The following is a 72089-nucleotide window of genomic DNA, read 5'->3' as shown; positions in this document are numbered from 1 at the left end:
TTTTTAAATAAGCTGACCAGACAAGTTAAATTAGATAGGGTGCTATAAAAAATTTAAATCTTGTATCAAATAATCATTTCTTTCTTTAATCTCCCAGAGAGGTTTAAGTTTCAAAATATAGAAACTGTCAACCTTTACTCTGTATTCTTATTTACCTTAGTCCCTAAACAGTTCTATTTCTTAATATCTTGATTTCAGTTTTTCTCTTTTTCAACTTCTTTAACAGTTGCTGTATGAAGTAATGCTGACTTTCAGAGCTCCAGAAGTCTAACTCTGAGCCTCAGTTGTCACACTGATACCCAACATCCCAGGGAACTATCATGCTATATAAGAAGAGAAAAGCATCTCAAAATTTAGAAATAATAGCTAAAATTCAGGAATAGATGTGACTTCTGTAAGAGGTTACAATTTGGGTACCTTTACACTGAACCTTATTTGAACATACTAAGCTCCTTAATCATTGATAGTTCAATCTCTGCCCATTTTCTGTCCCCCTTATAATGTATGCACTCGAATTCAGTTCTCAGAGTTTGCTCATTATAGTTATTGTAAATTGGTGCTGCCATATATTATTTGTATGTTTGTTTATGATTAATTTCATTCAACATAATGTCCTCAAGTTTCATTCAAGTAGTTGCATGCTACATCTTCATTCCTTCCTGGAGCTGCTCAATATTTCATTGTATGTATACACCATGGTTTGCCCTTCCAATTATCTGGTGAAGTAACCTTAGGCCACCTCCATTGCAAATCATGAATAGTTCTACCTTAAACACAAGTGTGCAAATGCTTATTCCTGATTTCATTTGCAATTGAAATGAATTGCAAATGAATCAAATGAAACCTGATTTCATTTCTTTTAAGACTTTATCTGATGTCAAGGTTGCAGTATCATGTGGATTCCCTATACTTAGCCTCCTGTGGAACTGCCACACTGCCTTCCAGAGAGGCTGCATCAATCTTTGTCCCTACCAACAGTGAGCAGGTATATCATTCTCTTCACATCTTCTCCATCACTAGTTTCCCTGTTTTCTTTTTTTATTCATACACCATACAATCCATCCCAAGTCTACAATCAAACATTCTGATTAGTTATGGTTTCGCCACCACTCTCTATATGAAAATATTTCCATTTCTTCTGCAAAGAAAAAAGAAGAGAAAAGAGAAAAACGAAACAACAATAAAAATAAGATTCCCAGACCCCTCCCTTATCTTCCCCTGTTGTTGATATTTAGATTTGGTATATTGCCTTTGTTACAATTAATGAAAGAACTCTACAATGTTATTGTTAAGCATAGATCTTAGCTAGTAATAATTGTATTTATTCCTTATACTATCCTATTTTTAACACCTTGCAATGGTGACATTTGAGTGTGCTCTCTCAAGTAAAAACTATCTTATGTTTGTACATTTAATAAGCATCATTGTCCACTCAAGATTTGCTATGCTATACAGACCCCTTTTCTATTCTTCATCTTTCCTTCTGGTGTCATACATGACTCTAGCTTTTCTCTTTCAACCACATTTACATTCTTCTTTGCTTGTTATATTTACAGTATTATGTAATAATCCCATAGTATTGGGCTATCCATTTCTGGATCTTTATAATCAACCTCAAGCATTCTGTATTCTTTTGGCATTAAGTGTCTAAACTCTACCATCTTTCTATTTCCTGATAACACGTGCTCTCATGTTTAACTCTAGAAGTTTTCTCACTAAATTTAATTCACATTAGTGAGACCATACAATATTTGTCCTTATTTTCTGACTAATTTGGCTCTACAAAATATCCTCAAGGTTCATTCACATTTTTACATGCTCCATGATTTTAATTTGTCTTACAGTTGCATAATATTCCATTGTATGTATATAACAGTGTGTTTATGTACTAATCTATTGATGAACATTTGGGCCATTTCCATCTCTTGGCAATTGTGGATAATGCAGCTATCAACATTGGTGTGCAAATGTCCCATCATTTCCCTGCTTTCAGTTCCTCCAATATAAACCTAGTAAATGGATTGTTGGATCATACAGTAATTCTATACCTAGATTCCTGAGGAACTGCTAAACAGCCATCTACAGTGATTGCACCATTCTACATTCCTACCCACAGTTAATGAATGTACTATTTCCCATATCTTCTCCAGCACTTGTCATTTTCTGTTCTTTTGATAATGGACATTTTAGTAGGTGTGAAATGATATCTCCTTGTTGTTTTGATTTGCCTTTCCTTAATCACTAGTGAAGTTGGCCATCTTTTCATGTTGTTCAGCCACTTGTATTTCCTTCTTGTGTATCCATGTCTTTTGTTCATTTCTTAAGTGGATCGTTTGTCTTTTTCTTGTTGAGATGTAGTATCTCTTTATATATTCTGGATACTAAACCCATATCTGATATGTGGTTTCCAAATATTCTCTCCCTTTGCATAGGCTGATGTTTTACTTTCATGACAAAGCCTGTTGATGCAAAAAAGTGTTCAATTTTGAGGGGATACCATTTATCTATTTCTAGTTTTGCTCGCATTTTAGATGTAAGGTCTAAAAAAAATCTCCTATCAAAATGTATTTAAAATATTCCCCTATATTTTCTTCTAAAAGGATTATGATCTTATTTTCATTGATCAATTTTGAGTTAATTTTTGTATGAAATGTGAGATAGGGGTCCTCTTTCATTCTTTTGAATATGGATACCCAGATTTCCTCATCACCAATTGTTGAAGAGGATGCTCTGTACAGTTGAGTCCACATGACTGCCTTATCAAAGATCAATTGACCATATTTGTGATGGTCCGTATCTGAGAACTCAGTTCAATTCTACTGGACAGAACACTTATGCTTATGCCAGGACCTTGCTCTTTTGATCACTGTAGCTCTGCAATATGCTTGAAAGCCAGGTAGTGTGAGACCTTCCATTTCATTTTACATTCTCAAGATACTTTTAGCTTTTTGGAACACTCTGCCCTTCCAAAGAAATTTGATTATTGGTTTCTTTATTTCTGCAAAGTAAGTTGCTGTGACTGTAATTGGTATTGTATTGAATCTACAAATAAATTTAAGTAGATTTGACATCTTGACTGTATTTAGTCATTTAGTTCATCCATCCATGAACACAGTATGTCCTTCCATTTATTTAGGTCTTCCTTGATTTCTTTTAGTGCTGTTTTGTAGTTTTCTCTGTACAGGTCTTTTATAACCTTTGTTAAATTGAAAACGGATTTTTTTTTCTTGGTTTCCTCCTCAGATTGTTTATTGCTGCTGTATAGAAGCACTATGAATTTTTGCATGTTGATTTGTATCCTGCCACTTTGCTATAATTGTTCATTAGATCTTATAGGTTTATTGTAGATATTTTTGGTATTTTATACATATAGGATCATGTCATCTCCAAACAGTGAAAGTTTTACTTCTTGTTTTCCAATTTATATGACTTGGATTTTTTTCCTTGACTAATTGACCTAGCTAAAACTTCCAGCTCAATTTTGAATAATAGTAGTGACAATGGGCATTCTTTCCTTGTTCCTGATTTTAGAGAGAAAGCGTTCAGTCTTTTCCCATTGAATGTGATGTTAGCTCTGCGCTTTTCTTATATGACCTTTATCATGTTCAGGAAGTTCCCTTTTGTTGAATTGTTTTCATCAAGAAAGCATGTTGAATTTTGCAAATGCCTTTTCTGCCCCTGTCAGAATGATCATGTCATTATTCTGCTTTGATTTATTGATGTAGTGTATAACATTAATTGATTTTCTTGTTTTGAACCATCCCTTCACACACTATAGATAAAACCCACTTGGTCTAGGTTTAGAATTCTTTAATGCACTCCTGGATTCTAATTTCAAGTATTTTGTTGAGGATTTTGCAACTATACTCATTAAAGATTGGTCTGTAATTTTATTTTCCTGTGGTATCTTTGTTTGGTTTTAGTATTAGTGTGATGGTGGCTATATAGAATGAGTTAAGTAGCTTTCCTTTCTGTGCTTTTTTTTTTCAAGATTTTGAGCAGAATTGTTACTACTTCTTTCTTGAATATTTGGCAGAATTCACATATGAAACCACCTGGTCATGTAATTTCTTTTTTGGAGAGTTTTTTGATGACTAATTCAATTGCTTTACTTGTGATTGGTTTGTTGAGGTCTTTTATTTCTTCTAGCGGCAATATTGGTTATTAAGCTTTTCTAGGAAGTTGTTGATTTCTCTTACATTGTCTACTTTGTTAGTAAGTAGTTGTTCATTGTATCCTCTCATTGTCTACTTTAAATCTGTGGGATCATTGGTTATGTCCCTCTCCCATTTCTGTTTTTATTTATTTGCATACAATCTCTCTTTTTCTTTGTCAGTCTAGCTAAGAGTCCATTGATTTTACTAATTTTTCATAGAACCAACTTTGGGTTTTATTAATTCCCTGTATTTTCATATTGTCAATTTTATTTATTTCTGCTCTATTCTCTGATATTTCCTTCTGTTTGCATTGCTGTTAGTTTGCTACTCTTTCTCTATTTCCTCCAGGTTAGTATTTAATTAATCTAGTTTTGTTCTTTCTTCTTTTTTAATAAATATATTTAGAGCAATAAATTTCCCTTTCAGCACTACGTTTGCTGAACCCCATGAATTTTGACATGTTGTGTCAGTTTTATTTTTCTGAAATATTTACTGATTTCTCTTGCAATTTCTTTCCTTGACCCACTGCTTTTTTAGCCTCCACATATTTTGAATTTTCCAGCCTTCCACTTGCTTTTTTAAATTTCCAGCTTCATTCTATTGTGATCCCAGAATGTGAATTGTATAATTTCAAACTTTTAAAATTTATTGAGATCTGGTTTGTGCTCCCAAATGAGGCCTATCCTGGGAAATAATCCATAAGTACTTGAGAAAAAATGTGTGTCTTGCTGTTGTTGGGTGCAATGTTCTGTAAATACTGATTATGTCTAGTTCATTTATCTCATTATTCAAGATCTCTGTTTCTTTATTAATCTATTGTCTAGATATGCTATCCATTGATGACATCAGTGTATTGAAAACTCTAACTATTATTGTAGAAGTATCTATTTCTCCTTTTAGTGTTTTCAGTATTTTCCTCATGTATTTTAAGGCACTCTGGCATGGTGCATAGATATTTATGATTGTTATGCCTTTCTAATGAATTTCCCTTTTATTAATCCATAGTGTCTTTTTGTCTCTTCTATTGGCTTTACATTTGAAGTCTAATTTGTTTGAAATTCATATAGCTATCCCCACTCTTTTTCAGTTGTTGTTTACATGAAATGCTTTCTTCCAACCTTTTACTTTCAAACAGTTATTTTTCTTGGATCTTAAGTGAGAGTCGTGACAAAATAGAGATGGATCTTGATTTTTTCTTCATTCTTCCAGTCTTTGTCTTTTGACTAGGAAGTTTAATCCTTTAGTATTTAATGTTATTACTGGTAAAGTACTTTCTTCAACCATTTTGTCTTTTGGATTTTATCTGTAATTTTTTTAATTTTTTCAACTCTCTTTTTATCCTATTAGTTATCCTTAGTGATAATCTTCATTTCTATGCTCTTCTCCAAACCTCTTTTTCTGTCTTTTCCTGTCTGCTTGTAATGTTCCCTTTAGTATTACTTTCAGGTCAAGTCTCTTGTTCATGAACTCTCACCATATCTGTTTATCTGTAAATAGTTCAAACTCTGCATCATTTTTGTAAGGCAGTGTTGCCAGACATATGATTATTGATTGACAGTTTTCTCTTTCAGTATCTTAAATATGTCATGCCACTGACTTCTCATCTCTATGATTTCCTCTGAGCATTGTGTCCTTAGTCTCATCAAGTTTCCTTATATTTGATGGATCATTTTACTTTTGTTTCTTTCAGAATTCTTTCTTTGTCTTTGACATTTGACAATCTGATTAGTAAGTGTCTTGATGTAGGTTTATTTTGAGCTATTCTGTTTGAGTACACTGCATTTCTTTGATCTGTAATTTTATGTCTTTCATAAAATTTGGGAAATTTTCAGTAATTCTTTCTTTCTTTTTTCTTTCTGACCCTTTTCCTTTCTCCTTTCCTTCTGGGATACCCATAACAATGTATTTGGGTGCTTCATATTGTTATTAATTCCTTGAGACCCTACTCATACTTTTCCATTCTTTTCCTTATCTATTCTTTTATGTGTAGGATTTCAAATGTCCTCTCCTTTATTTCACTAATGTCATTAATCCTTTCTTCTGCCTCATCAAATATGCTATTGCATGACTTCATTGTGTTTTTACCTCTCTATTGTGCATTTCATTCCTATAAGTTCTGCCATTTCCATTTTCCAAGCTTTTGAGCTCTGTATGGTAACCCAATGTCATCGCAATATCCTTAGTCACTTTTGCCATATTGTCCTTCACTTCTTTGATTTTATCTTTGATTTAATTTAGAAGATTTTTTTTGAAAATCTTTAATTATTTGGTTCAGCTCCTTTATCTGAGTTGAGGTGTAAGGTTTTTACTTTGGTTGAGCCATATAGTCATGTTTCATGGTATTGGTCATGATTTTCTGCTGTTGTCTAGGCATCTGATTTTCTTGCTTACTTTATTCTAGAGGTCATTTTCTCTCTTTTCCTGGGGTTATTGTTCCTTCATTCTCTGTTTCTCTCACCAGCCAGTTGTCAGATTGGCTAGGCTCTCAGTCTCTCTCTAAAACCAGATAACCACAGTGGTCTGCCTCAGGGTAGGCATTGGACACCACAGCAAGGTTTCTGTTTGTGGGTAAAACAAGTCTCCTGGTTCCCAATAATGAACTGTTTTTCTCTATCCCACAAGATATGTTTTTTATGGCAGTGTTTTAAGAGCTGAATTTCACATCCAAAACAGGGTGTTGTTTCCATTCAGGAAGTCTAGACCAGCTCCAATGGTCTGAGATATTTTTCTGGAGTGTTTCTGAAAAAACCTTCAATTCCCTTGTACTTTCCAATATGCCTAACAGATGATGTTGTTTGATGACTTAATCATCTTCAGTAACTCTTTGCCTTGTTACCCAAGCTATATCTGACAAGGGGGCTTGAATTGCAAAGGTCTTATATCCTCACTTTGCTGGCCAATATCTGGTTTAATTTGGGGCTGTGTTCCCTAACTTTATTTGTGATAGAGCACTGCCTCATCTTTCCCAGTTTTCAGCCAACCCCCAGGGAGTTATCAGTCCACCTGCTGTTGTTTCCCCCAGGGATTGTGTAAGGGCTTTTGAACCCAAGGCTGGAAAGATAGACTCTTTACTCAGACTCTTTCTCAGACTCTTTACTCCTCTCTGAACTGGGTCTTGAAATATCTTCCACTGTCCCCATGGTCTTCAAATGGTGAGGGTCTGTCTCACTGCTGTGATAGAGTTTGTATTCTATGTCCCTGGTGGAAGGGATCCTAGCTGCTGTTTCTGTACCTCTCCATGCTATGTGACAGTGAGAGAGGAGGGGCTTGCATGGTACCAAACTTTCTAATCTGATATTTTTATCTTCAATTCAGCATTTGTAGGGTTCTTCCTCAGACAATATCTTCCTCCAGACTTCTGAAATAAATCAGAATTGTTCTTTTTTCATTAAATCTCTCTGCAGAGATTTTCAGTAGCTTTTTATATCACCAGGTTAATGATGTCACACTATGTATGCTACTTATGTTAAGTTGTTATCAAAACAAATATAATTTTTCTTCATCTAAGATGTTAAATTTTAATATCATTGGATTAACCATAGGGAAAATGGATGAAAAATATATCCATATAGAAGGGAGAAGGCACTCAACTTGGTACAACACAAGAAAGCAATGAATATAAAAGTATGCTGTAATGGAAGTGAGGGCCAATAAAGGGATAAGGCTTACAAAGTCTATATAACAATATTGTAAAAGAAAATCCTGTATTATCAATAGTTACTTTGAATGCAAATGGATTAAGCTTTTGCTGTCTAAGGCAGACATTGACTGAAAGGATAAAGAAGGTTCAATCAAATATATGCTGTCTGTAAGTGATATACATTGACGGGAAAGATACAGGTAAGTTGAAGGTGAATTAATGGAAAAATATGTATACTCCACATGTGATAGTTATGTTCTGGTGTCAACATAGCCAGATGATAGTGCTCAGTTTTCTGGTCAACCATTATTGCAAGGATATTTGTGGCTAGTTCATAAATCATCAGTCAGTTGACTGCAGCTGTGGCTGATTACATCTACAATCAATGAAGTGCATGACTCTTACAATGAGATAATACAAATACTTTGATTTGATGTGGTCAGTTGAATACGTTGAAAGGAGAAGAGATAATTTTCATTGCTTCTTTAGCCAGTGAGCCTTTGCTCTAGAGTTCATTGATACCCTTCATCAGAGTTTCCAGCCTTACAAAGCTTGCCCTAAAGGTTTGAGATTCTTACATTCCCAAAGTTGCGTGAGACACTTTTGTAAATCTTATATTTACAGATAGCTCTTGCTGGTTACATTTCTCTAGAGATCACTAATTAATACAGCTTCGTTCCAGGAGTGGTTATTGAAAAATAAATTTTTTAAATCTGGCTTTTACAATTGATTTTCTGCTCTGATTAGACTCAAAGGCACTGATGACTCTGTTTCCAATAATCAAAATGGCACTGACAGTCCATGGGATGAGTTGGTAATGGAGACACACAAAATATCAGCATTTGATTCTGTTAATTGTACATTTATAGGAGGCAAGGTTCTTGGTGAGTGGTTTTTTTTACTCCTTAATGGAGTTTTGTGGAGTTAAGGGGTATGATGATGTTGGCTGGTTGTTCTTAGATATGCTGGAAACAATTTGAGGGAAAGGGATGAGCCAAAGACCTCAATTTGCAATTTAAATACCATATGAAAGTTTCCATAAGTGCCCTGAAAGAAAATATTATTTTCTGCTGTCCCAGACAGATATCTCTGAAAATGAGACCCAGAGTCTTATTGTGCAAATAATGGATGTACAATGTAAACTAAATTTTCAACTTTGCAGGGTATCTGCTGTGAAAGTATGGGCTTTGACTGGAAAAGAATAAGATCCTGAAATTTTGTATGGTGACATTTGGTTTGATAATAATGGCAGTGGGGACACTGAAAGCATGGATGCAGCTGAATCTTTGCTAGATAGACCTAAAATAGCCTGTCCTGAATCAATAGCTGCCCTACCTCCAGTCTGCCTGATAAAACAGTTTCCTGACCTCCAGCATGCCTTAAGGAATCAGCTACATGGCCTCCAGTTCATCCTGAAGAGTTCCCCACTCAACCTCCATCTAAAGATAATAACACTTCAGTGCATGCTAATCCTGAAACCATTTCCACCAGGGAAACATCTCACTTCATTACATGGAGTGATTAATCCTGTATCACCAGATGAAACTCCAATGGAATACCCTCAGGTAATTGGCTTCAAAGACACTTCCAATTATTTTCGTGTCCCAGCCCAACCACCCGTATTTTCTCCAAGACCTATAATTAGACTAAAGTCCCAACAGGCCCCTAAAGGTGTGGTGCAAAGTGTGACCCATGAGGAGGTATGCTATACCAAAAAAAATGTTTGAGTTTTCCAATTTCCATATAGACATACATCAGAAGAATATGTGTTGGAATGGTTACTCAAGATGTGGGATTATGGTGGAAGGAACATAAAGTTGGATTAAGCTGAATTTATTGATATGGTCCCACTAAATAGAGATTCTACATTCAATGTTATAGTTTAAGGGATTAGAAAGGATGTTAACAGCTTGTTTGTGTTGGTGGCTGAAACATGGATGAAAAAATGGCTGACATTAACTGAGGTTGAAATGTGAGAACTGCCCTGGTATAATGTAGAGGAAGAGATCCAAAGGCTTAAAGAGAATACATGATCATGATCCCTGAAGACGAAATTATGACATTGGACTGAAGAGTTGCTATAACCATGAGGTAGGACAGTGAAGATATACTGCTGGCCTTGTCAGCTGAATGCAAACTGTTTCTAGTGTTCTTCACTGACAGCTATTGAGGGAAAAAAAGCATTTTTCAGGTCAATACAATGTTAGGTTTTATTTATCATGGAAGACATGCTCACACACCCTAGGACTGTCCAGAGGACACACCTTTTACCAGAACTTTGATGAATAAATTTGTGAGACTAGCACCACCTTCTCTGAAAAGCTCTTTAGTCACCCTTCTCTGTAGGTCAGATATTACTGTGAGAACTACTGTTACTGAGCTGAAATCTTTAAACACAATGGGGATGATAAGATCCTAAATTGGCAGAAGCATGCAGAAACAGTCAACCCCATAGACAAGGTTGGCATGGCCACTATGAAGGATAGAGAAAAATCAACAAAGTAATCTGAATCACAGAGATTCAGATTATAGGTTGTGCATCATGGAGTGCCTGGAAGAAAAATAGATGGGCAGTCTACTAAATTGTTGTTTGAGCTGTATAAGCAGAAGAGTTCTAGGTCAAATGAACAGAATTCTACCCTGAATGGCAAAAATAGAGTCACAACCCCTTCTCAATTCCCAGACTTGAGACAGTTTACCGACCCAGAGTGCTTTGAATGAGGGAAAAACCTGTACCCATGAGGGGGAACCATATTATATTGCCCAAAATTTACACTTTCAACCACTCTCCCAGCCTTTCCTGACAATACGTAGGCCTTTCACCAGGGAGATGGTGCATTGGGGAAAAGGAAATGATCATATATTTCAGGGATTATTAGACACTAGCTCAGAAGTGACACTAATTCCAAAAGAACTGAAATGTCACACTGGACCACCAGAGTAGGGGCTTATTGAGGTCAGGTGATTGATGGAGTTTTAACTCAGGTACATCTCACAGTGGGTCCAGTGGGTACCTGGACTTATTCTGTGGTTATTTATGCATTTCCCTGACTCTTGGTGTTGAGGGCTGTTATGGTAGTAAAGGCCAAGTGGAAGCACTGGAACTGCCCTTACCTAGAAAAATACTGAATCACAAGCAATGCCGGATTCTTGGAGGGATTGCAGAGATTAGTGTCACTCTTAAGGACTTGAAAATTGCAGGGGTGGTGCTTTTCACCACATCACCATTCAACTTTCTTATTTTGTCTGTGCAGAAAAAAGATGGATCCTAAAGGATGACAGTCGATTATCATAAGCTTAACCTGGTGTTGACTCCAATTGCTGCTCTTGTATCAGATGCGTTATCAATGTTTGAGAAAATCAACAGGTCCTCTGATACCTGGTATTCAGCTGTTGGTCTGAAAAATGCTTCTTTTTCTCAATAGTTGTCATTAAGGAACACCAGAAACATTTTGCATTCAGCTGACAAGGCCAGCAGTATACCTTCATTTTCCTACCTCATGGTTATTGCAACTATCCAGTCCTATGTCATAATTTTGTCTTCAGGGATCTTGATTATGTCTCCTTCCCACAAGACATCACACTGGTCCACATTATATTGAATATATCCACTTTAATAGAGACTGAATGCTTATCCATTGTCTACCAAATAACCATGAGACCATCACACATTATATTGATGATATGTTGATTGGATCCAGCTAACAATATGTAGCAACTACTCTAGACTTATTGGTAAGACATTTTCATGTCAGGTAATGGGAGGTAAATCCAACAAAAATATAGGGTGTTCCAGTTCAGTGAAATTTCTAGCTGTGCAGTGGTGTGGGTTATACTGAGATATTGCTTGTAAGGTGAAGAATAAGCTGTCACAACTGGCCCCTCCTATGACCAAAAAACAAGTGCAATGCCTAGTTGGTCTCTTTGGGTTTTGGAGACAACATGCTCTTCATTTGGTTGTGTTACTCTGGCCCAATTACCGAGTCACCAGAAAAGCAGCTAGTTTTGACTGGGGACCAGAACAAGAGGAGAATGTACAACAGGTCTAGGCTGCTGCGCAAGCCTCTATGCCACTTAAGCCATATGATCCACCAAACCCAATGGTGCTGGAAGTGTCAGTGGCAAATAGAGATGATATTTTGATCCTTTGGCGGGCCCCTACAGGAGTATCACAATGCAGACTGTTAGGATTTTGGAGTAAAACTTTACCATCTTCTGAAGATAATTGCTCTCATTTTGAGAAACAGTTTTTGACTTGCTACTGGACTTTAATAGAGACTGAATGCTTATCTATGGTCTACCAAATAACCATGAGACCTTAGTTGCCAATCATGACCTGGGTGTTGTCTGTCTCAGAAAGCCATAAAGTGGGCATGAACAGCAGTACTCGATTGTAAAATCAAAATGGAATATAAGAGATAAGGCTCAAGCAGGTCCTGAAGGCACAAGTAAGTTACATGAAGAAGTGGCCCAAATGCCAAAAGTCCCATGTCTGCTACAATACCTTCTCTTTCATAGATCAGAGTTTTGGCTCCTTGGGGAGTTCCTTATAGTCAGTTGACTGTGGAAGAGAAAATTCAGGCCTGATTTACAGATTATTCTGCATGATACGCAGCTACCACACGAATATGGGCAGGTCCAGAACTACCACCATTTTCTGGGATGTCCTGGAAGGATAGTGATGAGGAGACATCCTCCAGTGGGCAGAATTTAGAGCAGTGCTCTTGGTTTATTGTTTTGCTTGGAAGGAGATCTGGCCAGAGGCGTAATTATATATTGACTCATAGGCTGTTTCAAATGGTTTGACTGTATGGTCAGGGACTTGGCAGGAGTATGATAGGAAAATTGGTTCAAAGAGGTCTGGAGAAGTATGTGGATGGACCATTCTGAGAAGGGAAAAACATGAATATATTTGTGTCCCATATGAATGCCCACTAGAGGGTAAATTCAGCAGGGGAAAGTTTTAATAATCAAGTGGATAAGATGACCCATTATGTGGAAAAAAGTTCTTCTCATTCCCTAGCCACTTTTGCCACTGCCCAATGGACTCATGAACAAAGTGGGCAATATGGTAGGGTTAGAGGTTATGCATGAGTTCAAAAACATGGGCTTCCATTCGCAAAGGCTGACCTGGCTATGACCACTGCTGAGTGCCACATTCATTTCCTGATAAGTCAGCATTGCTACTTGGTGGCAGCTTGATTACATTGTACCACTTCTATTATGAATGACAGCAATTTGTTCTAACTGGAATAGACATATGCTCTGGATGTAGGTTTGCCTTCCCTGAATGAAATACTTCTGCCAAAACTACTATCTGAGGGCTTACAGAATGTCTTATCCACTGTCACAGTATATCATACACTATTGTTTCTGATCAAGGAATACACTTCACAGCAAAAGAAGTTTAGGAATGGGAAGGTGCTCATGTTATTCTCTGGTCATATCATATTCTCCAACATCCAGAGGCAGCTTGGTTGGTAAAATGGTTGAATTGTATTTTTAAATGATTTTTTGAAATATTTTTATTGACAAATCTTCACACACATACAGTGCATATATGGTGTGCAATCAATGGCTGACAGTATCATCACATAGTTGTGTATTCATCACAATGGTCATTTTTAAAACATTGGCAACACTCCAGAAAAAGAAAAAAAGGAAAAGAAAAAACTCATACATCCCATACCCCTTACCTCCCCCCTCATTGACCACTAGTATTTCAAACTGCCTAAGTTATTTTACTCCTTATCTCCCTTATTATTTATTGCATTTTATCCATAGTTATTTACTCATCTGCCCATACCCTGGATCAAAGGAAGATCAGGTAAAAGGTTTTCATAATCACACAGTCATATTGTAAATACTATGTCATTACATAATTGTCTTCAAGAACCAAGATTCAACAGTTTCAGGTACTTCCCTCCAGCCACTCCAACACACCATAAACTGAAAGGCATATCTATATAATACATAAGAATAAACTCCAGGATAATGTCCTTTTGTAAGACTAAATTATGGCACCAACTATATGGAAATACCTTGCAGGGCTTGGGCAGTGTTCTCTAGGTGATTATGTATGCTCTGAATCAGCATCCACTCTATGTTGCTGTTTATCTTATAGCCTGGTGTATTAGTTAGGTTTCTCTAGAGAAACAGAATCAACAGGAAATATTTGTAAATATAACATTTATAAAAGTATCTCACATAACCATAGGAACATAGAGTCCAAAATCTGTAGGGCAGACTGTGAAGCTGACAATTCCAATGGAGGGTCTGGATGAACTCCACAGGAGAGGTTCACTGGTCGAAGGAGGAAGAGAGCCTGTCTCTTCTGAATCCTCCTTAAAAGGCTTCCAGTGATTAGACTGAGCATCACTCATTGAAGAAGACTCTGATTATAAATGGAATGAGCTGTGGATGTAGCCAATGTGATCATGATTTAATTCTATGAAATATCCTCATAGCAAAAGACAGGCCACCACTTGCCCAACCAGACAAACAGGTACCACCACCTGGCCCAGTTGACACATGAACCTGACCATGACAGTCCACCCTTTTTCAACTTGGCAGCTATACTCATCACCTTAAACCATACCTAATTTTTAATAGAAAACAATAAAAGACATATTTTTTCTCACCTAACAATACTCCACTGTCCTACATATAACTGGAAACATATTAAATCTCTTCAGTATAGAGTGCAAGTCTTTGGGTAATATTCATTCTTAAATTTGATTTCTTACAATGTAAATAATATAACATGAGCAAAACGGCATTACAGTCCTTGTTTCTGTTACTGATCATGTGGCTATAGTTCATATTTATCACTACCTTCTTCCACTACCCATTCCATGTTCCCTTTACCCACAGCAAGCATTTCAGCTGGCCATAGATTTTGCTTGGTGGGGTGACCCAAACCTTCATTCCTGAAGCTTCAGAGCTATTGGTAGCCCTGCATGGATTGGGTTTTTGTAGTTTTCCATTGATTTTAACCACAGGGCATGGTAGTACTAAAAGACACCCTAGGGGATCTGCTATATTCCAGGAAAACTCTTCTTTACCTCCATTGTATAGTTGCAGTCCTACTTCCCCCTGATAGTCAGGGTCAATCACCCCAGCCAGTAATGCAATCTTCTTCTTCGCTTGTTGATTCAGAGGTATGAGTAGCCCAAAGTGACCAGGTGGCAGTCTTAGATTCCAGTTCAATGGAATCATTGTTGTTTCTCCTGGTGGAAGCACTCCCCATTTTGGAACTAAAACCTGTAGACCAGCAGAGCTCAAAGTCACAGGGATAGGAAACAAAAATTTTCCTAATGGATTATTAGGGATAATAATGAGTGGTGCCACTGTCATTTTCACCCCTTGGTTCCTGGAACCATGGATGCTGGCTAAGGGAGAAACAACACCATACAGCGGATGTTGATTCAAAGCATACACAGCTTCCTGGAGAACATTATCCCAGCCCTTCAAGGTATTTCCACTTAGTTGGCACTGTAATTGAGTTTTCAAAAGGCCATTCCACTGTTCTATCAATCCAGCTGCTTTAGGATGATGGGGAGCATGGTAAGACCAAAGAATTTTATGAGCATGTGCCCATTCCTGCACTTCTTTTGCTGTGAAGTGTATTGCCTGGTCAGAAGTAATGCTGTGTGGAATACTGTTGTAGTTAGGTTCAGGTGTCAACTAGGCCAGGTGAAGGTGCCTAGTTCTGTTGCTGTGGACATGAGCCAATGGTACATGAACCTCATCTGTTGCTCTTTACATCTGCAGCCTGCTGCAATGAATGATGTTTGATTTAATTGGCTGGTGCTTAAATGTGAGGGCTCAATGTAGCACAACCCAAGCAACTCAGCATACCTCATCTCAGCACTCGCAGCTTGGCCCAGGCCTTTGGAGATGCAGAAAGAAATCACCCTGGGGAAAGATATTGAAACCCAGAGTCCTGGAGAGAAGGCCAGCAGAAATTACCCTGTGCCTTCCTGTGTAAGAAAGAACCTCAATTGAAAGTTAGCTGCCTTTCCTCTGAAGAACTAATGAAATAAATCCCCTGTTATTGAAAGCCAATCCGTCTCAGGTGTGTTACATTCCAGCAACTAGCAAACTAGAACAGATTTGGTACCAGAGAAGTGGGGTGCTGCTGCAGTTTGCAAATCCCAGATATGTTGGAATGATTTTTTGGATGGACAAGGGGAAGATTTTGGTGGAACGGTGAAGAGAATGATGGAGAAGTCCTGGAGTGTTTGAAGAGACTGTTGGTGCAAATGGAACCACTGCCAATCTGGACAAGGGTGGGCACAAAAGGGACAAATTGGAGTTTGCAGAGTGAGAACCATGGAAGCTCCGGTCTGGAGCCAAGAAACCTCGGCTAGGAGAAAGGACCCACCCATATACATGGAGAGGGTGAGTTTTCCCTGAGGGCAGAAGATGAGTCTCCCATCTCATTGCAGTGGAAGATTTGTGCTGCTTCAGGCCTTTGAGAAGGTACAGCACACTCCTTGGGACTGGGGAGAGCCTGGCTACCACCAGATAGAGGAGTTTAGCATGTGCCCTGGAAATGACAGAGGGCCCAGGTGTGGCCCCTATGCCTGGAGAGAGTGGAGCTGAGAAAAAGATGATCTCCTCAATGTCTCCTGAGATTGACTCAGAAAGAGGCAGGCCACTGCATAGGCCCTTGGAAAGGGTGGGACTGCCACTTTCTAAAGCTGAAGGGTAAATGACTTTTAGAACTTGAAATTCAATGGTGTTTGCCCTGCAGGTTTTCCTTCCAATTTCTCCCTATGGATCCTGTGACTGTCCCTACTTTGCATATTGGCATCAGGTAACATGTTTGGAGATTCATAGGTCCACAGCCAGAAGATAATTTGTGCCACTTTAATATCATTTAAGGTGATGCATATAGGTGCCAAGTTGACAAGGGGTGGACATGTGGTAGTTAGGTTCAGGTGTCAACTTGGCGAGGTAAAAGTGCCTAGTTCTGTTGCTGTGGACATGAGCCAATGGTGCATCATTCTCATCTCTGCTAATTACATCTGCAGTTGGCTAGGAGGCATGCCTGCTGCAATGAAAAAAGTTTGATTTGATTGGCTGGTGCTTAAATGAGAGAGCGCAACATAGCACAGTCCAAGCAGCTCAGCACACATCATCTCAGCACTTGCAGCTCAGCCCAGGCCTTTAGGGATGTGGAAAGAAATCACCCCAGGAAAAGTTGTTGGAACCCAGAGGCCTGGAGAGAAGGCCAGCAGAAATCTCCCTGTGCCTTCCCGTGTAAGAAAGAACCTCACTTGAAAAGTAGCTGCCTTTCCTCTGAAGAATTAATGAAATAAATTCCCTTTTATTAAAAGCCAGTCCCTCTTTGGTGTGTTACTTTCTGGCAGCTAGCAAACTGGCACAAATACCATGACGATAGATAAGGCATTCTGTAAGCTCATGGATGATAATTTTGGCAGAAGCATTGCATGCAAGGAAAGCAAACCAATATCCAGAGTATGTGTCTATTCCAGTTAGAACAAATCCTTCCTTTTTCATTAAGGGGCAATGTAATCAACCTGCCACCATGTAGCTGGCTGGTTACCATGGGGAAAGGTGCCAAAGCAGGGGCTGAGTATAGGTCTTTGCTGCGGCAGATTGGGCTCTCAGCAGTGGCTGTAACCAGGCCAGCCTTGGTAAGTGGAAGTCCATGTTGCTGAGCCCAGGCATAACCTCCATCCCCATTACCATGGCCACTCTGTTCATGAGCCCATTGTGTAATGAAGGAGTCACTGTGGAAAGAGGCTGACTGGTATCCACAAAACAGGTCATCTTGTCCATTTGATTATTAAAAACTTCCTCTGCTGAAGTCACCCTCTGGTGCACAGTCATATGGGACATGAATATCTTCATGTTTTTAACCCACACAGAAGTCACCCTCTGGTGCACAGTCATATGGGACATGAATATCTGCATGTTTTTAGCCCACACAGAAATGTCTATCCACATATCTCTTCCCCAGACCTCTTTGTCACCAATTTTCCAATTATGGTCTTTCCAAGTCCTTGACTATCCACCCAAACCATTAGCAACAGACCATGACTCAGTATACAAACACACGTCTGACCAGTTTGCCTTCCAAGAAAAATGAACAACCAGGTGCACTGCTCAAAGTTCTGCCCACTTGAAGGATTTCCCCTCACCACTGTCCTTCAAGGACAACCCAGAAAAGGGTTGTAATGCTGCAGCTGTCCACTTTCGGGTGGTACCTGCATATCATGCTGAACCATCTGTAAACCAGTCCCGAGTTTTCTCTTCCTCAGTCAATTCGTTGTAAGGAACTCCCCAAGATGCCATAGCTCTGGTCTGGGAAAGAGAACATAATGTGGCAGAAGTGGAGACCATGGGGATTTGGGCCACTTCCTCATGTAACTTACTTGTGCCTTCAGGACTTGCTTTGGTCCAATCTCATGTATACGTATTTACATTTTATGATGGAGTGCTGCTGTGCACACCCAACTTTATGGCTTAGTGGGTCAGACAACACCCAGCTCATGATAGGCAACTCAGGTTTCATGGTAACTTGGTGGCGCAAGGTTAAGCTTTTGGTCTCTACTAAGGCCCAGTAGCAGGCCAAAAGCTGTTTCTCAAAAGGAGAGTAGTTATCTGCAGCAGATGGTAAGGCTTTGGTCCAAAATTCTAAGGGTCTGCATTGTGATTCTCCTATAGGGGCCTGCCAAAGGCTCCAAACAGCATCTTATTTGCCACTGTCACTTCCAGCACCATTGGATCTGCTGGATCATATGGTTCAAGTGGCAGAGCAGCTTGTAGAGCAAGCTGGACCTGTCGCAGAGCCTCCTTTTGTTCATATCCCCACTCAAAATTAGCACCTTTTTTGGCCACTCGATAAATGGGCCAGAGTAGCACACCCAAATGAGAACTATGTTGTGGCCAAAATCTAAAGAGACCAACTAGGCGTTGTGCCTGTTTTTTGGTCATAGGAGGGGCCAGATGCAGCAACTTATCTTTCACCTTAGAAGGGATATCTCAACATGCCCCACATCACTGGACACCTGGAAATTTCACTGAGGAGGAAGGCCCCTGTACATTTGTTGGATGTATCTCCCATCCTCTGACACTCAAATGCCTTACCAGTAAGTATAAGGTAGTTGCTATTCCTTTTTCACTAGGTCCAATAAACATGATATCATCAATGTAATGGACCAGTGTGATGTCTTGTGGGAGGGAGAAATGACTAAAATCCCTGTGGACAAGATTATAACATAGGGCTGGAGAGTGGATATACCCCTGAGGTAGGACTGTGAAAGTATATTGCTGACTTTGCCAGCTGAATGCAAACTGTTTCTGGTGGTCCTTACTAACAGCTACTGAGAAAAAAGCATTTGCCAGATCAGTAGCTGCATCCCAGGTACCAGGGTATGTACTGATTTGCTCAAGCAATGATATCACATCTGGAAGAGCAGCTGCAATTGGACTTACCACCTGGTTAAGCTTACGATAATCCATTGTCATCCTCCATGATCCATCTGTTTTCTGCACAGGCCAAATAGGAGAGTTGAATGGGGATGTGATGGGAACCACTACCCCTGCATCCTTCAATTCCTTAAGAGTGGCAGTAATCTCTGCAATCCTTCCAGGAATCCAGTATTGCTTATGATTTACTATTTTGCTAAGTAGTGGCAGTTCTAGTGGATTCCGCTTGGCTTTTTCCACCATAATAGCCCTCACTGCATTAGTTAGAGAACCAATGTGGGGATTCTGGAGGTTATATAAGCTTTTGGATTCCCTCATCTACATTATACCAGAGCACTTCTGGCATTTCAACCTCAGGTAATGTCAGCCACCTTTTGATCTAGTTTCAGCCAACCATCCAAACAAACTATTAATGCCTTTTCCAACCCCTTGAGCTATATACATTAAATGCAGAATCTCTGCTTAGTGGGCCCATATCAATAAATTTAGCCTGATTCCTCTTTATATTCCTCCCACCATTGCCCACACCCTTAAAATCCATATTCCCCTGATTTCTGTCTATGCAAATTGGAAAACTCACGCAGCTCTTTTAGAGTATGATGTACCTTCACATGTGTGATACTTTGCACCTCACCTTAAGGGGCCTGTTGGGACTTTAGCCTAGATATAGGGCTGGAATAAATGAGGGATAGTGGGGGGGGAGGTGTCATGAAAAGAATTAGAAGTATCCTCCAAGCCATTTGTTTCAGGGCATTAATTTGCAGTTTCATCTGGTGAAACAGGTTTAATCACTCTAGGGCTAATCCCTTCAGGTGGAGGTTGGGTGGCCAACTCCTCAAGGCAGATTGGAGGTGGAGCAGCTATGTACTCAGGGCAGAGTATTACAGGGTTATCTAGAGAAGACTCAGCATGACCTAGGGTTTCAGCCTCTCCACCGACATCATTATCAATCCATATGTTGTAATCCCATTTTTCAGGGTCCCACTCCTTTCCAGTCAATGCCCTAACTTTAATGGCCAACATCATGCAAGATTGAAATTTCAGTTTATGTTGTAAAGTTGCTACTCTAACAATAGGATTCTGAGTCTGATTTTCAGAGATCACAAGTCTATGTCTACAGAAAATAAGATTTTCCTTCAGGACACTCACAGAAATGTCTACATCTGTCAGACGGTGCTTAAGCTTCTTGTTTGAAGCCTTAAGCCCATCCCTTTCACTCATTCATGTATACAGGGTATCTAACAACAGCCTTCCAACATCTCTATACTTTTTATTTCCACAAAACTCAGTGAAGGTGTCAAAAACATTATCCCCCAGAAACTGGCTTCATACAAACAAAGCATTAGAAGAATCAAATGGTAATATTTTGATTATGTCTTTTGCCAACTCACTGCATGGATTGACAATGTCATCCTGATTATGGCAATCAGAGTCCTTAACGTCTTTGAGTCCAGTCAGTTTAGAAAACCATTCATAAAAACCCATTTTGAACATTCTGTTTCTTAAGAATCACTCCTGGTACCAAGTTGTATTAGTTAGGATTCTCTAGAGAAACAGAATCAACAGGAAATATTCATAAATATAAAATTTATAAAAGTGTCTCACACAACCATGGGGACATAGAGTCCAAAATCTGTAGTGCAGACTGTGAAGCTGACGATTCCCATGGAGGGTCTGGATGAACTCCACAGGAGAGGCTCACTGGCAGAAGCAGGAAGAGAGCCTGTCTCTTCTGAATCCTCCTTAGAAGGCTTTCAGTGATTAGATTAAGCATCACTCATTAAAGAAGACACACCCCTTTGGCTGATTACAAATGGAATCAGCTGTAGATGTACCCAACGTTATCATGATTTAATTCTATGAAATGTCCTCATAGCAAAAGACAGGCCAGAACTTGCCCAATCAAACAGGTACCACCATCTGGCCAAGTTGACACATGAACCTAACCATGACACCTGGAATCACAGGTCACAGAATGAAGGGGTAGAAATGGGAGTGGCACAGTTTCTATCACCCCTAGTGATCCACTAGGTAAAACCTTTGCTTCCTGTCCCTGAAACCTTAAACTCTACGGGTCTACAGGTCTTAGGTCCAAAAGGAGGAGTGCTCCTATAAGAAGACACAACAATGACTCAACTGAGCTGGCAGTTCATACTGCCACCTGTCCACTTTGGGCTTCTCATGCCTCTGAGTCAACAGGAAAGGAAGAGGATTACTATATTAGCTGGGGTGATTGATCCTGACTATCAAGTGGATATAGGACTGCAACTAGACAATGGAGGGAAAGAAGAGTTTTCCTAGAATACACGAGTACCCCTTGGATGTCTTTTAGGACTATCTTGCTATGTGATTAAAGTCAATGGAATACTGCAGCAACTCGATCTTGGAAGGACCACAAACGACTCAGAAACTTCAGGAATGAAGGTTTGGATCACCACACCAGATAAAGAACCACGACCAGCTGAAGTGCTTGTTGAGGGTAAATGGCTTGTGGAATAGGTAGTGGATGATGGCAGTGATAAATATGACATATGACCATGTGACCATTTACTGAAACAAGGACTGTGATGGCATGAGTATTTCTTCCTCGTTTCGTTATGAGTATGTTTGTATTTGTACATTGAAATATCATGTTTTCTTCTCATAAAATGACATAGGTTGAATAGTTCATGTCATATTATTTAAATTATAGGATATCAAGTTTAAGAGTGAACGTTGCCTAAGAACTTGCCCCTTATTCTAGAGAGATTTAATGAGTTTCTGTTTGTACACAGGACCATTGAATGTTGTTAAGTGAAAAATATGACTGCTGCCGTGTTCTATTTAGAAATTAAGCATGTTTCAAGGTGACATGTATAGCTGCCAAACTGACAAAGGTTGGACTGTGATGGTTAGATTCTGGTGTCAACTTGGCCGGGTGATGGTGCCCAGTAGGTGGGTTAGGAAAGCACTGGCTTGTTACTGCAAGGATATTTTGTGGCTGGCTGATAAATCAGAAGTCTGGTTTAGTAAATCACCAGTCAGTTGATTGTAGCTGTGGCTGCTTACATCTATGATCAACTAAGTGCATGCTTCCTGCAAATAAGTTTGGTTTAATATGATTGGTTGAAGACTTTTATGTGAAAAGAGAGAATTTTCACTATTTCTTCAATTATCCAGCCTCCCGGTTGGAATTTGTCAAGACCTTTCATTGGAATTGCCAGTCTCACAGCCTGCACTATGGACTTGTACTCCATTGTGCATGAGGCACTTTTATAAATTTATATTTACATGTTCCTCCTACTGGTTCTGTTTCTCTAGAGAGCCCTGACTAATACACTATGCATGCTGTAACCAGAAGAAAGTGATGAGGCTATATTAATATTGGAAAAAAATAGACTTTAAGTAAAAAACTGTAATGAGGTAGAAAATTACCATTATATATTGACAAAGTGTTCATCTCAACAAAAAGATTTAACAGCCATAAAATATATGCAACTAGGAGCAGACCTCAAAAATATATGAAGCAAATACTGAAATTTAAAAGTTTAAATTGATGGTTCTACATCAATCAAAGGAATTTAACACACTACTGTCAATAGTGGATAGAACATTGAGTCATAACTTTAATAAGCAAGTACAGGACTTGAATAATACATAAACTAACTAGACCTTATAAACATATCCTGAACACTGCACCCAATTAATAGAGAATACAGATTATTCTCAAGTACAAATGGATAATGATCCAAGATAGAACATATGTTGCATTAGAAGACATTCTGATAAATTAAAAAAATATTTAAATCACGCAGTGTATATTCTCTGCCACAATGGAAATAAACTAGAAATCAATAACATAGACAAATGGAAAACTTATAAATACTTTGAAATTAAACAAAATATCCTTAAAAAGCCAGTGGGTTAAAGAGGAAATCAGAAACACAATTAGGAAATATCTTGAGGTGAGTGAAAATGAAAAGGCAAGATACCAAAACTTATGGGGTGCAGTGAAGGCAGTGCTGAAAGGGAAATGAATATCTCTAAACACTTACATTAAAAAAGAAAGACTTCAAATCAGAGACCTAACTTCAAAGCTGTCATATCTAGAAACAAAATGCACACTAAACCCAAAGAGAGAAGAAGGAGGAGAAACGAAACAAAGATTAAAGTGGAGATAAAATTTTAAAAAAATCAATGGAGAAAATCAACAAAACCAAAAGTTAGTTCTTTGAAAAGATCCATAAAATCAACAAATTTTAGTTAGACTGGAACAGAAAAAGAGAGACGACAAAAATATGAAAATCAGAAACGAAAAGGGACATATCTACCAACCTTGAGAAACAAAAAGACAAGAAAATCATACCATGAACAATAGCATGCTAATAAATTAGATAACCTAGAAGAGATGAAAATATTCTGAGAAACACACAAACTACCTACATTGATTACTGAAGAAATAGAAGGTGTCAAAAACCAATTATTAGTAAAGAGATTGAATCAGTTGTTGAAAACCTCTCCAAAAAGAAAAGCCCAGGAACAGATAGCTTCACAGGGAAATTCTTCCACACTTTCAAAGAAGAATGAATTCCAACTCTGTGAAAATGCTTCCAAAAAATAAAAAATAAAATAAAAAGGTGAGTACACTCCATAATTCATAGTACCAGGTCAATAGAACCCTGATGCCAAAGCTGGTTAAAAATATCATAAGAAAAGAAAGCTACTGACCAATATCTCTTATGAATATCTATAACAAACAAAATACTAGCACACCGAATGCAATAGCATATTAAAAGAATTATACACCACGTTCAATTGGGATTTAACTTGTTATGCTAGGTTTATTCAACATAAGAAAATCAATCAATGTAATAGATCACATTAACACTATGAAAGTCAAAAAACTGCATGACATCTGAATTGATACAGAAAGGGCACTTGAAAAAATACAGCATCCTTTCTTGAGAAAAACACTTAGAACACTAGAAATAGAATGGAACTTCCTCAACATGATAAAAGGCATATATGAAATGCCCACAGCTAACATCCTACCTAATGGTGAAAAACTGAAAGCTTTGCCTCTGAGATCTGGAACAAAACAAGGATGCCCCGTGTCACCACCGTTATTCACACAGTACTAGAAGTTTTTCCCACGGCAGTTAGATAAGCAATAGGAAAAAAGGCATCCAAATTGAGATGGAACAAGTAAAACTTTCTCTACTTGCAGGTAATATGATCCTATATACAGAAAATCCTGAAAAATATGTAAAAAAGCTTTTAGATTTAATATGAATTTAGCAAACCAGTGGCATACAGGATCAACACTCAAAATCAGTAGTGATTCTACACACAAGCAATGAACAATCTGAAGAAAAAATCAAGGAAATTTTTACTCCCAAAAACAACTAAAAGAATCAAATATCTAGGAATGAATCTCATGAATGCTGTATGGGACATTTGTAAACAAAAATCCAAAACATTGCTCAAGGAAGACCTGAATAAATGGAAGGATATTCTTTTTTCATAGACTGGAAGTCTAAACAGCATTAAAATGTCAATATAACCCAAAGCAACTTATAGACTCAATGCAATCTCAATAAAATTTCCAACAACTTTTCTTTGCAAAAGGGAAGAACAAATCATCAAATTTATTTGGAAGGGTAAGGGGCCCCGAGTACTTAAAGTGATCTTGCAAAAGAACAATGAAGTTGGAGGACTCACACGTCCTGATCTTAAAACCTACCACAAAGCCACAGTAATCAAAACAGTATGATGCTGCCACAAGGACATACATAGAAACAAATTGAACAGAATTGAGTGCACAAAAATAAACTCTAACATTTATGGTCAACTGATTTTGTACATGGTTGCAGCACTACTCAATTGAGAATGAATAGCCCATTTTCAAATGGTGCTGGGTACCTAGATATACAGTTGCAAATAAAGAAGGACCCCATACATCACACAATATATAAAATCAACTCAAAATGAATCAAAGGCCTTAATATATAAGAGCTAGAACTATCAAACTCCTTGAAGAAAGTTTAGAGAAATTTTTTCTGAATCTTGTGTTAGGCAATGGTGTCTTGGACTGTACCATAACACAGAAGCCACTAAGAAAAAAAATACATATATATAGGACCTCATAAAAATAAAAGAAAAACCTTTGCTCCTCAAAGGGCCTTATTATGAAAGTAAATCAACAACCTGCACAATTGGAAAAATATTTGGAAAACACATATCCGATAAAGGATTATTATATCAAATAAAGAAATTATTCAACTTAATAAAAAGACAAAAAAGATGTAAAAAAATGGGCAAAGAGAAGATATACAAATGGCCAGAAAGAAAAATAAATGATGTTCAACACAATTAGATGTCAGAGAAATGGAAATCAAAGCCATAATGATATTCCCCATTTCACAATCATTAGAATGGCTGTTTGTGCTGCTTTGAAATGATGTATGGACCCTAGAAAAGCCATATTTTAATCCTAATCCCATTTTGTAAAGGAAGCCATTTCTTCTAATTCCTATTCAGTATTATATCTTTGAAACTGAAATTAGATCATCTCCCTGGAGATATGATTTAATCAAGAGTGATTGTTAAGCTGGATTAGGTAGAGTCGTGTCTCCACTCATTTGGGTGGGTCTTGATTAGTTTCTGAAGTCCTATAAAAAGAGGAAACATTTTGGAAGATTCAGAGAGAGATTCGCAGAGAGCAGAGAAGAACAACATAGCCACGAGAAACACAAAGTCCACTAACCAGCGACCTTTGGAGATGAAGAAGGAAAATGCCTCCTGGGGAACTTCATGAAACAGGAAGCCAGGAGAGAAAACTAGCAGATGATGCCATGTGCCCTTCTAGCTGAGAAAGAGAGCAGCCCTAACTGTGTTCCCAATGTGCCTTCTCACTTGAGAGACAAACCCTGAACTTCATCAACCTTCTTGAACCAAGGTATCTTTCCCTGGATGGATGCCTTAGATTGGACATTTCTATAGACTTGTTTTTAATCAGGACATTTTCTCAGCCTTAGAACTGTAAACAAGCAACTTATTAAATTCCCACTTTTAAACGTTATTCCATTTCTGGTATATTGCATTATGGCAGCTAGCAAACTAGAACACTGCTATTAAAATAAAACCTAAAATAAGTGTAGGAGAGAATATGGAGAAATAATTACCCACATTCATTGCTGTTGGCAATGTAAAGTGGTGCAACCATTGTGGAAGACAGTTTGCTGATTGTTCACAAAGCTAATTATAGAACTGCCATATCACCTGGCAAGCCTAATATTATGTACCTATCCCAAAGAATTGAAAGCTGGTGCTCAAACAGATATTTTCACACCATTGTTCATAGCTGCATTACTCACAATTGCCAGAAGATGGAAGGAACCCAGGTGCCCATCAACCAATGAAGGGATAAAAAAATGTGGTGTATACATACAATGTAATATTATTCAGCCGTAAAGGGGAATGAAATCTTGATACATGTGACATATGGATGAACCTTGGAGACATGGTGAATTTAAAAAGTCAGACACAAAGAACATACAATTATTGATCTCGCTTTTCTGAAACAATTAGAATAGGCAAAGTCATGGAATATAGTTTACCAGGGAATGGGTGGAGATAGGGAATGGGAAGTTAAGGCTTAAAATAAACAAGATTCCATTTGAAATGATGTAAATGTTTTGTATGGATTATAGTTATGGTGACATAACAGTGTGGTCACAATTAACCACACTGAAATACATTTCTGAATGTGATTGAAAGGACAAATCTTAGAATGTATATATGATAAAAGAATTCAGAAATTTTAAAAAAGTCTATAAACCAACAATACACAAACTGTGAATTCTAAGTTAAACCATGGACTTTAATAGTACAATTATTAAAATGTGCTATCATCAATTGTTCCTTTTAATTATATTCAGATATGTATTTCAGTAGTGTTAATTGTATTCACAATGCAAGGTGTTGGTGGTAGGGTGGAATGTAAGATTCCTTTATTTTAGGAATGATTATTCTGTAAGCTCACAACTTCACTAATAAATTTAATAAAAAACAGATACTCCTTTTTAAAGATTAATATGCTAGCTTGAAAGTGTTATGTAGCACAGAAGAGCCATGTTTTAATCCTGATCCAATCCATGGAGGCAGCCAATTCTTTTAATTCTGATTCAATATCATAGGCTGAAGCTTTTGATTAGATTATCTCTGCTGAGATGTGGCATGCTCAATGTGGGTATGGCCTTTTGTTTAGATAGAGACGTGACTCCACGCATTCCAGGTGGGTCTTGGTTAGTTTACTGGGATCCTTTAAAAGAGGAAATATTTTCAAGAGCGTTAGAAATTACAGAGCAGACAGAAACTTCAGAGCTCAGACCTGCGCAGATAACATTACTTGGAGAACAGAGACACAAATGTTTGGATATGATTGGAGCCCAGCAGATGTTGCCATGAGATGTTAAGCCAGAACCCAAAAAGGTCCAAGGAAAGCCGAGAGATGAAAGCCATCCCTGGAGAAGCAAAGAATCAAAGCTGAAAGCAAGGTACAAGCAGATGCCAGCCATGTGACTTCCCAGCTGACAGAGGTGTTCTAGACCCATCGGCCTCCCTTGAATTAAGGTATTTTTAGCTGGATGCCTTAGTTTGGACATTTTTTATAGGCTTAGACCTGTAACCTCGAAACTTATTAAATTCCCTTTTTAAAAGCCATTACAGTTCTGGTATATTGCATTATGGCACCTTCTACGCTAAACCAATAAACAACTAGCATCCAGGAGATGTTTGTTAAATACCAGCTCCCATTCTAACCTCCTGTATTAGTTAAGGTTCTCTAGAGAAACAGAATCAATAGAGAACACTCGCAAATATAAAATTTATAAAAGTGTCTCACATGACTGCGGGAATGCAGAGTCCAAAATCCGCTGGGCAGACTGTGAAGCCAGCAACTCCAATGGAAGGTCTGGATGAACTCCACAGAAGAGGCTCACCAGTCAAAGCAGGAAGAAAGCCTGTCTCTTCTGAATGCTCCTTAAAAGGCTTCCTGTGATTAGACTGAGCATCACTCATTGCAGAAGACACTCCCCTTGACTGACTACAAATGGAATCAGCTGACATGATCATGGTCTAATTCTATGAAATGTCCTCATTGCAACAGACAGGCCAACACTTGCCCAACCAGACAAACAGGTACCACAACTTGGCCAAGTTGACACATGAACCTAACCATGATACCTCCCAAGATTCTCATTAACATTAACTGACTTATTTGTACCTACAGTGTGCTCTTATGATTTTTAATTTTTCTCTTCAAGCAAAAATCTTTATTCATATATATGGTGGTTTGAAACAGTTATGTTCAGTTATGCCCCAGATGAGAGCATCCTTTCCTGACAAAAGGAATCTTCCCCTTAAATCTTATCTTAGGAACTCTCATGGCTGGGACTATTAATTTGTAAAACAACCCATTTCTTGTATATTTCATTCCAACTGATTTAGCAAACTGAAATAGACTTTGGTACCAGAGAAATTAGAGTGCTGTGATTTGCAAACATTAAAATTCTGGAATGGCCTATAAATGCATAAGGGGAATACTTTGGAATATTCTGGAAGAATTGTGAGAGGTTCTTTAAAGGCTCTTTAAAAAGGTTGTTGGTATCATTATGGAAGATAAAGGTGCTTCTGATAAGACCTTATATAGAAATGAGGAATGTGTCATTGCAAACTGGAAGAAAGGTGACCTTGTTTTAAAGTGACAGAAAATCTAGGAAAATTGAGTCTTGGTGTTGAATGAAAAGTATAATTTGAAAGCAACAAGCTTGGCTATCTAGCTAAGGAAATCTCTAAACTAAATGTGGAAAATCCAGCTTTGTTTTCCTTGCAGCTTACAGTAAAATGTAAGAGCAAAGGGATAGGCTGAGAAGTGAATTATTGGGCACAAAGAAACCAAAAATGATGGTCAGGAAATTCTGGGCTTCCAGAAAGTGAGACCCCCCCAACCCCAGAGATTAGCACCCCATGTGAGGATTTAACCAATAAAGGAAGAACCAGTCAGTCATGTCAGTGGAAGTCAGGTTTGGAGATGGAATTATCCAGAAAGGATTTGTGGAATGTCCTTTTGTCTGACAGCTTCTACCCCTGTATGCTGCGTGCTAAACTGACAAGGTTGCTGTGGGATCTGAATAAACAGAACCTCTGCCAGTCTGTACTAAAAGGGGCAAAGAGGAGACATATTGAAGGAAAAGCAACCTTAAATGCAGAACCATGGAAGCTGAGGTCAGGAGCAAAGAAACCTCAGGCCATGAGAGCGTACCCATCTATGTACATGGAGAGGGTGAGTTTGCCTGACAGTTTGTGGAGAGCAGGTCTTTCCACCAATTGGTCAGGAAGTGAGTTACTACCCAAGGGCTCTCAGTCCTTTGTTGCCCTATTGTTCAGGAAAAATACTGCCACCCCAGCCCCCAGTGAGGGAGGAGCACATTTTCTGGGGATTGGGGAGAACCTGTCCATAACCTCATTTTTCAGACTGGGGTGTGCCTGTACCCTGGAGATGGCAGAGAGTCAGGGTGCCACCCCAATGTTTGCAGATAGTGGAGCCCTTTCCAGGGTATTTGGAGAGAGAAGGGCTGCTGTATAACCCCTTGGAGAGGGTGGGAATGCCACTCTCTCATGTCTTGAGGATAAACATCTTTCTGCATATGTATATAACTCTCAGATTTTGAAAAATAATGGAGTTTGTCTGGCAGGTTTTCGGAACTGTTTGGGACCTGTATTAGTGTTAGGGTTCTCTAGAGAAACAAAATCAACAGGAAACACATGCAAATATAAAATTTATAAAAGTGTCTCATATGACTATTGGAATGCAGAGTCCAAAATCTGGAAGGCAGGCTGTGAAGCTGACGATTCCGATAGAGGGTTGGGATGAACACCACAGGAGAGTCTCACTGGCCAAAGCAGGAAGAGAGCCTGTCTCTTCTGAATCCTTCTTCAATGGCTTCCAGTGTTTAGATTAAGCATCACTCATTACAGAAGACACTCCCCTTGGCTGATTACAAATGGAATCAGCTGCGGATGCAGCTGACATGACCATGATTTAATTCTATGAAATGTCCTCATTACAACAGACAGGCCAGCACTTGCCCAACCAGACAAACAGGTACCCCACTTGGCCTCATTAACACATGAACCTAACCCATGACAGGACCTTTGACCCCTTCTTTCCTTCCAATTTCTCCCTATGGAAATGGGAACATTTATCTTATTACTGTCCCTCCTTTGTATATTGGAAGCAAATAACGTATTCCAAGTTTCTTAGGTCCACAGCCTGGGAAGATTTGCCTTGGGAAAAAACACACTTGTAACTGATTTTGATAAGACTTCATGCTTATTCATTGTTACTGAAATGACTTAAGCTTTTGTGATATTGTGATGGAATGAATGTGTTTTCAGTATGGAAAAACATAATTTGGGGGGATCCAGAGGGTGGAATGTGCTGGTTTGAATCTGTTATGTACCCCATAAAAAGTTATGTTCTCTTAATCCATCCCTGTCGGGGCAGACTTATTGTTGGAAGGGACCTTTAAATTAGTTTTTTTTCCATGGAGATATGACCCAAGCCATTCAAGGTGGGTCTTAATCCCTTTGCTGTGGTCCTTTGTGAGAGGATAAAAGATAGAAACACTGAGAGAGAGGGTTTAGATATAAAAATGCCCTAGGTGAAACAAGCAAGGTCACACAGGTGATGAGAGCCATTTTGAATCCAGGACCAGGAGAAAACGACCAGCAGACATCACCTTGTGCCTTCCCATGTAATAGAGGAGCCCCAGATGTCAGCAGCCTTTCCTGAGAGAAGGTATCTTCCACTTGAACCCTTAGGACTGTTAATTTGTAACCTAATAAATTTTCATTGAAAAAGCCCACATTTTTTTTTAATATATTGCATTGGAGCAGCTTTAGCAAACTGAAACAATGTAACATTCCATTCTCTCATCAAATGTGATTTTTTCAAGTATCACTGGATAATAGTTGTTTAAATTAAGAAATCTTTCTTAATGGGGTAATTAAATAAATCATTCAGTTTACCATATAATACCTTAAATACATTGAAGAATATATAATGACAAAAGCCCCTCCCTCAAAGTTCTTATTAACTTTCAAGAAAGTGAATTTTGGTCAAGGGAATTCTCATGATAATTTTTTGTGGTATGTTATGTGGCGGGGTCACATTTCATTCTTTTTCCATGAATAGCCCATTATTGCAGCACCATTGTGTTTGTTTGTTTGTTTTGTTGGTTTTTTTGTTTTTTTAGGAAGTGCATGGCCCAGGAATCGAAACCCGGTCTCCTGCATGGCAGGTGAGAATTCTACCCCTGAACTACACACGTACCCCCTATCTTATGGTATCTTAGATTATAATTGATATGTAATTAGTGTGTCCTTTATTCATAGAACTAAACATTAAAATCCTTACCACACTGTTACTCCACAACATTTTTTCTCTGCTTTAACCCACCCCTGAAACAAAACACCCCTTACCATTCCTAACATTTTTTGATTCTGCTTCTGAGGAAGCCTTGTTCTTATATCTTATGTGGTAGAAAATGCCACTTGTTTGTCCACTGCCAATTCTTTGCAATATTTTTTTAGTAAAATAACCCAGACCTTCTTGAACCTAAGTATATATATGTGGCTAAGCAAAATTATTTTAGACTTTTGCGAAGAATTTTAAAGTGAGCTGACGCTGCTCGGAGGTATAACCCACTTGCTATTCTCCCTTTCTGCTTCTTGGTCCCTAGGAACAGCCACCTTGGACCATAATATTAACTTGATGATGAAAGGAAATGCCAGGAAGATGGAGGAAAAAGGTAGAGGTTGGCTAGTTTACTATAATAGTGGAACTTCCATGCTAGCCCTGTACTGCCTGGCCCAATGTTTTTATTATGTGAAAGAAAAATAAACTTCTGTTTACAGCTGCTCTTGCATTGAGGCTTTTGTTAAATGTAGCTGAAAAGAATCCTAATGGATTTTAAATAAGGTAAGTAATGGAATTCATGTAGAAGATACAAGCATTTCCACTATTCTCTTATTCCTTATTAATTCTCTTGCACTAAAGAAAACTTCTTACCCAGAATAATTTCGTTTTATTTTTTCCTGTGCAAACATGCTAGGGTCCTGTTTACTTCGAAGCCAGCAGGCCTAGGTGACTACAGTTGCTTTAAAAGCAAAGTGAAACAGAAAAAAAAAAAGACAACCAAAAAGCCACCATCATCTAAGCCCCAATTGAGGAGAGAATTACAGACATTTAAATAAAGGAACGGTTTCTATTAATTGTTTTTGCCTAATTATCTATCATCCAGACTTCCCCAGTTTTCTTGTTTTCTCACTATCAGAATGCATGGCTTTGACTTTTCTGTTTCCCTTTTAAGTTTTAGAATTACAGAGATCTTTAGAGATCACAAATCTCCCTATATGGATACGTTATGCACCATTGTGTTCTAATTTCCAAACTGCTTACTGTAGTGTGAACATAGCATTTTGGTTCACTTACCTGTCCAAAAGAATATTTATCTCCCATATGAACAAGTGACATTCAGTTTTCATTGCGAATTTTAAAACGAGTACTCATTTCATTTAGACTCTCCAGAGCTTGCTCTTATGTCACCATATTGCTCCCTCTATGCATCTTTCACACTGACTCTTTTTGGGGGGCCATACTTTTCTCTTTGTTTTTCTTTTCTAAAGTTTTCTTCTGAAATCCTTTCCTCTTTTTGCATTTTACTTTTTCTGTAATCATCTGATCCTAGGGTAATTACTCATATAGCTTCAGCTTAATAAAGTAGCAATATATCAAGTCTGTTTTCAATTTACTTCAATGTGCACTGCATTGTCATCAAATGTATGTGATCAGCATTGTCAAGGTACTGAGAACAGCACAGGAGTATTAGAGCTATGGTCACAGCCCTCAAATGCTATAAAATTTGGTAGAAGACATTAGACACAAGCGTATGAAATGAATGAATAATGCCATATATTTTATGGGTAAATTTTTTAAATGATTAACATAGGCATAAATGCTTATTTTGATTTTAGGATCTTAGAGGTAACTTATAGTCACTTCTATCCATTTACTTTATGATGATTAGATGCATTGTATATATTACTACGCTATTATCATTCATTCTGTGTACAAGCAGTGATAGTGTTCTTATGCTTCCCAGTGCAACCTATTTCAACTTTTGGCAATTCCGAATTCTTGAAAGGCCCTATGTTAAGGCAAAATTCATCTTCCTGAAGCTTCCTCCTATAAATTCAAGGCCAGCTTCATCTTTTGACATATATGAGATCCGGAGTAAGAGTATAAATGGAAGACTATTTATTACATGTCTAAATGTTCTAAAAGTATGAATTAAGCTACCCAGTATTTGAATAAACATATTTTTCAAATTGACAAATATAGCATTATAATGATACCATGCAAATTTATTTAAACTTTGTTTTTTATATATATATATATAAGTGAATATTGGAAAAATCTCAAGAAGACTTTTGAAGCATACAATAATTAGGTCAAATACTACATTGGATATTATGATATCTTTTTGTGCATATTGATACTCTCCTGGAAGAGACTGATACCTAAGTAAATGACTCCAATAGTTAACAGCCTTTCCAATGTAATTCTCCCTATGAAATTGCCTCTCTTTCTCTATATTCACATTACTCACTTTGTCTTGTAGCTTTTGCTATGGATATTTCTAACATTATTTATTTTATATTATATATTTCATTTTGGACTTCCATACAGTCTTCCTTGCCATTCTTTTTGTTGTTCCTTTGCAACCACCTTTTTTGCTCCCTTCTTCTTTGCTTTTATTTATCTCATCCTTTACCACTAGTAAGAATAGGTCAAAGATATTGGTAGAAATAGGGAATAGAGAATGTTGAAAACCCTAAGAAATCATCTTTAAGATGCATTGGCAACTTCAATTATGAAAGAAAATGTTACTCTAACCAAGATTTTAATAGGACTTAAACTATATAATGGCAGTTAGAGGTTTGAGCAATTTCATCTTTAAAATATTCATTCTTTAATTGATGAGGAGTAAAGTATTTATTTACATTCTAAATTAATTTTTTAGGGAAATTTTAGTCTTACAGAAAAATAATTGAAAAAATACAGAGTTCCTATACATCTAAGTTCATGCAGATGCAAATTTCCATATTATAAACATTTAGAGTGTGTTGTACCTTTGTTACAATTGATGCAATGAAATTTTTATAATTTTACCATTAATCATAGTCAAGTTTACATCAGGGTTTGTGATTGTGCTATGAATCCTACTTTTGAAAATAATTCTTATTCTAGTAACATATAAACCACATTCAGATATATATTTCAGTACTATTAATTAATTATACTCCCAATATTGTGCTACCATCCATTACCAAAACTTTCCCATAACTGCAAAAGAAATATTGCACCAAACAAGAATTTATGTCCCATACTCTATGCCCATCCTGGCCCCAGGGAACCTGTATTGTAATTTCTGGCTCTATGAATTTTCTTAACATAATTATTTCATATCAGTGAGATCATGCATTATTTTACCTTTCATGCCTGGCCTATTTCACTTAACATGTTGCTTCTTGTTCATCAGTGTTGAGGTATTGAAAATTCATTCCTTTTAATGGCTAAATAGTATTCCATTGTATGTAGATATCATATTTTATTTATCTACTCCTCTGTGGAAGGACATTTGACTTGCTTCTACCTTATGGCAATTGTGAGCAATATTGCTATGATCATTGGTGTGTAAATACCTGTTTGAGTCCCTGCTTTGGATTCTTTTAGGTATATACTTGAAAGTAAGGTTGTCAGGTCATATGGTAATTCTATACTGAACTTACTGGGAATCGGCCAAATTTCCCACAGCAGCTGCACCACTTTATATTCCCACCACAATGAGTGAGTTTTCCTATTTCTCTATGTCCTCTCCAACATTTGCTCTTATACATGTTTTTAATAGTAGTCATGATAGTGGCTGTGAAATGGTATTTCAGTGTGGTTTTGATCTCATGAAAATGAAATGATTAATGCTGTTTAGCATTTTTTCATGTGCTTATTGGTCATTTGTATATATGTTTTGGAGAAATGTCTTTTCAAGTGCTTTGCCTATTTTTAAATTGGTTTGTTTGTCTTTGTTGTTGAGTTGTAGGATTTCATTATATATTCTGGACATTAAACCCTTATCTGATATGAAGTTTCTAAATATTTTCTTCATTCTGTAGGTTGTCTGTTTACAGGATTTTCTATATATAGGATTATATCATCTGCCAATAAAGAAATGTTACTTCTTCTTTTCCAATTCGGATGACTTTGATTTCTTCTTCTTGCCAAATTGCTCTGGGTAGGACTGTCAGTACAATATTTAATAACAGGGCATCGATGTCTTGTTCCTGATCTTAAAGTAAAAGCTTTTGGTTTTCCACCATTGTGGATGATGTTAGCTGTGGGTTTTTCATATGAGCCTTTTATCATGTTGAGGAAATTTCCTTCCATCCATTGTTTTCTATGTGTATTTATCAAGAAAATGTGTTCATTTTTATTTATTTTTAGTTTTTAATCTGTAATTAAAACTACAGAAACTTTAGAAGGAGTATATATTGGAAAACACTCTTTTTTTGGTTTGGCAAATTTTAATATTGCCTTGCCAAGCTGTATGTACACAGTACACTACATTTGAAGTGAGGATTTGGTGTGACATATACGTATTTCAACAGGAGTAATTAAAAAGGTTAATACAAATATACCCACTTCACCTTAATAGTAAGGAATGTGGGTTAGTCCTGCTTCAACTCATTCCACTTGTAAAACTGATAAACAGTGAGATGGGAGGCCACAAATTCGAAGGCACTAAATGTCATCACAGTTCCAGAGTAGCCCAGGAGCAGCAGACCAGGGAAGGAATTTATTCTGAGCTACAGGGCTCCTCAAGCTTAAGCCAATCCTGGTGCTTCACTCTGTGGTTGTCCCATTCTGATAGATTTGAGGTCTCTAGACCATTTCCTTGGGGCTTGGAATAACCCAGGCTCTTTTTCAGCCCTGTAGGAACATCCCTGCATCCCTCTCAGAACAGCATTGATCTTTTAAGTGCTGGGAACTGGGCTGGCTCATCCAAAGCAATGCTTCCCATGGTGTGCAAAAGAACTATCTTGGGGCTAGTTAAGTGTGGGTCTGATGTAGTAGGTCTGCAGTAGGGCCTGAGATTCTGCATTTCTAAAGAGTTTCCAGGTGATACCTGGTCCACAAACCACACTTCGAATACTAAGCTCTTGAAATACTGGATCTCAACTTGGCTGAGGTGCCCAGGCCTCCCTCCTTATTAACTACACTCAAACCCGGGGGAAAGGATGAGGGTGCTGGAGCTTAGACATCATATTTTCCTAAAAGTTCCCCAAGTTATTCTAATGTGGTCAGGATTGAGGACAGCTGGCCTAAGTTTCAATTCACTGATAAACAGGGGCCCAGCCTCAAATGAACAGATTGCTGCAACTGACCAGACCTAACCAGTCTTACTGCTTTCAATTTCCTTGTCCTCAGAAAACAGATACGTCACATGCTGAAGGCAATTTACAATCAGCATTAACTACTACTTCTACAGAGAAATAAGCAAGATACTCTCCTTTTTATCTTGCCACAGTCACTAGCACAGAGGTATGTACATAATGCATAGTCAGTATTTATGAGTATACAATGTTGGATTTCATCTCCTCTCCCTAACCCTAAAGAGATGTTAGTAAGCAATCATGTCATTTAAAGACAGAAGTGAAGATAGGTTTAAAATAGTAGCAGCTATTCCAGAGTTGTAATTGTCATTTCCAAACTCTGAGATACGGAGCTACCTGTGTACAACCTGGTCATTCCACAAAACCTAGGGCAGCTGTGTGACACCCGAAACTCAGAGTCACAGCTCTGAAGCCATGAAAGACAGCACTATCCAACAGAGCAACCGACAAAAAAGTTGAAAAAGCGATCAAACTCCGACCAGAGACATGAATGAAGCCAGTCTGGACAGGATCAAGGCAAATCACAACACAGGATAAAGGATGATATGGTCCATATTTTAAACTTCAACCTCTGCGGATACCAAAGGAAGAGATGTTCACTTGGTGCAAAAGTCACATTTTGGGTGGTGTGCCGTCCCATTCAACTTGTATGGTCAGTCATTTGAACACCATAATTACATGGAATCTTGAATAGGGCACAAAATCTCACTTGTCTGACAGGTCAGCACGATGCCCAGATACATCCCTGAGCAACATTGGCAGAGAATAATAAGGCATCTGCAAAGTCCCCCTGAGGGACTGAGGAGAAAGGAGGAAATACCAAACTTCCCCATCTGGGGAACTCCTGATATTCTTGCAAGTAGTAGGGACAACCTATTCAACAGGCTGAGCCCTTGATCTTGGGGCTTGCCCCCACAAAAACTATTCCTGCAAAGGAGAAGCTTAGCCCACCTACAATTATGTTCAAGAGTCACCCCCCGGTAACATGCCTTGCCACCCAGATATGGACAACTCAACAGGCGAACCCACTGCCTTCGCCCCTCACATCGGATACGACTCCCAGAGGTATAAATACCCCTGGCAACATGGTTCAGGATTCCATCGGACAAGCCGGACAGCATCATGGGTTCCAGAAAGCCCTCCCAATCAAAAGGGGGAAGAGAAAAATGAGACAAAACAAAGTTTCAGTGGCTGAGAGAGCCCAAACTGAGCCGAGAGGCCACCTTGGAGGTCACCTCCATGCACTACATAGACACCCCCCTCCAGTGCATGGTGCACTGGAGAGGCCAAAGGGAAGTGCCTGAAATCCCGGTTCAACACTCCAGCAGCACCGACTCCCAAAGACAACTGCACAACTATACAGCTTCCACAGTGCATCCACGAGACCACAAAAACCCAGTGCAGGGATGTGCAGATGAGCAAAAGAAAATAAACAAACAATGGGGGAGATAATGGACACAAAAATATTGGGTAGATTGAAACACCAGAAGTCCATTGATAGGGAGGGACAAGGAGCACCTGATGCACGAGTCTCCCCTGCCCTCCCTTTACTTCTCTTTCTGGAGTGATGCAAATGCTCCAAAAATGATCATGTTGATGAATACACAATCATGCCACAACACTGTGAGCCACCGACCGCACACTCTGGATGGACTGCATGTGCATGAAGACGTCCCAACAAAAATATCAAAAAAAAAAAGAAGAGAAGCAAGAGTTCTCGAGGATTAAAAAAAACAGTGTTGAGACCTAGTTGTAAAAGATAGTTGAGAGTTGTGGTCTGAAAAGTTTATCAGTAAAAAGCTGTTCGACTGCACATCTTAGTAATGCAGTTGACAAAGTTTATTTGGGAGCTTTTAAAAGTTTATTTAAATATCAAGAAAAGCTGTAGAATGAATTGCCGAATGGGAGCAGTGAAATTTTAGTTTTAATTCATCCCATGCTAGAGGCAGGCATCCTGCAACAAAGAAGGTGTAAATAAGCTACCATCTGTGAGAAGGTTAACTAACTGAAAGTTGTCTGGCATATTTTAGCACCGACTAAAGCATTTTATGGGGATCCTTTCATTATATTATCATTATAAATCCTCAGCAGGAGTGCCTCAAGGGTGCAAAGGCATATGGTTGCACCAATAGGTCTGCTAAGGAGAAGCTCCGATCATCTAAACAGACTGCCACCGTGTGACAGCGGAGAGCTTCCTTCTCAAAAATTAAACTGGCAGCACTATCCCACGTGTCTGAGGACCATCCGCAATGGAGTATCCGAGCAGCTTTCTCAAAAGGAGCATTTGCTAGAGGAGAATCTGCCCAGTGGTAATGTTTCCCAAACAGGCACGTTCCTCCTGAGGCCCTCTAGATGGAGACCAGAATCCTGTAACTGCTAGAGAGGGAGGAGACGGGCAGTGACAAGTCCTTCGGAGTCCGTCATTCCCTCCCATACTGCAGAGCGTTCTGATCCTGGAAATATTCTTCCTCCTCCTGAAAGAAGCCTTTTTTTCCAGAGCATAAGTGCAGTCTGAAGTGGGGGCTGATATTCCTGAATTAACTTGTAGAGCCCGTGCAGTTGACAGAGCAAAGACAGTTGACAGCTGTGGAGGCCAACCATCTCCTCACAGAGCAGCGCCAGCGCGGCGTCGCGGTTGGAAGTCTTAGTGGGCTGCGCGGCCGCCTGGCCACTGCCGCCCACCGCGCCCTCGTGACTCAGCTCGTCCTGGATGTGGGACTTTTGAGAGTACAGCCGCTGCAGATGCCGCCAGTCCTCTGATGTGCCGCCGACCAACGAGGAGCTGAGCAAGCCGCTGACGCTCTTGGGCAGCGTGGGGCAGCGTGGGGCAGCTGGTCCACCCGCAGCACCTCGGGCGGTGCCCAGCAGCTCATCCCACCCCGGCTGATACAGGCAAACGACCCAACGACCTACGGGCCCTACAGTCGCCTGGCCGGAGCCCCCGGAGGCCCAGCATGCCTGATTTTGTCAATTGATTTTTCTGCATCAAGAGAGATGATTATATATTTTTGTTCCTTCATTCTATTAATGTGGTGTATTACATTAATTGATTTTTTTCTCTTGAACCACTCTTGCACATCTGTGATAGCATAACTTGATCATGGAGTATATATAATCAGTAATTTATTTTCCAGAATTTTTCAATGGATTTCCACGTAGTTGACAGGTAATATTAGTATTTGCCATTGATGAAAGGTTATATTTTATGAAGAATAAATATTTCCTTGGTATGAAATGCTTTGAATTTTATGATTTTTTAATAATTGTAATGGAGTACTTTAAATTTTTAGTATTTATTCACTTTTTCACTTAGACTGTTTTTTTTAACCATCGTAGGTAATTTTTAATCTGTAGGTTTTTAATTAATTTTGGCTTGACACTTTAAGGACGCAGATATTTTGGTCATTTACACAACAGGTAACAAATAGGCCAATTTCCTGATCAGCACACTTTCAAAGAATATATGTGTGCTGCTTGTATATATTCACATACTATATAATCATCCGAAGTATACAACTAATGGCCCACAGTGTCATCGTATGGTTGTGCATTCATCACAGCAATCGATTTTAAAACATTTTCATTATTACAAAAAAGAAAATAAAAAGGATCATCCAAACCACCCTATACTACCTATCCTCCCTATTGTATTTATTTTCTTACTTATCTGCCCGTACACTGGATAAAGGAAATGACCATCATAAGATTTTCACAATCACATGGTCACAGCATAAAAACCATATAGTTATACAATCACCTTCAGGAAACAAGGTTACTGGATTACAGTTCAACAGTTTCAGGTATTTCCTTTTACCGATTCAATACACTTGAAATTAAAAAGGAATATCTGTATAATACATAAGATTAACCTCCAGAATAGTGTCTTGACTCTTTCTGAACTTTCTTAGCGGCTGAAATTTTCATTTATTTTCCCCATTTTGGTCAAGAAGACTTTCTCAGTTCCATGATGCCAGAGCCGGGCTCATCCCTGGGATTCATGTCCCATGTTACCAGGGGGATTTTAACCCTCTGGGAGTCAGGACCTACATAGGGGAGAGGTTAGTGAGTTTACTTGCAAAGTCGGTTTAGAGAGAGAGGCTGCCCATGTTTTTTTTTATTTTAATTTTTTTCCACGTCTTAAATAAACACTATTCTTAGTCTAAAAGTCACTGTCAATTTCTAATCTTTTATTATTGTTTTTAAGGAAAGATTAAAGGGAAGTTAGAAACATAACTGAAAGTTTGCTTATAAATAGGAAGGAAATTAATAGCATGGCCTGAATCTATCAGTGATGACTAGGTAAATGTGTGGACGTTTCTGAAATTCTTTTAACATGCAAATTCAAACTATTTCCAAATTGCGGCATCAACCTGGGTCAGACAGTACCTACTGCTTTGTTACTAATTAACAGAGTAAAATAAGAACTGACAGATAATTTTATATCAATCATAAAGCCGGTCTACAATATTTATTACAAATATACGAAAGTATCAATTTATAGTCTCTTAATTAAATTCAGGCATTTTATATCTAATTATGTTGTGGAAAGGAGAATTGAAATGATCCAAGGGAACTTATTGCTATGAAATAAATAGCAATAGTTTTGACTGAGCAAATTATTTCACAGAAAATTTATTCTTGCTTTTTCTCCTGAACTGGGCTAATTAATTTAATATGTTTTGTTCAACTGGGGAATTTTGTTCATTTTATTTATGAATGAATTGAGATTCAAAGTTGTTCATACTACTCTGATTGCAAGTAAAGTAATCATTCCACACAGTGCAGGCATTTAAAGTGATTATAAGCTACTTCTAGACATGTGTGCATGTGCATGTGTGTGTGTGTGTGATGGTTAAGTTCACATATCTAGGTTATGGTATCTCATTGTTTGGTCAAGCAAACACTGAAATGATTATTCCTGTGAAGGTATTTTGTGGATTTCTATCATTAGTCACTTGTTTATCTTTGTGTCTGATTACATCTACAATCAACAAAGGAGAATATCTTCAACAATGAAAGAATTTTCATCCCTTAAAGGGAGAACTGAATATTTCAACAGTCAGAAATAAGAATTTCTATCTCTATTTCAGCCATCCATCTTCTTCTGGGGAATTCATTGAACCTTCATCAGAGTTCTGAAATTATGGCCTACCCTACGGAGTATTTGCCAATCCCCATGGGTATGTACTTCAATTACTATAATAAATCTCTTAATATTTACATATATATATTGTTGGTTCTGTTTCTCAGGTGAACCTTGACTAAACTAAATTTGGATTAAAGAAAGTATTTTTGTGTGATGCAATGAAGGTAAACTAAGTTTTTATTTAGTCTCTTGCTCCTATTAGATTGAGTAAAAATTATAATATCATGTTTTCCTTCATGCCTAAAGAAAATAGTCATAAAATATAGTCCACCTCTACTTCCTCACTGCAGGAAAAGTAATAGAGGCTTACCTTATCTCACTGCTCTATGAAAGTAATAGATATTTCAAGTTATTTAAAAAAGCAGCATCCTTTCAATCACCTTCCCAAAGTAACAGAATAATTTTTGGACAAAACAAAGTATTTTTGCATAATGCAGTGAAAATAATTACTAAGTATATAAAATGCACAAATGCATATATAGGAATGTATAGTATTTTAAGTTCACTTTTAAATTATGTGTGACAGCTGCAAGCCTTGATTTCTAGAAACAAAGTCCAACCAATGGTGACACAAAAATATCTATTATAAAACTATTCAGAGGGTCACAGAAACATTAGGAGGACTAAAAAATCTGTTGAAGTAAACAGACTAACCCAAAAGACGAGGCAGGACAACTCTGACCACAGCTAACTCAATGGCACAACAGAGTGCTCATAGTATAGACGAGTGAATCTTCATCACCGCAATGACCATAACGATCACCATGTCCATCTATTTTCTGTTGGTTATTTTTTAAAATATAAATACTATCCAATTTTTTTTACACGTGTAATTGTTCTATGTCCTTTCAAATTTCAAAGTAGTGATGAAAGCATCTAAATGACTAGGCCTAGACCACATAATTATTTCACATATGAGAAAGGAAATATATGACCATTTTTGAATCTCTGCCTTCTACTATGAAACTCCACAATCGAGATTCTTTTAAAAAAAAATTGGATAGTATTTATATGCTAGGTAAATATAAGTTAACTATAGCCTTTCTCATCGGCTACAAATTATCCATGCACACCCTTCTTTCCCAAAAATGTTGCCACAGATCATGAAGAAAATTTCCCCTCATACGAAAATAGTTGAATCCATCATTTCTCCAAAGGGTATTAAACTAACATTTCCTCAGTTACTATACCAGTGTCAATTTTATGGCCTCTGAGTAATGCCCATTTGAATTTTCAGGTTATAGGCAAATTTGTAAATTTATTCATTGTCAACATATCCTACTTAAGTAATATGGGGGAGGGACAGGGCAAATAAATCAGAAGTTGAAAATGGAAAATTGGTGACGTGAGTTGTTTAATATACTGTTTTCTGTTTTCTCAGAATGGGAAACTAAATTCTATACATCTTAACAAGGAGCATTATTAACTGATATTCTAAATTCAGAAAACCTGCAGCTAAGAGTCCACATGTCCATAGGACTTACCCATAAAACAAAATCACCAAAAGATTGAGAAGAGCTATTTTAACTGGCAACCTGCAGTAACCATAAATAGATATTGCTGGTATGGAAAAAAAATAGCACCTTGCATTATTTCTGGTTGCATGACAGGACCCCTGATTTTCCAAGAGGACTCCCCATAAGTATTATTTTTGTTTTTAATATATCCATATTGTTTTTCTTCTCCCTCCAACTCCTTTACCAGAGCAGAATGTATGGGTCAAAGCACATGTATTAGAAAAACTATATTACCAGTTTCTATTTTGTAGCTTAACTATAAACTTTATTCAGATTTAAACTTTATGCACAATATAAGGTTATTTTTCACTTCTGAGATCCAATCTGAGATAACACTTTGCATTTAGTCATAATGTCTCTTTAGTCTCCTCCAAACCGATAATTCTTCAGTCTCTCCTTGTCTTTCCTGGCCTTGACACATTTGAGGAAAACTCCTGAGGTATTTTGTAGAACAAATCTCAATTTGGGTTTATCTGATATCTTAAGATTAGAATAAAGCTATGGATTTGGAGGGGGGAAGAATAGCATAAAGGAGACATGACCTTCTCAGTCCATCATATCAAGGTTTATCTGATTGTTTACAGTTAATGGTAACATTGATCGATTGGTTAAAGTGATGTCTGCCAGCTTTCTTCACTAGAAAGTTGCTATTTTTCCATTTGTAATTAATAAATATTTGAGGGACATAATTCAATACTATGTAAATATCCATTTTCTCCTTAAACATCTGCCCACTAATTTTAGCGTTCATCAATGGATTCTGCCTAATGTAATTATCACAGTGTTATTCTAATGGTGAGTATCTATTTCCTTCATTGCTTCTACATTTAATCATTTATTTTTTTCAATAAAGAAAATATTTCTCTTTCTCAGATTTATTAAATTATTGAATTATTTCTTTATATTACTATGGCCTATGGATACTTACCTTACTTTCAGTGAGATAATCCAAAACTATTGTTTGTTTGTTTGTTTATGTATTTATTTATTTTTGGTAGAGAAGTTGTGGTTTACAGAACAATCATGCATAAACTATAGGATTTCTATAGACTACCCTATTACTAATAACTTGCACTGTTGTGTTATATTTGTTACAATTGATGGAGGCACATTTTCATAATTGTACTATTAATTATAGTCCAAGGTTTAACATAGGGTGCATTGTTTAGTGAAATTCCATGGATTTTTCTTTTTAATTTACCCTATTTCCATATACAGAATCTAATGTTTCTCCTTTAAAACACATTCAGATACGCATTTCAGTGCTGTAAATTACATTCACAATGTTGTGCTACCATCACCACCATCCATTAGGAAAACATTTCCATCATTCCAAACAGGAAATTTTGTCAATTTCAAGCCTTAACTCCCTGTTTCTATTCCTGTCCCATCCCCTGGCAACCAATATTCAAAGTTCTCACTCTCTGAGTTTATTTATTCTATTTCATATCAGTGATATCATACAATATTTGTCATTTTGTGTATGTCTTAATTCACTAGACATATTTTTTCAAGGTTCATCCATGTTGTCACATGAGTCAAACCCTCATTTCTTTTTACACCTGAATTATACTTCATTCTATGTATATACCACATTTGTATATACACTGATTTGTTTATAGATATGGGCTTCTTCAGTCTTTTGTAATTGTGCATAATGTGGCTAGGAATATTGGTGTGCCATTATCTATTGGAGACCCACTTTCAATTCTTCTTGGTGTATACATAATGGTGGAATTGCCAGGAAATATGGGAATTCTATAATTAATTTACTGAGGAACTGTCAAACTGTCTTTCACAGTGGCTACACCATTTTACATTGCCACCAGTAATGAATGATTATTCCTATTTCTCCACGTCCACTCAAACAATTGCAATTTTCTTTTTTTAAAAATAAAAGCCATTTTAGTGGGTGTGAAATGGTAGCTAATTGTATTTTTGATTTGCATTTCCCTGGTGGCTAGTGATGCTGAGCAGTTTTTCTGTACTTTTCATTTGTATATCTTATTTGGAGAGATGTCTATTCAAGTTTTTGCCCATATTTTAATTGGGTTGATATTCATTTTGTGGTTAAGTTAAAAGATTTATTTGTATTATCTGAGTACAAAATCATGATCAGATATATAGTTGACAAATATTTTCTTCCATTATATTGGTTGTTATTTTATTTCCATGATGAAGTCCTTTGATGTGCAAAAGTTTTCAATTTGGGATGAAATCTTACTTACCTATTTTTTTCTTTTGTTGCTTGTTCTTTGGATGTAATGTCTAAGAAATCATCGCATATCACAAAGTCCTGAAGATATTTCCCTACATTTTCTTCTATGAGATTGGAAGTTCTGGCTATAGTATTTAGATCTTTGATTCATTTAAACTGATTTTTTAGTATAATGGGAGGTAGCGGTCCACGTTTATTCCTTTGGCAATGGATATCCAGTTTTCACAGCACAATTTTTAAAGAAGCTATGCTTTCAAATTGAGTGGTCTTTGCACACTCATAAAGAAAAATCAGCTAGCCTTAAATATTAGGGTTGATTTCTGATCTCTCAAATCAATGCCATTTGTCAATATATCTGTCTGTGTGCCAGTGCTGTGCTGTTAGGATTACTGTGGCTTTGTGATCTATTTTAGGATCAGGAAGTGTGAGTCCTGCAACTTTGCTCTTTTATTACAAGACGGCTAGGCTATTTGGGTCCCCTTACAATTCCCTGTAAACTTGGCTGTATTTCCCATTTCTGCAATGATTGTTGTTCGAATTTATTTGCAATTGCATGGAATCTGTAAATCGCTTTGAATTCAATTGACATCTTATCAATATTTAGAATTCCAATCCAAGAACATGGAATATCCTTGAATTTATTTAGGTCTTTATTTTTAGCACATTTCTGTGTCCAATACTTTTACAGCCTTCATTACATACAATCCAAGATATCCGATTCTTCAAGTTGCTGTTGTAAATGTAATTTTTCCTCATTTTTTCTTTTGTTCATTTATTGTTTATGAATAGAAACAATACTACACCTTTCAACCTGAAGAATTCCCTTACGCACTGCCACCTCTACACCTATCCTGTAATCAGTGCATAAGGGTCTTTCAGGGTAATTTTGCTTTTTATAATTCTTTCTGTTCCTCATCCTGACTCATTTTAATTGTCTGGTCTTCGAATTGGTCTTTTACTTCTCCTGCCCACTCCAATCTGCTGTCAAAACTCTCCTGGAAATTTTTCATTTTAGTTATTGTCATCTTCAAATCCAGTAGTACTTTTTGGTTCTTTTTAAAATTTATTTAAGATGCTAATTGTAATAGGCTGTAACTGATTTTAGGTCCTCTCAATAGAGGAAATGAGCAAATATATATATGGAGATTATCCCATCTATACACACATTAATATTTATTTTTGTGTATGCATACCTATAAGTATTTATATATTTATATATATTTTAAATCATGAATTTTTTATTGATATTTCTGACTTCAGTCCACCTCTACAGGATTCACTGTAGTAATTTCTTTTTTCTGTGACTCTGTTCTGAGGAATTTAGAATATGGCTTTTATAATTCAAACTTATTTTTTATTTGTTATAAATTTAAATTAGTTTCAGAATTACTAACTCATACCTCTGTGAGAAATAAATTTACCAATTAGTACACAGTGTAGTTGTAGCATCCTATTATTCTTTGTCCGTATAGTATTGGATAAAACACAGTTGTCTTCCTTGCCAAATTCAGAGTAGTTGTGATATAGTTGGATTTATTTATCCATATTTATTTATCTCATAATATGCATTACATCATCCATTCACCTAACAACTTGTTTGATTTTCTTTTCATTTGCATAAAGTAAAACTCAATTCCTAATGTGATGAAATTATATGGGTTTTGAAAAATGCATAAAGTTGTATTTCTACTGTTATGATACCATGTACAACAGTTTCATAATGTTAAAAATCTTAAATTGTCATGCTGTCCCTTTGAAGTCAACTCCTCCCCAATTTATAAGCCTTGACAACCAATGACCTTTTCTCTAATATTGTGCCTTTTCAAACAATAATAATCTTTTTGTTTTGGCTTCATTAACTTAGCAATACGGATTTATTCACCTATGTTGTTGTTAGCAATGTGTCTTTTTTGTTGTTGCTGAATAATATTCTGTTGTACAGTCAAACCGTATTTTATTATCCATTCTTCTGTTGAAGTACATTAAAGTAATTTCAGATTCCTAAAGCTGCTATTAACATTTGCATAAATCTTTTTGGTTAGATGTACACTTTCATTTCTCTTGTGAAGAAATTCCCAAGAGTGGGATCACTGAGTCATATCACAAACGTATATTTAAGTACGGAAGAAACAGCTAATCTTAATACCAAAGTGGCTGTAGCATTTTTCATCCTCACAAGCAATGTAAGAGGGTTCCATTTCATCTGAATACTCATCAACATATGGCATTGCCAGAATTTTATTCTGGAATTTTGTTTTATTTGATTCTTCTCTTGTTTGCCGTTAAAATATACTTATAGTTAGATATCACTGTGATTTAAATTTGCATTTATTTTGAGACTAATGATATTGAACAGCTTTTTGTATGCTTATTTTATATTTATACATCTTTAGTTATTTGTTTCTTCAGATTTTTGTCACTTTATGGGGGTCTTGGCATTGTTTGGTTTCTTACTGTTAAATTTTAAGTTTTTAAATATTCTTGATAGAACTCTTGAATAAATTATATGTTTAGACATTTACATTTAATGTGGTATACTAATGTGGTGAATTGATTGACTTGTTAATGATAATCTAGGCTTGCATTTTTCAGATGAACTATAATTGATCACTGTGTATTATTCCTTTTATAGCTATATTTGTTTTGCTGGTGTTTTCTTAAGGATTATTTGTCTAGTTAATTAAATATACTGATCAGAAAATATTTTTTACTTTAGTGTTTTTTTCTTTGTATCCGAGATTTGTTGGACTCATAAATTTAGATGGGGAGATTTCCAACCTCTTTTGTTTTTATATGCATTTTATAGAATTGTAACAGGGCATTCTTAAATGTTTTATAGAATTCACACATACAACCATTGGGTGTGTAAATTTTCTTCTGGGAAGGTTTTTGATTAAAATTATGTTCATTTATTAGATAAGGAGTAATTTAGTTTTTTTCTATTGATCTGTCCAATTTGATGAATTGTGTTAATCAAACAATGCTTCATCTAAGTTGTTAATTTGTAGCACAAATTTCCTTATAATGACATTTATTACTCTTTGAATATTTTTGGAATCCTTATTAATGCTTTCTTTTTCATAAATGATGTTGGTTATTTGCATCTCTCTTCTTGATCAATCTGTATAAATGACCAAGTGATGACTTGGTTAATTTTCTGTAAGGTTAAAATTTTTATTTAATTATTTGTTTTAATTTATAAAAAAATTTTCATTTTGCATATTTTGCCTTTAATTTGATATTAATTTTGAGGATTCTTAAGATGAAAGCTTAGACTTTCAGATTTCTTCAGGATTAATAAATGCATATGAAGACCCAGAAATTCATTTAAGCACTTCTTTATATAATTCAAATTTAAAAAGTTTTACTATAATTTTTATTCACTTCAAAATATTTTCTTATCCACTTTCTAATTATTTCAATGACCCACGAATTATTTTGAAGCATCTTGGTTACTTTCCAAATATCTTAAAAGGTTAAAAATATTTTGCTACTGAATGCAAATTTAATTGTCTTGAGATCAAAAGGTATATATTATTTTTGAATTATTATTTTGATATAAATTCAAACATGAGAAAGTTGCAAAAACTGTAAAAAAATGATACAGAGAACTCCAACATACTCCCTTACCCAGATACTTAGATTAAACACATTTTAGCATTTTGTAACAATATCTATCTATATATCATCAATCTTTCTATGCATACATCTATTTATCTATCTATTGTCTAAACATTTGAGAGTGTTTGCATAAATTGTTACCCTCTAACACTTAGTACTTCCAGGTACATTAATTGAGAACAAATATGTTCTGTATTTACACATTTTAAGTAGAGCTATCAAATTCAAGAAATTTAATATTTACATAAAACATACATTCAACATTCCAATTTTCTCAATTGTCTAATAATGTCCTTTTTCCTGGGTTTGAAAATTTTTAAAACTATATTTTAGTAATATATATACCACATAAATTTCTCCCCTTAACTTCATTCAGATATATAACCCAGTGGTGGTATTAATTAAATTCACAATATTGAGCTATCATCACCATCATCCATTGCCAAAACTTTTCGATCACCACAACAGAAAATCTGTACCAATTCTTTAACACCCCATTCCCCACACTGTCCCCACCCCCTGAATACAAATATTGTAATTTCTGACTCTATGAATTCCCTTATATTATTTAATTTATATCCGAGAGATCACACAATGTTTTTTCTTTGGCTTATGTCAGTCAACATGATGTTAACATTCATCCATGTTGTCACATATATCAGAACTTCATTATTTTCAAGGTTGAATAGTGTTCTGTTATATGTAGATAACATATTTTGCTTCTCCATCCATTCATCTGTTGATGGATGTTTGGGTTGCTTCAATCTTTTGCCAATTGTAAATAATGCTGCTATGAATATTGCCTACAAATACCTGTTCGAGTCCCTATGTTCAATACTTTGAGTTCATTTACCAATATTTTGTAGTTTCCCATGTATGTCTTTTGCATACTTGGTTAAATTTATCCCTAAATATTTGATTATTTTAGTTGCAATTCTAACCTGATTTGTTTCCTAATTTTTTTAGATTGTTCATTACTATTATATAGAGACCTTAATTATTATTTTTGTTCATCATTTACCCTACCAATTTGCCAATTTTTTTTCTTATAAGCTTGAGTAGGTTTGCTGTAGATTCTGGAGGATATATATAGTGAAAGTTACATGTTTTACTTTCTGAGTTAATTGACTTTTATTTTTTTCTTGTCTACTTGCTCTGACTAAAATATCTAGTACAATGTGGAATGGAAAGTGGTGATAGTTGACAAACTTATCTTTTCCAAAGTTTGGAGGGAAAGCTTTCAGCATGTCACCATTGAATATGCTAGCAGTGTATTTTTCATATATACCCTTTATTATGTTGAGGAATTTTCCTTACATTCATAATATTCTAGATATTATGAAGAAGTAGTGCTGGATGTTGTCAAATGCCTTTTCTGCATCAATTGGCATGATCATGTCCTTTTTGCCCCTTCGTTTGATTAACAGGCTACATTACATTATTTAATTTATTTTTATGTTGAACTACCCATGCCATGCATGCCTGGAGTAAATCCTGCTTGAACATGGTGTATAATTTATTTAATGAGCTGTTGGATTCAGTTTGAAAGTATTTTGTTGAAGATTTTGGTATCTATATTCATAAGGGTTATTAGTGTGTGACTTTCTTTACTTGTGCTGTCTTTATGTGGTTTTGACACCAGGGTGATGTTGGCTTCAGAGATTGAACTAGAAAGTGTTTCCTGATCTTCAAATTTTGGGAAAAGTTTGGACAAGATAGGTATTAATTCTTCTTAGAAAGCCTGGCCAAATTGACATGTTAATCCATCTGCTTCTGAACATCTCTTTGGAGATTTTTGAATACTGACTGAATCTCTTTATTGTAACTGATCTATTACAATCTTCTATTTTTTTTAGAGTCAGCATAGGTTGTGTGTTTCTGGGAACTTGTATGCTTTCTATACTTTGTCTAATTTATTGGCATATACAGTTCTACCTCTTATGATCTTTTAAAGAGTTTTATTCACAAACCATACAATCCATCTGTGCTGGTTTGGACCTGTGGTGAACCCCAGAAAAGCCATGTCCTTTAATCCTAATTCAATATTGCTGGCTGGGAGGTTTTGGTTTGTTCCCACAGAAATATGGCCCACTCAATTGTGGGTGGTAACCTTTAATTAGATGGCTTCCATGGAGTTGTGACTCCACCCATTCCAGATTGGACTTAATTAGTTTACTGGAGTCCTTTAAAAGAAGAAGCATTTTGGAAAATCTTCAGAGTCGAGAAAGCCACAGATACAGACAAGCCGAGGCAGCCAGAGACCTTTGGAGACAGAGAAGGAAAATGCCCCCAGGGGAGCTTCACGAAACAAGAAGCCTGGAGAGAAAGCTAACAGAGGTCACCATGTTCACCATGTGCCTTTACAATAGAGAAAGAAACCCTAAACTTCATTGGTCTTTCTTTATTGAATGTAATCTCTTGTTGGTGCCTTAATTTGGACATTTTAGACTTGCTTTAATTGGGACATTTCCATGGTCTTAGAACTGTAGACTTGCAACTTAATACATTTCCCCTTTTAAAAGCCATTCTGTTTCTGGTATATTGCATTCTGGCAGCTAGCAAACTAGAACACAATCCAAAGTGTACAATCAGTGGCTTTTTAAATAACCATATAAATGCATTAATCACCACAAACATTATGAGAAAATTCTCATTTCCTCTTATAATCTTCATTTATGTGAAATTGATGGCAATGTTCCCATTTTATTTCTAATTTACATTATGTCTTATCTTTTTTCTTTCTAAGTTTAGCTAATGGTTTGTTGATGTTTTCAAAGAACCAACTTCTGTTGTTTTTTATTCTATTGTTATTTCCTCCATTTCATCTATTTCTGCTCTAATCTTTGTTATTTCCTATCTTCTGCTCACCTTGGATTTACTTTACTCTTCTTTTTCTCATTCTTCCAGGTATACAGTTAGGTCTTTTCTTTTTTTAAAATATATGCATTTAGAGCTATAAATTTCCTGATGAGCCCTGCTTTTGCTGCGTCCTTAAAGTATTGATATGTTATATTCTTCTTTTTATTTATATCAAAATATTTTCTAATTAATTTTTGATTTATTCAACTATTGATCGTTTAAGCATGTGTTGATTTTATATATTTGTGGGTTTGAAAAACTAAATGACAAATATGTAAAACATTTGTAAAAGAGCTCAAACATTTATGTCCTTTAAAATTATGCTTAAAAATATCCTCAAAGTTTTGAATGTGCGAAAATATAAAAAGAGGAAAATCCAATTAAAAAGTCAAAATTCAAGATGTTTGTACAGTGAAGAAAACTATTGCCAGAAATAATTGGCAACTGACTCAGTGGGAGAAGTTATTTCCATAAAATAAAATGTAACAGTAATTTTGCTTCAAACTATCAAAATTCCTCCAAAGATCTATCATACCCCACAAGATAAAAAAGTAGAAAATGATAAAAGAATAAGAATGATAATTTAGAAAGCCTGAAACAAAACCTAACAACCATATGAAGTGAAGCTACCATTTGGAATCACAGAGATGCAAATTAAAATAAGATTGAATTATCACTTTTTATCTATCAGAATAGCATAATTTAGAAAAGTTGATTTTGCAAATTACTTCAGGCTATGTGTGATTATGAACCTCTCTGCCCTACTTGTGGTACTATGGACTGGTGCAAACATTTTGGAGAAGAATTTGACCATACTTAAACAAGTTAAGTGCATGCATACTCTATGACCAAGCAATTCATTTTCTTGCTATATATACCAATGAATAAGTCACATAAGTCTATAGAGGAGATATATTAGATATTTATATTGCTTCTTGCAAGCAATGTGTGCATGTCATTGGGAAGTGGTTAAATGAAATGCGGGGGCTGTGCATGATGGAATTGCATGCAAAATTTGTTTGCAATAGAAAAATAGATTTACATAAACCAAAAAGATTTTTTTAAAAAAACATAAGAATTAGTATAACTAGTAAATCAAATTAGATATATTTCTTAACAACACTTTTGCAAATTGAAAATACTTATACTCATGCTTCTTGTTGGGAAAAGATGATGTAGATTCTGTCTTATTCTACTTTCCCTCACAAAATAAAATTAAGAACCCTTGAAATAATTAATAGGACAAACGCAATAGAGCTGAGGAGTTTAGAAGAGAGAGGCAAACTGGATTTAGAATTGAGGACAAGAAGAATCACACTATCAGGGAATATTCTGACACACCAGCTAACAAAATAAGGTGAACCAAGTTCAGAGTTTCCTGTCTCCAATCATAACAAAATATTGAGGTACCTATGAGCTCATTCCTCCATGCATTAACCTGGTTGGGGAACACCACCAACAAAACGGATGTCATAAGACCTATTGAAAATAAGTAGTTAGAAGAAACACTAGTGGAGGATTGTGGTAAGATGACTGAGTAGGAAAGTTCAGAAATCAGTCCTTCCACCAAAACAACTACTGAACTGGAAATAACCACCTGACTCTATGAAACTAGACTGGAGTCTAGTGGAACACTGTGCTGCATCCAAGGAAGAGAAGGAGGAATAGTTTGGTAAATTGCAGTAAATGCTGGGGTATGTCATACTCCCCACAGTGGTTATCTTCCCCCAACCCCCAGCCTCTTGGCAGGCAGCAGATGGGACTGTAGCTTGGGCTCCTGGAGTATCTTCATGGTGCCAGGGTGGGACATAGAGACCACTTCTCTAAACTTCAGGGGCATGTGGTCTGATCACTGAACACTGCTTTAAGTCAGCTACTTCAGATCACTGTGTGGTGGCCATACTTCCAACTTCCCACAGACAAAAGTGACAGAGGACTTTTAAAGACTGTGACCTTTCTCAAAAGTATGGAAAATGAAGGTCTGCATTAACTGAGAAAGAGCTGATTCATGGAAAGCAGTTTCAAAAGATATCTAAAAAACTCCTAGTACCCTTGCTGGCCCCTTCTATACCCCATGGGTTGAAGCCAGCTTTTTCTTCCATGGAGGGTCACTGGCCCTGTATTTCAGTGCGAAACTATTGGAAGCCTGAAAAACAAGTCTCAGACTTGCTCTTAGAGAATATTTTTCCTGACGCAGAGATGCAGAGAAGAACTTAATTAATTAATTCATGCAAGAAAGCACTCAGGAGGATGAGTTCCAGAAGGAGAAGAAAGAGAAGAGGGAGCAGAAGGATAATTCAAAGAAATAGTGATGGAAAACTTTCTAAATTTAATAAAAGACCAAAATATGAAAATTTAAGATGCTCAATTAACCCTAAAAAGGATAAGCATAAAAATAACTATTCCCAAGCATATAGTAATCAAACTGTCCAATACCAAGGACAAAGGTACTGTTCTGAAAGCTGCAAGGGAAAAGTCCCAAGTTTGCACAAGGGAATCTGAACAATATTGAGTGATGATTACTCATCAGAATCCATGGAGGCCACAATATTTAAAATTCTGGAAGAAATCACTTGCCAACAAAGAAGTGTGTACTTGTCCAGTCTCTTTTTCAAAAACAAGGGTGAAATTAAGACATTCTCAGATATACACAAGCTGAGGGAATTAATTCTCACTGGACCTGCCCTAAAGCATTGCTAAAGGGATTTCTGAAGACTGAAAGGAAAAACCATTGCACAGTAGTTCAAAACACCATAAAGAAATAGAGACCACCAGTAAAGATAACCATATGAATAATTATAAATTCCAGCACTATTTCATTGCATTTTTTATATGTAACACAACTTCTTACACTTTTCAGGTTTTAAATGGCAAACATATGAAAGATAATCATAAATATATGGACTTGGATATAAAAAGTGTAAAGATATAATTTCAAATTAGTACAAAAAGATGGTTGAACAGTTATAAGAATAATGTATTCTTATTTGTAATTTTTATTCTTAATTGAAGTCAACTTGGTATCAAATTAAATATGATTGTTGTAGGTTTAAGATTTTAGATCTAACTTCATGGTAACATGAAGAAAATAGGCAAAAAACATATCCCGAAAGAAAGGAGAAGGGACTCAAAATGTATGATACAATAAATCAAATAAACATGAAAGAAAGAAAATAGAAGAATTGAAGGTTAAAAATGTAAAAGACTTGCAAAGACATATTAAGAACATTATCATTAGTTATTTAAATGTAAATATAAGAGATACAGAAGCCATAATGCTTAGATTAACAGAATGGATAGAAAAGCATGACTCAAACTATGCTGTTTAAAAAGACTCACCTTAAATTTAAAGAAACAAATGAAAGGTTTTAAGATATGAGGTATTTGAGAGAAAGGAAAGTAGAGGAAAGGATTGCAAATGAGCGTGCTTTATTGGGCTGCGCTCCCGCTCCAGGGCAGAGCTCACCGAACCCAAGAGGGAGTGAGGTGAGGCTGCGCACGGGCTTTGGCAAGTGCAGTTTTTAAGGGCAGGGATTAGGTGATGACATGAAAGGGGTGGCACATTAAACAAAGGATTATTATGCTAGTGGGTTGAGCAGTGGGTGGTTAGATGTCTGTGAATAGACGTTTGCTGCAAAGATTGTAGCGGTTCACCTCCCGTTCCCGAGTGACGTCATGATTCCAGCCATAGAGCCCTCCCTTATTCCCCCGACCTAACAACAAATAGCTCGGAAAGCGAAAGGGTGGAAAAAATACATAAGGCAATAGTAATCAAAAGAGAGATGGGGTAGCAATACTAATATCAGAAAAATATACTTCAAGTCAAAAACTGTTTTGAGGAACATAAGGTGATTATATACTGATGAAAGTGCCAATTCAGTAGTAAGCCATGACAATTATAAATATACACATACATATCAGCAAAGCCCCAAAATATATGAAGTAAATGTTGACAGATTTGAAGGGAGTAGTAAACAGTTCTATATTAACAGTAGGAAATTACAATACATCACTTATAGTGATGGATGGAACATCTAGATAGAAGATCAACAAGGTAATACAAGACTTGAATGATACTCTAAACCAGATAGACAAAACAGATATATATATACAAGTGTACTTTCTTTTCTTGCACTTTGCTTTATTATTCTTTGCATACTGCATTTATTACAAACGGAAGTTTTGTGATGTCTCTGTATTGAGTTTGTCTATCAAGGCCACTTTTCAAAGAGCGTATGCTCACTTCATGTCTCTGTCACACTTTGGTAATGCCCACAATATTTTAAACATTTTCATTATTATATCTGTTATGGTGATCTGTGATCAGAAATGTTTCATATAAACATAACTTTTACATGCAATTCAGAACCAAAATATTCTTGTGACTTTTTTATTACAAAATTCACTTTATTGTAGCAGTCTGAAACTGAACACACAGTATCTCCAGGGTATGCCTGTGGAGCACTTCACCCAACATCAGCAGAATGCACATTCTTCTGTAGTTCACATGGATCAATCTCCAGGATACACCATAAGATAGGTCACAAAACAGTATTCATTAAACTAGAAAGTATTGGAATATTTCAATGTATGTTCTCCTACCACAATGGATTGAAGCTGGAAATGGATAATAGAGGAAGAAATTTAAAATATCCTTTTCTAGTTCATGGTGTATTTGAGTGACTAAAGAGAAGTACCTGAAACTGTAGAGTTTCCTGTAGCCTTGTTTCTTGAAAATGATTGTATAATGATATAGCTTTCATAATGAGATTATGTGATTGTGAAAACCTTGTGTCTGGTGCTCCTTTTATCTAGAATGTGGATAGATGAATTAAAAAATATGGATAAAATATAAACAAATAATGGGGGAACAATGGTTAAAATAAATTAGGTAGATGGAAATACTAGTGGCAATGAGAGGGGGGGTTAAGAGGTATGATATGTATGAGATTTTTTATTTTATCATTTTATTTCTTTTTCTGGAGTGATTCAAATGTTCTAAAAAGATCATAGCGATGAATACACAACTATGTGATGATATTGTGATCCATTGACTATACACCATGTATGGAATGTCTATGTGTTAAGAATGTTTGTGTTTATATGTTGTTTCATCAAAAATATTTGAAATTAAAAAAAAAAATTCCCAGCAAAGTAAATCCCAGTACTAGATAGCTTCACCAGGGAATTTGTTCAAATTCTCCAAAGTAATTAGCACCAACTCTGCTCAAAATCTTCTAAAATTTTTGAGACAAGGGAATACTTCCTAACTCATTCAATGAGGCCAAAATCACCCTCATGCCATAGGCAGATAAAAATACCATGAGAAAAGAGCATTACAGACAAAAATCTTTTATAAATATAGATGCAAAAATCCTCAACAAAATATTAAAACACTGAAGCCAGCAACACATTAAAATAATTATAAACTAGGATCAAATGGTATTTATCCTTGTTATGCAAGGTGGTTAAATACAAGAAAATCAGTTAATCCTTCATGCTACATTTACAAAATGAAGGGAAATAATTTGCCTGATTATCAAAATAGAGGAAGAAAAGGGATTTGACAAAATCCAGTACCTTTTCATGATAAAACATTTAGAAAACTAAAAATAGAAGGAAAATTTCTCAACATGATAAGTGGCATTTGTGAAAAACTCACTACTAACATCACTCAATGGTGGTCAAGAAAGCTTTCCCTCAATGATCAGGAACAAGAAAAGGATGCCCACCATCTCCAGTGTTATTCAACGTTTTACTGTAAGTTTTTGGTAGAACAATTAAATGAGAAAGAAACAAACAACATACATATTGGCAAAGAAAAATGAAACTTTCCTTATTTGCAGCTGATATGAGCATATATAGAGAGGAAATCCTGAAAATCCCACAACAAATCTATGCAAGGTAATAAATGAAATCAGCAAAACAATGGGTTACAAGATCATCATGAAAAAATTAATAGTGTATCTATTGATTAAGAAATCAAGAAAAAATCCATTTACAATAGGAAATATGACAATCAATTTTCTAGAAATAAATCTAGCCCAAAATATAAAGGATTTGTACAGGGAAAATTATAAACATTGCTAGATTAAATTTTGAAAAACCTAAGTAATTGGAAGGACATTCTTTGTTCATGGATCGGAAGGCTAAATATTATTAACTTGTTAATTCTACCCAGAGTGATTACACATTCAATGCAATCCCAATAAAAATTCCAACAAACTTTTTTACAGAAATGGAAAAGCTAATAATCAAATATATATGGCAGAGTAAGGGGTCCCAAATTGCTAAGCTCTCTCGACAAGGAATGAAGTTGGGGTACTCACACCTACTGATCATGAAACAAACTACAAAGTCACAGTAATCAAAATAACATGGTCCTATCACAAGAACAGACAGATAGCACAATAGACTAATACTGAGAGTTCAGAAATAAATCCTCAATTTTTTAACAATTCATTTTTTGTGGAGGGCATGGACCAAGAATTGAACTAGGAATCCCACATGACAGGTGAGAATTCTACCACTGATGTACCCATGCACCACAACAATTGATTTTTGACAAGGTTGCTAAATCAAATCAATTTAGAAAATGTAGTTTCTACCACAAATGGTTCTGTCTAAATTGGAGATTCATATGCATGGATGAAGGTAGAACTCTCTCTCATATGACATACATACAATAATCAACTCAAAATTAACCAAAGAGCTAATTGTAAGTATCAGAATTATAAAATTCCTAGAAGAATACATAGTGAAGCATTTTTAGGGCATTTTTATGCAATGTTTTCTTAGACTTTACACTGGAAGTTCAAGCAGCAAAAGAATAAATAGATAAATGGGATCTCATCAAAATTACAAACTTTCGTGCATCAATAAACTTTATCCTGAAAGTAAAATTCAGCCTACAGGTGTAGAAAACATTTGGAAATCACATGTCTGATAAGTTTTTTTTATATCCACAACACGTAATGAAATCCTACTACTCAACAATAGAGACAAATATCCCAATTTTAAAAAAAATGGGCAGAAGACACAAATAAATTTCTCCAAAGAAGATATACATATGACAAAATAGCTCACTAGAAGCTGCTGAACATCATGAACTGTTAAAGGATTACAAATCAAAAGCACAGTGGGGTGGGCCACGGTGGCTCAGCAGGCAGAGTTCTTGTCTCCTATCCCAGAGACCCGGGTTCTATTTCCAGTGCCTGCCCATGCCAAAAAAATTTTTTTGAAAAAAATTTGAATAAAAGCATAATGATGTAACATTTCACAACCACTAGAATGGCTACTATTTCAAATACATAAATTTAAATCTGTTAGAAAGGAAAGGGAGAAATAATAATGTTCATTAATTGTGGGAATGTAATGTGGTGCAGTAGCTATGGAAAACATTTTGTCAGATGCTCAGAAAGCTGAGCATAAAATTACTATATGACCCAGCAATCCCACTCTAGTTATATGCCCAAAAGAGTTGAAAGTAGGGATTCAAACAGATATATGCGTATTGATGTTCATAGAAAAATTATTCACAGTTGCCAAAAGGTGGAAACATCTCATGGTCCATCAACCTATGAATGGGTGAATAATATGTGGTATATGCATAAACTGTGATGCATGCTACAAAATGGATGAGTCGTGAAATCCTCATGTTCAGTGAAATAAGCCAGTTTCAAATGGTCAAGCATTGTATGATTTCAGTGATGTGAAATAACTGAACTAAGAAAATGTATAAAGTCAGAAACAATAAAATAAGGTTCCAGGGGTTGGAGTGGGACTAAGGAATAGTAACCTAATGCTATATTGCAAGTTTTTATTTGGGGTGATGGAGAAAATTGGGTACTGTTTAGTGATTATTGAAGCACAGTATAGTTAACATAATTTACACCTCTGAATTATATGTTTAATGTGTTGAAAGTGACAACTTTAGGCTGTATATATGATGCTAGAATAAAAATTAAAAAGAATGATACTAATTATTCTCTTCTATTAAATTCAACAAATTAGATGAAATAGGGAATTCCTTCATCACAAAATCTACCAAGTCTCATTAAGTAGGTACCAGTGAACCCTATATATATATATTGAGTATTGTCACTATTACAATTATAAAATTTATATATATATATATATTTATTTATCAAACTTTTCTTTCATCAATTGCAACAAATATACTACACTAATGAAAGCTGATAATAATAGGGTGGTATAAAGGAACTTTGTTTTTATGCTTATTTTTATGTAAACTTGCAACTTATTTAATAGAAATGGAAAAATAGTCTTTCATGCCTGACATGCCTCCCCCTTACCCACAGACATCATGTGGTTCAGGGCAGCAGCAGATGGTTTTCTCCACAGCAAAGTGTAAAGGGAAGCACTTTCCTTCCTGGCTGGGCTGGATACTCCTCTTTACCATCCAGCAACACAATGCAATCAGGGGCACTGGCAAGGGATAACCTCAAAAGGAGTAAACAGCTAAGGAAATACTCTTCATCCTATACAGGCAGGAGTAGATTGCCACAGTAAATGCCCAACACTATAAATGTTTTTTAGTCTGCAGAGAGAATATTTCTTCCCACATAGAGCCACTAGGCTGCCTGGACTGGGGAATACTCCTTCCGCCACTGAACTTTAGCATGGATCATTGGGAGCTCAAGTAACAAGAAATAAGTCAAACAGACTAAAACAGCATCATAAATCTGAAAAATAGACCACCATTGAAACTAGAGACAACAAAATTAGGCCAATATTGCATGCAAAATTTAAACAGGAAGTCAGCTGAATTAAAACAATTAAGACCCAAATCTCCTCAACTCATGGCTGAAAGTCCAAGAAAATGTATAATCATCCATAATATGAGTAATGAGAACAGTCACAGCTTGAATGAAAAAGGATAATCCACAGACACCAACACCAAGATGAATCATATTGTAATAATGTGAAATGGATTTTAAATCAAACATCATAAAATGATCCACAATTATAAACACTATTAAAAATAATGAAACAGAGGAACATTTCAAAAAGTTATAAAAATGAACCAAGTTCTAATTTAAAAATGAACAAAATACATGAATATTGTGTTGACAGCATCCAGTTTCATGCCTATGTTACTCACGGCTCTATAGGAAAACAGAACCAACAGGAGATTTTATATATAAATAATGTAAACATTGTGATTATCACTTGGACATTAATAGGATAGTAAGAGAATAATACTAATTGTTATTATTAGTAATAATTAATTATTATTAATATTAATTATTCTCTTCTATTAAATTCAACAAATTGGATGAAATAGATGAATCCCTTAATCACAAACACTTCCAAACTCGCTAAATAAAAATAACCTAATACCTTATATATATTTAAATAATTAATTTATAACTTAAAAATCCAAAACATAAAACTCCTTTGCTCAGTTCTTCGACTGTTTAATCATATCAAACATTTAAAAAGGAAATAAAATTTCTATTCAATATATTCCAGAAAATAGAAGAGGATGGAACATATCCAATACATTTTAGAGGGTTAGCATTACCTTGATATACAAGTAAACAAAAACATTATAAGAAAAGAAAAACTACAGGTCAATATCTCGCATGAACGTTAGTGCAAAAATCTTTTTAAAATCATAAGCATACAAATCAAATCTTGCAATATACAGAAAGTATAATACAGTATGACCAAATGTGATTGCAAATGTGAATGCAAGACTGGTTCAATACTCAAAATCATTCAGTGTAATTTGCCATATAAATAGACTAAACAAATATGAACCATATGAAAGCATCAATAGATATAGGAAAATTATTTTTTTTAATTAGGCATCCATTTATTTTAAAACTCTCAGCAAACTGGTAAGGGAAGAGAATTTTTTTTAAAAAAGAAAATTCAACGCAATTGCAAACCATTTTCAGCAAATGTTGCTGGAGCAGTTGTAATTACATATTCAAAAAAAAGAACCTAGATGAAAATCTCAAACTTGCACAAATATTGAAAATGAATCATACCTAAATATAAAATATGTTACCCTAAATTTTCTTGAGGAATTTATAAAATAAACATTTTATTACCATGTGTTTGGTAATGAGTCTTGAGATAAACACCTAAAGAATATTACATGAAATAAAAATTGATATGTTATAATTCATTAAAATTCAAAACTTTTATTCTACAAAAACAAAATATTAAAAGAAAAAATGCACAGAATGGACATACATATGTTAATGTAAGATAAATGATAAAATAGTTATATCCAGAATTTATAAAGAGCCATTAAAACAAAAATTAGAAAACAAGCACCCCAATATGTAAATGGAGAAAACATCTGAAGATATACACTTACAAAGAAGATACATGAATTGTAAATAAACAGATGAAAAGATGATCAACATCATTTATCATTAAGGAAATTTATTTTAAAACCCAAACTAGATACCACTAACTATTATGACAATGGCTACATCCCCAAAATTATGACAATAACAAATGCTATTGAGGATCTGAAACAATAAGAACACTCTTACACATTGTTATTGGGCATGCAAAATGTTACTGCCACTCTGTAACACAATTTGACAGTGTCTTGGAAAGTTGAACACAAACATACCAGTATTTTAGTTTGCTGAAGCTGCTTGAATGCAATAACCCAGAAATGGAACAGCTTTTAAAAAGGGAATTTATTAAATTGCAAGTTTACAATTCTGAGGCTATAAAAATGTCCAAGCCAAGGCATCCAGAGAAAGATACCATGATTCTAAAGAAAGACCAATGATCTTTCAGCTGGGAAGGCACATGGATATATCTGGTAACTTTCTCTCCAGATTTCCCATTTCAAAAGGCTTCCCCAGGGGCTTATTCTTTCCTTATCTCCAAAGGTTTCTGGCAGTATATGCTCTGAAACTTTGTTTAAAATGGTTCCCTCTTAAAAGGACTCTAATAAATGGATCCACCTTTATGGGCGGAGACACATCTTCATGGAAACCACCTAATTAACAGGTCACATTCACAATTGGGTGGGTCACATTTCCATGGAAACAACTTAATCAAAAAGGTCTCACCCAGGAATATTGAAAAATAATTGAAGAATGTGGCTTTTCTGTGTACACAATAGTTTCAAATGGGCACATTATACCCTCTAGACCCTCCAAAGACATGTTCTTTCCATATATGAAGTACATTGATTACATTACAATATCACAAAGCCTTAAACCATTTCAGTAACAATACAGATACCATACAAAGTAAGAAACAGGGTAAAACCTTATCAAAGGCAACCTCAGGCATTGTCTGTCCTAAATCAAAATTCTCCTCTGGCTCTGGACATGTAAAGCTCATATCAAGTTAATCTGCTGCCAACAAAAGAGAGAGTCATAGAATAAATGTCTCCATTTTCATAGAGAGAAATTGGGAAGGACACAGGAGTCAAATATCCAAAACAGTTCCTAAAACCAGGAGGGAAAACTCCACTAGATTTCAAAGTCAGAAGTTAATTTATCCTCCTGGCTTTAGAAAGTGACAGTCTCACCCTTTCCATGGACTTATACAGGCCTTGCTCTCCCCAAATGCTGGGGTGTTTGTCGCCAGACTGCTGTACATTGCGGAGGGGGGGGGCAATTTTTTCATGGGTCCACCCTCTTCAAGCTTCAGGACAGCACCTGGGATCTCTGCCATCTCTGGGGCACAAGCCCATCCCCAACAGAACAATGGGGTGGCTGCCAGGCTCCCTCCAATTCCTGATTTATGCACTACACCCTCTCCAAAGCCTGGGGCAGCAAAATGTTTCCTGAACATAGTGGAAAGCCTGCCTTCTGCCTTTGGGGCAAGCTCACCCTCTCCAACTGAATTGGTGGGTCCACTCTCCTGGTCCATGGTTTCTTGACTTTAGACTTTAGGTCCCGTGATTCTGCCTTTGAAGTTACTTTTCCTTTGATTTGCCCCTTTTCTGTCCCTTTGAGTTCAGACTGGCAGTGGTTCCATTTACACAGAACCTGCAGAACCCTTGTTGGATTTCTATGTAGTATGCAGGGATCATTACCATCAGACAGCAGAACTTCCCACAAATCTTTCCTATGTAACTCCATCTCCAATCCTGGCTTTTTCAGAAATGGCTGAATTGTTCCATGTTTGGTAAAATCCTCACATGGGACACTTTTCTCTGATGTCTCCCAGAATTTTCCAGACAATCAATTTATGATTTCTTTGTACCAAAGAGCTCAGTTCTCAGTTTATCTCTTTGCTATCACATCTGCTTGCCCATTTTTTAACTGCATTGCTTGTCTTTTTTGTTGTTTGGTTGAAGAATCTCCAAATATTCTAGATACTAAACCTTTAGCTGATATATGGTTTCAAATTTTGTCTCCCATTGTGTAAGCTGCCTTTTTATGTTCCTGACAAAGTTCTTTGATGCACAAAAGTGTTTAATTTTGAGGACTTTCCATTTATCTTTTCTTTTTTCAATGCTCATGCCCTGGGTGCAAGCTTAGGAAATTGCCTCTTATTACAAAATTTATATTTCCCAAGTTTTCTTCTAACAATTTGATGGTCTTAGCTCTAATGTTTAGGTCTTTGATCCATTTTGTGTTAATTTTTGCATAAGTTTTGAGGTGTGGATCCTTTTTCATTCTTTTGCATGTGGATATCCAGTTCACCAAGCACCATTTATTGAAAAGGCTGCTTTCTCTGAGGTGGGTTGGCTTGAACACTTTATCCAAGATCAATTGACCATGGATAAGAGCATCTATTTCTGAACACTCTATTCAGTTCCATTGGTCAGTATATCAATCTTTATCCAAGTACCATGCTGTTTTGACCATTGTAGCTTAATAATATGCACCCAGATAGCATGTGATCTCCAACTTTGTTTTTCTTTCTCAGGATATTTTTAGTTATTAAGGCACCCTGCCCTTCCAAATGAACTTGGTTATTGGTTTTTCTGTTTCTGCCAATAAGTTTTGAGGATTTTAATAAGTATTTCCTTGAATCTATAATTCAATTTGGGAAAAGTTGATATCTTTACTATATTTAGTCTTTCAATCAATGAAAACAGTATGCCTATCCATTTATTTACATCTTCCATGATTTTTAATCAATTTCTTGTAGTTTTCTGTGTATGGGTCTTTTGTACCCTTAGTTAAATTTAGTCCTAAATATTTTTTTTTGACATGGGCAGGCACCAGGAATCGAACCTGGGTCTCTGGAAAGGCAGGTGAGAACTCTGCCTCCTGAACCACGATGGCCCATCTAAATACTTTTTTTAATATTAAAATTTTTTTAAAATCAAGGATTTAGCTGCTCACCTGGAGGAACTAGAGAAAGAACAGCAAACTATCTCCAAAAAATATATATGAAGAGAAATAAAAAAGATTAAAGCAGAATTAAATGAATTGGAGAACAAAAGAACAATAGAATCAATAAAATCAAAAGTTCATACATTGAGAAAATAAAAAAATTGATGGTTCCCCATTTAGGCTGATGTATTTATCAGGTTTCTCTAAGAAAGAGAAACAAGGAAATATCTGAAATATGAGATTTATAGAGTTGTCTTATACAACTGTGGAAATGGAAGAGTTCAGAATCCATGGGGCAGGCTGTGAAGCTGGCTGTTCCGATGAAAGTTCTGGATGAATCCGCAGAATCTTCTTCCTTAAAAGTTTTCAACTGATTAGCTTATCTTGTTAGTGGGAAACATATCTTCCTTGATCACAGATGTAATAATCCACAATGCAATCAGCTGATTGATGATTTATACACTAGTGTTCTGGTTTATCAACCATCAACAAAATAAACTTCCAGTCATTGACTTGCCAGTGCTTGCCTGACCAAACACCTGGGAATCAGCACTTGGCCAAGTTGGCACCAGAAATTAGCCATCATCATTCTGACAAAGAAAAAAAATGAAACAGTGCAAATAAAGTCAGAAATGAGGGTGGAATACTTACAACAGACCTTAAAGAAATTTTTAAAAAAATTCATGAGGATAATATGAAAAACTGTATGTCAACAAATTAGATAATTCGATGAAATGGACAATTGCCAAGACACACATGAACAAGGTACACTGGCTTGAGAAGAATTAGAAGATCTCAAGAAACCAATCACAAGTAGAGAGATTCAATCAATCATCAAAGTTCAGGGCCAGATGGCCTCACAGGGGGATTTTATCAAACACTCCAAAAGAACTAACACCAATCCTGCTCAAATCCTTCCAAAAATGAGGAAAAGGGAACATTATCTAACTCATTTTATGAAGTTAACATTACTTTTATAACAAAACCAGGTAAAGATAGTACAAGAAAGGAAAACTACAGGTCAATCTCCCCAATGAATAAAGATGAAAAAATTTCCAACAAAATACTACGAAGTTGTATCCTATGACACATTAAGAGAATTATACACCATAATCAAATGGGGTTTATGCCAGGAATGCAAGTGTGGTTCAACAATCAAATCAATCAATGCAATTCAGCATATCAGCAAAGGAAATGGAAAATTTGCATGATCATCTCAATCGATATTGAAAAAGCATTTGAGAAAATTCAGCACCCTATAGAAACACTTCAACATTTAGGAATCAGAAAAACTCCCTCAATATGATAAAGGGTATATATGAAAAACCCATAGCCAGAATCATGCCCAATGGTGAGAAACCAAAAGCCTTCCACCTAAAGACTGGAAATGAGAAAAGGATGCCCTCTGTCACCACTATTATTCAACATTTTACTAGAAGTTCTAGCTAGAGCAATCATGAAAAAGAAATAACAAGTATCTGAATTGGAGAGGAAGAAGTAAAACTTTCATTATTTGCAGATGACCTGATACTTTCCCTGGAAAAACCTAAGAAATCTATGACAAAACTTCTTGAGCTAATAGTTTCAGAAAAATGATGGGATATAAAATCATTGTGCAAAAATCACTAATGTTTCTATACACAAGCAATGACCTGAGGAGACAATTAAAGAAAAAAATCCATTCAAAATAGTGACTAAAAGAATCAAGTATTTAGGAATAAACTTATGCAGGGATGTAAAGGACCTGTATACAGAAAACTACAAAACATTCCCAAAAGAGTTCAAAAACGATTTAAATAGGTAGAAACATCCTACTTTCTCATGTATAGAAAGGTTAAATGTAATTAAAATGACAATTCTATCCTTATTGATGTACAGACTTATGCAATACCAATTAAAATTCTAACAACCTACTTTAAAGACTTTGAGAATATAGTTATCAAATTAATTTCCCAGAGAAAGAGACCTTTAATAGCTAAAACTATCTTAAGAAATAACTAAGTGGGAAGATTATCTCTTCCTGACTGTAAAGGTAATTATAAAGCCATAGTGGTCAAAACTGTATGGCAATGTCACAAAGGTAAAAGTATTGACCAATGGAATCAAATAGAGAGTGAAGAAATAGACTGCCAAATCTATGGTCAACTGATCTTTGACAAGATCCTCAAATACTCTGAACTTGAAGAAAATAATTTTTTCAATAAATTGGCATGGGAGAATTGGATATCAATACCAAAAGAATGAAAGTGGTCCCTTACACTGCACCCAATACAAAAATTACCCAAGGTGCGTCAAAGACATAAAAATGAGAGCCAGTACCAAAAAACTCCTGGAAGAAAAACGGAAACATCTTCAAGAACTAGTAATAGGAGGTAGCTTCTTAAACTTTTCACTCAATGGCAAGCAGCAAAAGAAAAATAGATAAATTGGATTTCCTCAAAATCAAATGCTTCTGTGCCACAAATGACATTTTCAAAAAAGGGAAGAGGCATCCAATTCAATTGGAGAAAATATTTGGAAATCACATATCAGACAAAAGTTTGATATTCTTTATACAAAAAGAAACCATATAACTCAACAACAAGAGAACAAACGACTCAATTATAAAATGGGCTAACAATATGAAGGCATTTTTCCAAAGAGCAACTACAGATGACTGAAAACCACATGAAGAGATGCTCATTTACATTAGCTATAAGGGAATTGCAGATCAAGTCTATAATGAGATATCACTTCACAACAAAAAAAATGCTGCTATTAAACAAACAAGAAGCTACAGATGTTGCAGACAATGTGGGAAAATTAGAACATTTATTCACTGCTGGTGGGGATGTATAATGGTACAGCCACTATGGAAGAAAGTTTGGCTGTTCCTTAGAAAACTACAAGTTGCCCTATGACCTGGGAATACCACTATCTGTAATATACCCAGAAGAGCTGAAAACAGTGACACAAATAGACATTTGCACATCCATGTTCATAGCTGCATTATTCACAATTGCCAAAAGATGAAAACAATCCAAGTGACATCAAAAGACAAGTGGATAAAAATACAAAGGTATAATATAGTGCAGTTAGATAAAATGTATTCCTGAAGCATATGACAACATAGATGAACCTTGAAGACATAATGCTGAATGAAATAAGCCAGACAGAAAAGAATACTCTATGATTTTGCATTTATGACCTTGGCTAATGTAAACTCAGAGACTTATATATAGAAAATAGTGGGCTTAGAGATACACAGAATCTACAGATGGGTAAATAGTTGGCTAATAGGGTTGAATTTAAATGTAAGGGAATGGGGTAGAAGTGAAAGGGGGTTCAATAGTGAGTCTATAAGTAATATTGTCATATTGAAGGTGAACATGATCAAAAGGAGTTGTATAGAGCTATGTATCACACTGATTAGCAATAAAAATATAAATAAGCTCTTACATAAACTATTTCAAAGGCATGGACCTTGTAAAAAGAGTAAATAATATTGGGGCACAGAGGAAAAACTACTATTGAATGTATTGGTCTATGTTTAACAGGAAGACATAAACACTACCAGAGCAATACCAGGGGTAAATAATTGGGAGGAAAAGACAAGAGTTAAGGGGAAGTTTGGATTTTCTATTTGGTGAGGGTGATTTTTGGTTATTTTTCTGAGAGAAATCAAACTTGTCTAATACCGAGAGTTTTGATGATTGGTCAACAAAGTGACAATAATGTGGGACATGGATTGTTGACCTTGGACATTATACATGATGCCCAAAGGATGGAAGTGGCTGGAGGGTACACTGACTGAGAAGTAGAATGGCAAACTATGGCATATACATATGATCAAATATTGTGCAGTCACAGAAAGGAATGAAGTTTGTGAAGCATGCAATGAGGTGAATGAACCTGGGGTAAATTATGTGATGCAAAGTAATCCAGAAATAAAAGAACAAATATTGGATGGTCTCATTTTGAAAATATTTATATAAGAAATTTGGGGCCTAGATTGTAAATTCTTATAGCAGTCACATTTAATCTGAAGCTGTAATTGCTATTTCCAGATTTTAAGAGGCTGTGTGTTCTAGTTTTCTAGCTGCCAGAATGCAATATACCAGAAATGGAATGGCTTTCAAAAGGGGGAATTTAATGAGTTGCTAGTTTACAGTTCTAAGGCCAAGACAATGACCCAGTTAAAAAGAGTCTATAGATATGTCCAATCTAAGGCATCCAGGGAAAGATATCTTGGTTCAAGAAGGCCGATGAGGTTCACAGTTTCTCTTTCAAGTGGAAGGGCACATAGCAAACACAGAGTTTCTCTCTCATCTGGAAAGGCACATAGTGAACACAGCATCATCTGCTAGCTTCTTCTCCTGGTTTCTTGTTTCATGAAGCTCCCCAGGAGGCATTTACCTTCTTCATCTCCACAGGTTGCTGGCTGGTGGACTCTCTCCAAATCTCTTTCATTCTCTGAAATGTTTCCTCTTTTATAGGGCTACAGAAACTTCTCAAGACCCACTCAAATGGGTAGAGACATGTCTTCACCTAATCCAGCTTAACAACCACTCTTGATTAAATCATATCTCCAGGGAGATGATCTGACTATAGCTTCAAACATACAGTATTTTTTTTTATTAATTAAAAAAAGAATTAACAAAACAATTAGAAATCATTCCAATCTACATGTACAATCAGTAATTCTTAATAACATCACATAGTTGCATGTTCATCATTTCTTAGTACATTTGCATCGATTTAGAAAAAGAAATAAAAAGACAACAGAATAAGAATTAAAACAATAATAGAAAGAAAAAAAACAAAAAAAACAAAAACAAAAAACCTATACCTCACATGCAGCTTCATTCAGTGTTTTAACATAATTGCATTACAATTGGGTAGTATTGTGCTGTCCATTTCTGAGTTTTTATATCCAGTCCCGTTGTACAGTCTGTATCCCTTCAGCTCCAATTATCCCTTCTCTTTTTTTTTTTTTTAATTAACGGAAAAAAAGAAATTAACCCAACATTTAGAGATCATACCATTCTACATATGCAATCATTAATTCTTAACATCATCACATAGATGCATGATCATCATTTCTTAGTACATTTGCATTGGTGTAGAAGAACTAGCAACATAACCGAAAAAGATATAGAATGTTAATATAGAGAAAAAATAAAAGTAATAATAGTAAAATCAAAACAAAACAAAACAAAACAAAAACCTATAGCTCAGATGCAGCTTCATTCAGTGTTTTAACATGATTACTTTACAATTAGGTATTATTGTGCTGTCCATTTTTGAGTTTTTGTATCTAGTCCTGTTACACCATCTGTATCCCTTCAACTCCAATTGGCCATTATCTTACCCTGTTTCTACCTCCTGCTGGACTCTGTTATCAAGGACATATTCCAAATTTATTCTCGAATGTTTGTTCACATCAGTGGGACCATACAGTATTTGTCCTTTAGTTTTTGGCTAGACTTGCTCAGCATAATGTTCTCTAGGTCCATCCATGTTATTACATGCTTCATAAGTTTATCCTGTCTGAAAGCTGCATAGTATTCCATCGTATGTATATACCACAGTTTGTTTAGCCACTCTTCTGTTGATGGAGATTTCGGCTGTTTCCATCTCTTTGCAATTGTAAATAACGCTGCTATAAACATTGGTGTGCAAATGTCCGTTTGTGTCTTTGCCCTTAGGTCCTTTGAGTAGATTCCCAGCAATGGTATTGCTGGGTCGTATGGCAATTCTATATTCAGCTTTTTGAGGAACCGCCAAACTGCCTTCCACAGTGGTTGCACCATTTGACATTCCCACCAACAGTGGATAAGTGTGCCTCTTTCTCCGCATCCTCTCCAGCACTTGTCATTTTCTGTTTTGTTGATAATGGCCATTCTGGTGGGTGTGAGATGATATCTCATTGTGGTTTTGATTTGCATTTCTCTAATGGCCAGGGACATTGAGCATCTCTTCATGTGCCTTTTGGCCATTTGTATTTCCTCTTCTGATAGGTGTCTGTTCAAGTCTTTTTCCCATTTTGTAATTGGGTTGGCTGTCTTTTTGTTGTTGAGATGAACAATCTCTTTATAAATTCTGGATACTAGACCTTTATCTGATATATCATTTCCAAATATTGTCTCCCATTGTGTAGGCTGTCTTTCTACTTTCTTGATGAAGTTCTTTGATGCACAAAAGTGTTTAATTTTGAGGAGTTCCCATTTATTTATTTCCTTCTTCAGTGCTCTTGCTTTAGGTTTAAGGTCATAAAACCACCTCCAGTTGTAAGATCCATAAGATATCTCCCAACATTTTCCTCTAACTGTTTTATGGTCTTAGACCTAATGTTTAGATCTTTGATCCATTTTGAGTTAACTTTTGTATAGGGCGTGAGAGATGGGTCTTCTTTCATTCTTTTGCATATGGATATCCAGTTCTCTAGGCACCATTTATTGAAGAGACTGCTCTGTCCCAGGTGAGTTGGCTTGACTGCCTTATCAAAGATCAAATGTCCATAGATGAGAGGGTCTATATCTGAGCACTCTATTCGATTCCATTGGTCGATATATCTATCTTTATGCCAATACCATGCTGTTTTGACCACTGTGGCTTCATAATATGCCTTAAAG

At 36.2% G+C, this 72089-nt stretch overlaps 1 pseudogene; it reads right to left on the bottom strand.

Annotated features, from left to right (window-relative positions):
- Positions 1-39164: 39164 nt before the first annotated feature.
- LOC143671905 (protein FAM89A pseudogene) lies at positions 39165-64057 on the bottom strand (annotated as a pseudogene).
- Between the last annotated feature and the right edge of the window lie 8032 nt (positions 64058-72089).

The sequence above is a fragment of the Tamandua tetradactyla genome, chromosome X (assembly GCF_023851605.1).
Source record: "Tamandua tetradactyla isolate mTamTet1 chromosome X, mTamTet1.pri, whole genome shotgun sequence".
Lineage (NCBI taxonomy): Eukaryota > Metazoa > Chordata > Mammalia > Pilosa > Myrmecophagidae > Tamandua > Tamandua tetradactyla.
This window is presented reverse-complemented; position numbering and strand designations above follow the sequence as displayed.